The sequence below is a fragment of the Indicator indicator genome, chromosome 8 (assembly GCF_027791375.1).
Source record: "Indicator indicator isolate 239-I01 chromosome 8, UM_Iind_1.1, whole genome shotgun sequence".
Lineage (NCBI taxonomy): Eukaryota > Metazoa > Chordata > Aves > Piciformes > Indicatoridae > Indicator > Indicator indicator.
Window position 1 is genome coordinate 16,221,917 of NC_072017.1, and position 72,089 is coordinate 16,294,005.

A 72,089-nucleotide genomic window follows, 5' to 3' on the forward strand; every position below is an offset into this window, starting at 1 on the left:
ATGTAATGCCAAGTTTTATCTTCTTTTGGGGGAAAGCAGAGCTTTGGTCACTGGGAAAAAACTTTCAAAGAAAACTCATGAAGTGGAAAGTTGGTCAGGTGCATGCAAACAGACTTTCAAAGAAAACTCATGAAGTGGAAAGTTGGTCAGGTGCATGCAAACAGCTTTTCTAATCAGTCTATTTTCTTAAGAACTAAGTAGCTGAAAGTGATAAATAATAAACATTGAATTGGACTTTTGTCGTTTCAAAGCATATGGAGGTTTTTAAGGCCAGGCTGGATGTGGCTCTGAGCAACCTGATCTAGTGTGAGGTGTCCGTGCCCCTGGCAGGGGGGTTGGAACTAGATGACCCTTGAGGTCCCTTCCAACCCTAACAATTCTATGATTCTATATTTGACAGAAGTCTTGAATAAAGGACAGTGAGCAGGAGGGACTTTGCCTCTGCGCCTGAGACTTACTTTGAGAAAATTTGTCTTTCTATGATTTAGTCCAGGTTTTTATTTTCTCGTGAAAGAAAATTGCACATAAATGCTAACATTAAGGAAAAGAGGGTTGAAGAGTAGCGGAGGTGATTTCAAAGCTTTAATTAAGAGATTAAGGAGCATGTCCTCATGGGTGCTTCTAACTTGATCACAACAGCCAAGAAGGCATTTGAATAGATGGGAGATCCAAATATGCCTGGTAGTACAGGCCTTCATGGAGTATTGTGCTGACTCTAACTGGATGTGAAGACAGGTGGTAATCGCCTCATCACCTTACTCTGTAGCAGAAGTCAAGGTACGAATCTTAATCACAGTGATTTCTTTGTCACTAATACGCTGTTCACTTGCCCTTTCCTGCAGCACATTTACCCCTGCAAAGGACCTGTTCAATACTTGGAGCATGACAGTTACATACATTTAACAAATCTGGTTTTGTCACTCTTTTTTTCTATGTCTGGAGATACCAAGGTTCATTTGTAATAGAAGCTTCAACATCTTGAGGGTTGTTGTATATATATTAGAACTGTTTGATCATTTTCTTAATGGCTTGCTGATCAAATGATTGAACTCTTTTCCTAGCTCAAGTTTAGCAAAGTTAAAAGGGAAGACCAAGAAAAATTAGCATGCCTTGTCATAAACATTTTTCATTTTTCTTTGTCTACTTGAATAAATTTTTGCATAACAAAAGCACACTTTAATGTATCATTTATATGTAAGATTGTTTAGATGCTTCTGGACTCTGCCTTAGAATGATTGTTGCCATTCAAACTAGAATAGCCATCTTTCATGGCCTGCTGTTGAACTTTGTTGAGAAAGTCATTATTTGGAGGATTCATTTCTGTCATTTGATCTTTAGAGCATCTCATAGCACAGAGATCACAACAAGCTTTCATCAAAGGAACTCTTACTGGATACATTTGTAGTAGTTTAAGATAAATCTTCAACCTGTCCTGCTTACAAACCTTCTTCTGTGGTTGCTATATCTTCAGGTAACTCAGTCAAGTGCAAGTAGATTAACAAAGTCCTAGTGATTGTTACTTTGAAACTAGCATTGTGGGTTGTGGATATAAAAGGTTCAGTAGCTGAGTAGTAGTGTCTCAAACTGCTGCAGGTGAATCCACAAGGATTCGTTTTTTTGAAAGACGCTGAGGTAACCCTTCTAGTGTGCTTATACCGCTCAGTGCTAGCTAGTGTACACCCCTAGAGGTTATGAGTGCTCATGCTGAAAGATCATGAGTGCTTTCTTAACAGTGTGCTGAAAGTCACTGTTACAGTTCTAGCTTACTGCATAGCCAGCTCATCTGTGAGAACAAAATTACTTTTTTCCATGAGGCATACATACAAATACACATAATTTAATAATGTAGGTGGCTTTGTAATGCTGAATTAATAATAAATGAGTTTTTGTAAATTATTTTACAAATAATAATTTGATGATTGCTAATTTGATAAATTACTAATTTGATAAATTATTAATTTGACAGTGGATTAGAATATTAATAAATGTACCATTCAGATGTTGTGGACAGAATTCTCAATTATAAAAATTGCTTAATATTTTGTCTTAGAAATATTTCCTTGAAGGTCATTAATAGTAAGTGCTCTTCTCTTTATGCTTAGCAGAGAGATGATCTCTTTTAAGAAAGATTTTTACAAGTATAAACCCTTGCCAAAAGTAAACATAACCTCTGTGATGGTTTCTGCTGGGGTCACAAAAACCTCGAATTCTTACTGTTTTCTGATTTCAAGAATTCTTGTATTTTTAAGTTTTTTCTATCGAACTTTTACTACAAAAACCCAGAAAAACCCTACACAGAACATGAATATCCAAGTTAGTGATACAATTGAATACATCCTGTCTGTAGAGTTGTGGGCTGTTAGGTCCAATTGAATTTTAAGTTCATCAGCTTCCAGTTAGCCTGGTTTTCTGTTTCTAAAACTTCTTACCAAATTATCACTTCATCTAATATAGACAGAAAAAATAATCTTGGCTCAGTGGTCTGACTAAGAAAGTGAACTATGCCCTGTCTTTGCAAGGCACTGAATTGTTCTTTATTAAACCAATCTGTGTGAAGCCTGACATGTTTTGTATGCATTTACTGAAGAAAATTTCCCTGTCAGTTCACCATTTGTGGGTTACCACTGAAATACATCCTTTCATCTGTAACTACCTCAGTGAAGAATAATTAAGGTTTTCAGAGAATTCAAGGTTGGTCTTTCAGATGGAATCTACAATACCATGTATCTTTTCACGGGGTAAAACCAACAGTGGTGCTGATTGCTTTTTAACTTGGAAATTCTTCTACTACCAATTGTTATTTGGGTTTAGTTATCACATGACTGTTGTAACTCATTAACAACTGTGTCCATCCTTGTTGAAACGGAGTATGTGTAGGATTTCAGTGTTATTATCTGTAGTCATCATCTGTGAGGAATCACAGTGATGCAATTGAGTTTAATATACAACTGATATTTATACATTAAACACTGAACTACTGATGTTCTCACTTGGGCAGTTGTGTTCATTTCTCCACATAAATTCCATTACATGTATGGCAAAGGAGCATCACTGAAATGTCCATGGAACAGATGTGGAAGAATCTCAGGATTTTGTGACTATTTTTGTTATTGTTATTTAAGCTGCTGAGTCAGGCAGCAAACATTTTTAGATGTTTCTGTATTTAACAATATCAGCTGTGTTTTAATTTTCTTGTTTTTTTTTTTTTCCCTTGACAGTCGGAATCATTGTGGGTAAACATACCTGCTGGTTCAGTGCTCTCTTCATGTGATTTCCTCATCCATTTACAGTAATGGGTGGTGGTCTGTGAAATAAAAGCAATAGCAGCTTCAAAGTGTGGCAGTTTTTCAGGGAATTCCTGTTAGTGGTGACTTCTGGTTTTGTTTTTTTTTTAATAAGATAGAGAAAAATCTAAAGAGAAGTTTTGGATTATGTTTTTCCATTTCTAAAATAATTGTAAATGTCAGAGATTTTTTTAGCTTAGTAGTGGCAATTTTGGAGCCCTGCATGAAAACAAGGTCCATATGTTAGATGAACAGGAAGTTTCTTGTTCTCATCCTTCGCATACTTTCCAGGCAGATGCTGAAATACATTTCAGCTCTGATTCCGTTTGTGGCTAATTATTTTGATTGCTGATGTTGTGTAAAATATAAAAAGCAGTGAGCTCTGCCTCTTGAAAGTAGTTGTGAAGTTGAGTTTCATTTTTTATTTTTACTTTCTTGGCATTTGTCATTTAAAAATCCTAAGGATTAAGAAATTCAGTTTAGCAAGAATTCCATTGGCCTTGGTTTATTTTGTGCATTCTTATGTACTTATGAGTAGAACATGAAGTTGTTACTTTTCCAAGACAAGCATACATGGATTGTTACAGGACCTAACCCTCCCCACAGGACAAAGACTTTGTGAATGTCTGCTCAAGTTTCATCTTCTGACTCCATTTGCATTTGCACTATGTCAGTGTAACTGAACAGGGAAAAGGCACTGTGATACTCTGACATTTCAATTTTTTTGTTTTCACAGCTGCAAGGTCAAAATGTTTAATGTACTTCTCTGTTGAAGGTTTAGTAACTTGAATTCACAAATGTATATGGTCTTGGTTACAGATGAGTTTTTTGTCAAACTGACAGATTTTTGAAATTTTTGTCTGTACTGAATAATTTCTTGTAAAATGAAATTTCCTATTTACATATAGACATTTACATGTTACAGTAGTATTTCATATTATTATATTATGCAACTATAATATTAGATCAGCTTGTAATTGTAAAACTGAAATGGAAAATAACTTACATTTGTTTCACACAGAATTTTAGGACCTGGATGTTTTATTGAAACTCTGAAGAACGTTTACTTTCAGGTTAATTTCCATGGGCTAGTTCAACACATTCATTTTACTCGTAGCCTTCACTTAAAATGCTGTATAGGTTGCATAGGACCTTGACAGCTTAGATTGTCTTCAGCTCTGCTGGATATACAAGGAGTTTAGGCAAATTGTTCTGTCTTGTCACCCAAATTATCCTGCAGCCCTTCCCACCCATCACTCCTGCCCCAGGAAAAAGTAATTTCAGCTGAGACTTGAAGTAGACTTCAGGAAGACTTCTGCTAAGTGTTAGTATCACACACTGCTGAAGCCATTTCACAAAGATATCACAAAATCAACTCCAAATGAAACAGATATACTGCTTTTACTCACTCACAGCAATTATTAAAGTATTCTCTGGTCTGTCTAAAGCCCTTTTTCATGTATAGATACTTAGAAAATCAGAACAATACTAGTGGGATTCTTGTTCTCCTGCCTTTAATGGTACTTTATACTTTCCTCAAATGTGTAGTTTGCTATTAGAAATGCTTTCTCTATATTAATTTGCTTTCTTGTTCTTATCAGTAGATCTGTGTCATTAAAACAGCTTTCGTGATACACTTTGGCTATACCGTCCAGGTTCAACTGTTTACTTTTTCTGAAGTGTATTTGTGCATGATGTAGACTGCCTTGTATTTTATTACTTTGACAAGTAGTATTTGGTGGGGAGGATCTGAGATTTGGATGTTAAGAGGACAAAATTCACAGAATGGCCTGGGTTGGAAAGGGCCTCCATAGGTCATCTAGTCCAACTCCCCTCTGCAGTAAGCAGGGACATGCTCAACTAATCAGGTTGCCCAAAGCCCTGTCAAGCCTCACCTTGAGTATCTCCAGGGATGTAGCCTCTCAAGCAGTTGTTCTCTTGATACTTGAGAAACCTCCTATCAACTTTTTTGGGGAGGAGAGGATTTTTTTGTGTTTGTAAATACAAAAAATAATAGATAATACTTCGTTGTCCTGAATTAACTAATAGTGAGTTAATTATTTAAAGGCTGGCTAGAGGAGTTGCACTTTTGAGTTAACTGAAGTGAGAAGCAGTATCGCAGCAAGTTTCCAGTATTCCAGTCCTACAGGTTGTACTTAGCTCAGTTATGAATGCTTATTGTTCATAAGTAGATGCTTGATAGTATGTGTGGTTATTTATTAAATACAATGTGACAAGCTATTTGAAAATAAAAATGGCTGTGGTGCTAGCTTAATACTGCTTCAAGGCAAATTCTCATGGATCATCTGTGAGGACGAAGGTTGGCTTGGCAGGCTAATACATAGAGTATTATAAAGGAACTGAAACTTCCCATAAACTAGTATTTTTTTTTTATCTGCAGTACTTTCCCTGGGCATTGAGGAGCAACATAGAATATGTAGCAACATAGTAGTTTCTGACTTTGTTGCATAATTAATTCTTTAGCTATGTCAGATTTTTTTCTGAAGGATTACAGTAATAGATAAAGCATTATAGATTAAAAAGGTGAATGAGAAAAGTATAATAAACAAGTCTAATTCATATGCAGTCAGGGGTGTTCTGTGAATTTGGTTGTACTGAGCACTAATTTGTATCTTACAAAGTAGAAAATAATTTACATTGGTGTAATTGCAGTGTTAATGAACTGTAACTACTTAAATTCGGTCTGTCCCCATTCTTATGAACCCATCAATATGAGAAGTCCTGTGATCTCATTTCTCAGCAAAAGTTATGACAATCTTTGTTACTCTATTATTGTTTGTTACTGCTAGCCCCACAAAATGGATCTTTGGGAGGGAATATCACTTTTCCATACGTGCTTAAGGATGTTAATGGCTTTTACCTTATTTCTGCAGTGCTACTTCTCCCTGCCCACTGTACCTCTTTGCTGGAGGTCACTGTTCCTGTAGCAGGTGTATGTTTTCACCCAAACAGCTTTACACCAGATCCAGCAGTTTAACCTCTGGCTGCTCTTTGCACTGGGAATAGCAGATGCCTGTAACCCATTCTGCTCACTCTGCTCTGGAGTTCATAACTTCTGATCAAGAACAGCTCTTGACAATTTGATGGCAGCTGGGGGGAGTATGCACCAAAGCTCTCAGGTATGTATATGATACCATTCTCACTCCTTTGAATTGAGCTCCTAGGCTCAGAGCAGTGGTAGTAAGATCCACGAAAAGCAACTATACAAAACGGAGAAGAATTAACTAATAGTGAAGTGCTGAAGACAAGGTTGTCTTAAGCTTTGTCTGACTCTGAACTACAATTTCAGATGGAAAAAAATACTTTTTTGCCCCTAAAGGGCTGGTACTTCCTACATCCTCCAGTATGCATTCTCTCTTTGGTTATGCAATTGGTTTTGGCAATTGTGCAGCTCCACAAAATGGATCAACTTGTTGGGCTGGCTGAAAACTAATAATTTTTTCATATTATTTTTTTCACAGCATGAGTAAGCAAGCTGTTCTGTTTTACCATAAGGCCACCCAGCCGCTAATACCAACCTAAAAGAAACTGCAGGAATTACACAGTACAACACTAAGGAGCACAGGAAATTATCCAGATGGTGACTGCACATACTTAGATTGACAAAAGCAGACTCTTCAAAATTTTCTTACAGACTGAAGGAAGGTGCCTGTCTCTCTGCAGGTGTTACGATTCAACCCTGAAGCTAGATGCCAATCCTACTTCCCCCTCAGTTTTTCTCCTTAATTTAGTAAGAGACATGAGAAATCAGGATTTGAATCCAGGACTCGCTACTCCCAGGAGCATTCTCATCAACAGGCTATTTTCGTACGTTTCTGTCATGTAAATATTTAATTATTTACTGTAGGTTTCCCATCTTCAGGATGGGAAAACACAGTCTCCATACAACCTTTTTCTGATGGTCTTTCTTAAAAAAGAGACTTTTTTCTGAGAGAGGAGGCTTTACAACTTAGATGTCATACTTCAGAGCAATTGCTGTTACTACCATGCTTTATAAAAATGTGAGCACCATGAATTCAGTCTCCTTACTGGGTATTTAATTGAAAGTTGCCATGAGATGTGCTTTGTATTAACACCGCTGTGTTTTGGACAGCCCGGTCTTGGGAGTTTCTGTCACAGGGATGTCTGGTTTCTGAATTACAAGTGTCAGGATGCTCAGTGGAGCTCAGATAATGTCCCCAGTCGCATTCAAAAATAGAGCTATAACCCTGTAACATAATTTGAAAAAATCAAGACTCTTTCAGAGCTGAGAATATAAGTTTGATCTTGCATAAAGTAATGCTTGTATAATGATGATGTAGTGCCTTACTATGGCAAATGTGAGTGCTAATGCCACGTAAGTATTCCACTGTCATTTATAATTGTCATTTATGTACTTTTGGTCAGTCTTAGCTATTCATAGTATGTCAATCAGTGTCCTATTTAACCATTATCTTCTACTTCATAGTTGTGATTTTTCCAGACTTCGCGTTTGGGAAGAACTTTAAATGCACACTAGAAGTTTAGGCAATCTGGTCATATCATAGACCATTTCATCTAAGTGCTTCTAAAGAATTTTTCACAGTGAATAAAAAAAATCACTTAACAATACAGAATTACTGAAACCTTTTGTCTTGGTATGCAAACATCAGAGTGTGCCATCCTTAGAAAAGTTGCCCTTTCTTGGGAAGATCCAAAAGGGACGTAGTCCAATGTTATAAGCTTTTTGAGGGTACTTCAGTACTTAATTCTCAGGTGCTCCTTTCTAACTTCATAGACATATCAATTCTACTGAACGTGTTTCTGTTCACAGGGCCTGATCTGATGAGGATGCTGACACCAAATACTGCTCAGCAGATGACTAGACTAAACTTGTGTATCTGTGGCTTGTTACAATTGTTTGTTCTAATGACTATGCTATGATAATGTGAAATATTAAAATCTACGTTCAGATAGTAACCTGCCTGATTATTCAGCCTTCGTGTTCTAGGATAATCTTTTCCTCCTTATTCCCCTATAAAAAACAACAGTCCATTTATACAATGTGAAACAGTTTCAGTAAGAAATGTGAGATGGTGAGGAAGATAGCACTTGGAGATCCTCTTCTCTAGGAAGATGGAAATAAGATTCCATGAAGATACACATCATGACATGTGTCTGCTCCTGTGCCAGTACTGGTTAGGTAGTACACAGTACCAAGCATCTGGTAAGCATTCCTTGAATACCAGCAGAGTTCAGAAAATGGCCAAGTTCTTGAGCAGTTCACTAATGACATCAAGAGCATCTACCTGGTAAGTAAAGAATAAATGTAGATTTGTGACATTGAGAGTCTTCTACCAGTGAGGTTCCTTAAGTTCCCATTTATTAGTGTAGTAGCGTCAGTTCCAAGGATGTTTTAAGGGCTTATGACTGAAGCACCACAGAGTTGTAAGCTAGGCATTCTTCCCTCATACCTATGCAATGCAGTTGAGTTGTTTTTATTCTCAAACCAAATAGATGAGCTTGCCACTCTGGGCACAGCTTTTCCCTTTATCACATTTTCAGGACTACCATCCTCTGTGTGTGGAGAACCATGTTGACAAATTTCAGTTTTCAATGTTTTAACTGATATCATTGTAATACAAGTAATTAGCAAACTGTAAATCTTTGTTGCTTCCAAGAATGTTTACTTTAGCCTTACTGCCATGGATTGAATATTTGCTGCTGTTATTCAAAACCATCCTGCCTCATGCCAGCTTCAAAATGAAAGTGCTGGCTGGAGCAAAGTATTATGGGGCTTGAAGTTCAGACTGTAACATAAGAGGCTTCCTGGTCTTGCTTTTGGGTTCTGGGGTTTTGGGTGTTGGCTCTTCCACTGGGATGGCAGGTGGATGGAGAGGGATGGGGTGATAGCTCCCTGGCTTGGGTTTTTAGCTCACTGGCTTCTGCTTGCTGCTGCTTTCTGCTGTGCTTTTTCTGCACATAGGCTAAGGTGCATTATGTTACCACATTTATATTAAACTCTTTTCATCTAAACTTTTTATTTCAACCCAGAGGGGCTTTTTTTGTGTTACTTTCCCTCATGTCTTTTGTTGTGGGGCAAAGACTGTTAAACGACTATACCTAGCTAAAAGGGTTACCAGGATTTGTGTTCAGATGTGATGCTTCAGAGTAAACTACCTGCTGAAACAGTGTTGGAGGCTGAGAAGTGATGTACTGTGCACTGATTTAGGTGAGAGATTTTCATTGACATGTACATTAATCATGTGGCCAAGAACATGAGATACTTGTTTTATAACTGTCATAGCTACAATCATTAATTCTTATTGCAGGATTTTTGTTTGTTTTCTTCTGGGGAGTCTTCTGAAAGTTCTAGAAAAAGAAACTAATACTTTTTTTTTTTTTTTTTTGCTTTAGTTGCTCGTGCCAGAGTAGAGAATTAGGGGTGGTTGGTAAAACCCATTAGGAGATGATCATAGAATAAATTGTCATTACTACAGTATATTTATCACTTTGGCAAAAATTAGGTGTGAATGGCCACAAAAGACATTTGCAGGTCATTCCTGTTGACTTTATTGCCTACTTCCAACACAAAAGCTTTCTACTACTTGCAACATCTAGGAAACATTGTTTCAGTAGATATGAATAGTATTTCTAACTTTCATGCTCTCAATAAAGCACCATAAATACTTTATCTAATGTGGGGTGAAACATTGCCACCAAGGCTGAGGAAAAGGCAGAGATAGTTAATGCCTTTTTTGCCTCAGTCCTTACTAGTCAGACTAGTATTCAGCCTCCTGAGCTGGAAGGCAAAGATGGGGAGAAGAGTAAAGCCCCCCCATAATCCAAGAGGAAACAGCAACCTGCTACTCCATTTAGATGCTCACAAGTCTGTGGAGCCAGATGGGATCGGCCTGAGAATACTGAGGGAGCTAGGTGAAGAGCTTGCCGTTTATCAGCAGTCCTGGTTAACTTGGGAGCTGACTCACCACTGGTTATGAGCAGACTTGAAGCCTGCTGCCAGTTGGTGGCTGAGCCTGCGGTAGTGCTGCAACTTGTTTTCTACTTTAGCGTCATTCTTGTTCCTAGGAAACAATCCCAGCCTCAGTTACAAGTTTTCCATCAGCAATTTCCTCAATCAAGCAGCCTAAGAAATCTGTAAATATAGATCGAATATAATCACCTAAGCTATCATTAAAAGATTCATCTCAATCAGCAGAGCCTGCTAGCTGATTGTCACCTGAAACCTTGCAATTAACACAATGACTAGTATTTTTGACAAAATAACGCTATTAATCAAGCTACACTCAGCTATCCCGGAATGTCCTTTCACAGTATTTATTACCATCAAAGCTGTCAGGCCTGCATACTGTGTAATTTTGAAGAGACTTTACAAAAGATACATCTAATTTGATATATGCAAGGTAGGCTTTATCAGCCTTCTGGAGTTTTAAGTAACAAAGTTCAAGTGCTTGAATTTTTTCATGTGCTTCATGGATTGATATAGCAATGGATTAAAAATAAAGTTAATCCATATTGTGCAACTATATTGACTCTTTGCTTTTATTAAATACATGTTTACATTTATGAAAGTCTACCAACTTAAAATCCTAATTTAGACTTTTTATTCATTCTAAAAATCACATAGGCTTGGAAGTACACGGTGGTGTCAAACGTCAGTGTCGTTCATATGAAAAAGAAACAGTTTTTTAATTACAAATATAACAGTATGTCACAATATATTGCAAACTAGATGTTTATTTCAAAATACTATGCAGTGCCAAAGCAGTGTTTAATGTGTATAGGACTACGTAAAATTAGTCTTTCCAAATCTGCAGTTCTGTTGGAGCTATTTTAGTAATTAGCCTGTGAACAGGTAAAAAGACCAAACCAAGTGAGAGGGTGACTAATAAATTTGTGTGCTTAAGACATTCTGAAGAGCAGATAATAGAATATCAGCATCAAGGAATAACCTGCATAGCTGGCCCATTTTCTGCCCACTTGAAAAAGCCACACTGTTTCTCCTTCTCAAGTGGACAAACAAAAAAATTCTTTCCATTATTGGGACCAATCTTCAACACAGTCTTCATAACACATCGTTTGCTATGGTTACAAAATGGAAAATTCAGGTCAGCCCACTGCCAAAAGAAACGAGTTTTAGGCACAATTTTAGTATATGTGATAGTTATGAATTCCTTATTTTAACATTAATAATAGAGACAGATCTACAGAGGAAGAAACTATTCCTAGTAGTTAAGATAATTTTATCTCTTTTGTGATTACTGCTTTTAGATTTTTCTTTAATTGCGACTGCACACTTAAACTGACTAACTTTAATTCATGTTAACATAGATTTTTTCAAATGAAGGCATTATAATAATTTGGTCTTGAGTTTATCTGTTGACTACCTGGTAGCAGGTAAGAGAGTCAAATCCTCCTCAGTTACATACATTCATAGTTAGGAGCAAGAGCCATGAGTTGCCTAGGAAGGTCAGGTTAGCAGTGAGCCCAGACAGATTACAGAGTAACAGAATCAAAAAATTGTCAGGGCTGGAAGGGACCTCATCTAATTCCAACCCCCCTGCCATGGGCAGAGACACTTTCCACTAGATCAGGTTGCCCAGAGCCACATCCAGCCTGGCCTTAAATTCCAGGGATGGGGCTTCCATCACCGCTTTGGGCAACCTGTTCCATTGTCTCACCATGTCATCATGAAGGACTTCTTCCTAATCTCTAATCTAAATCTGCCCTTTTCTAGCTTGGATCCATTCCCCCTAGTCCTATCACTACCCTAAAAAGTCCCTCACCAGCTTTCTGGGACAAGTCCCTTCAAACTAATATTTCTGCTATGCATGTTTTACACCACACAGAAACAGATGAAGAGCATCAGCATACGCAGGTGCCTTCTCAGCAGTAAAAGTAACTAAAACTGCAGGTTTATAACTACTATTCTGCTCATCGTTTCAGTCCAGTATGCAAACTTTAAATGGATTATATCTGTCCACAGTTATAGATTACTGGGGCAAGGAAGCTGCAAGAAAAAGAAATTATTAGAAAGTTAGCCCTGAAGCCTTATACATACTTGGAAGTAGTCACATCGAGTTTCTCTGGGTAGAGGACAGGTATAAAACTGCCTGCCCTTGTTCTCTCCATCCTTTCTCACAACTCTGAGGCTGCAGAGGCGTTTGTGTTTGCTGCAGCAGGGATGGCCCCTGTTCAACATACGAAGATCACCTGTCACCTTAGCTTGAGGTGTGCTGCAATGACAGGTTACAAAATTACTCCTGTGTAATGTTAAAGGGATTACGAACACCACAGCAGCCAAAGAACTCTCTCTTACCATTACAACGGCTCACCCATTGTACACACAATGACAGTAAGAGAACTTATTTTGTAATGCACCCTGCTGTGCCTTTAAGGCTGAATGACTATTAGTAGTACATAGACAAGAGTGTGTGCTTTTCTTGCAAGTATTATACCATTTTCCCAGCAGTAGTCTACATCTTAAATTATTTCAAAGTAGTCAATCCACAAAACGAAATAAAATATTACCATTGCTATTAAACTGCCCGCCCTGAATTTCAGCATCTTCTAAGAGTATTCTACTCTCCCAGTGGCAAAAAGACCAACTAATAACTCCAGGTTGAATCTATTTGAATCTATGCTTCACAGAAAAGACTGAAAAGTCACTTTACTAAAAAGTCACAGTAATGTTCCATGTCACGTTCACAGCATCACAGTATCACACAGTATCACAGTATTCAGACACAAAGTGATCCTGATGAGGAGGTGGAACAGTGTTCTCTGACTAGGATAAAGTTTCTTCCTCATGAGTCAGAGATTGCCTGAATGCAATAAACAAGGGCTCTGCTTAAAAACAGTAACATGAAAGAGATTGATACTCCAATCTTTCCAATATATTTAAAAATATATCTTTCCAATATATTTAAAAAGCAGAAAAGCAGTGATGCAACCTCATTGAAAATAAAGAAAATATTCATTCTTGTTATCAGCTTAGGAATTTTATGCTCTCTTATATCTGGAATATTGTAGTCCTGCAGACATCAGCATTTTCTTTCAACACCTCTTTAAAAGAAAAAAATTTTTTTTTGCTGTTTTTTTGTCATGAAGCATTTGGTTTTGGGTTTTGTTGGGTTTAGGTTTCAGGGTTTTTTTAAAAAAACAAATGTTTAAGTTGATGACTTGCTATAACTACCTGTTATGACTGATACTGTCTCGTTTCTTCTTTGCACTGCTGAAATTCTTAATTATCCTGTCTATGTCCTCTGGTCTCTATAGGCCTCTACTGAGACAGTAAGAAGAAAGCCTAACCTTGGCTAGCCAGTGAAATCTTGTTTCAGAACTGGTGTATACTGTTCTGTATTTCAGAATAGACGCATGACCAAGAATTTTGTGGCATATCATTAATATGTCATATTTCTCCTACATAATTTACCTTTGACTGATATCTGCCTCACACTCCCATTACTGTTGTGTAGGCCTGCCCAACTTTTCCTAGACAGCTCTTAAAAGGTTCTCACATTTCTCTCAGGTAGGGAATGGATGTGTCTGAAAAGGACTGTGTAAATAAAAATTCAAGATGAGTAGTGTGTTGAAGTAGTTACATATAGGGTAGGGAGGAAGGTTAAAATGAAATAGTCATGGGAGGTTCATCAAGGTACCTTTGTAGAGCTTTGTATCCTGGAATAATGTTGAAAACTGCTGGGTGACAACTTTAGATTATTCAGTTACCTTCCTTTTGTCATCTTTCACAATGACTTCAAAGACCTCTCTAAGGACATTGTATCTACAGTGCTAAGACCAGCCAACTCCTTAGGTTGAGCTTGTGGACTTATTAGAGCTATACTGTCATATTCCATGGAAACAGCTGAACTATGAACAGCTGTTTAGTTAATAGTAGTACTGGCCAGATGCCATAATCAGGATTTTTCCAGTGACACCCTAGGCTATTCAGTGCTTTTGAAATGTGAGTGTAATTTTAGTTACCAGAGAATAAGTTACCTCTGGCAGAAATCCAAAGACAACAGTGTGTGAAACCAACAGCTCAGTATTCCATTAAATTTCAGGGATAAAGCTGGTTTATGAGATTATAAAAAGACTTGGTTACATTTTAGAATACATACCTGGTTGCTATATTATATTGGTGAACTGAGGGTACATGATCAACTTTCTGTTTCTTTTGTATGTGTTTGAAAGAGAGAGGTTGCTGACAGGAGGACGAAGCCATAGCAGTAATGTGTGTTGAACAATCCTTGTCTACACTTTCCCCCGACTGGTAGACATTGTTTTGCATTTGATTAAAACTGCTTTTTGGAGCACCACATGGAGAATGTCCATCAGATATTTGGGTATCATTTCTCAAAACAGCTTTGTTACCAAGGTCTGTTAAGACAAGGGTTGTAGTTCCAAATGCAGCTTTCCTATTGATCTTTATTTCTGTGCTTGGTTTTCCAAATTCATTACAAGGGTACTTCATTAAGTTTGAGTTAAAGGCTGCAGAATCTTCTGTCTTTGGAACTAAGGAAAGATAAGTTATTGGTTATAATGTTCAAGTCCCACAATCACCCACAATGATCCTGATCATCCATGATAATTACTCTTTTTGCCCCCTAGTGATTTCTCCATCAGACATATGCTGCAAGCTTCTAATGATTTTAAGGGGAGCTGAAAGAATGGCATTTTGACTCCTCCCTTTCCCCAGTAAAACCAAAGGTCACTGCAAAAGCTTGTCTACAGAATCCCACCTGCACACAAAGCTAGAAGATAAGACAGTTTCCATGCAAGATTTCCCCAGAAATCTGACATTAAATTAACTAAAGTTATATAAATATGATTCACAATGAGACACTTGTACAGTTCTAAAAACTGCAACAAAACTACAATCCTCCTCCCTTTCCCAGTAGAGATTCCAGACAACCACTCAATACCTTCAGGCTTCGAAGTCAAACAGGCATCACAAATTTCAGCAGAAGGTTTGTTTATTAGGGTACAGCGCATACACGTCCACTCCTCTTCAGATTTCTTTGCTACATGTTCATTAGAGCATGACCCCCTGCCATAAGCCCAGCCAATTAGGCTATTTCTACTTGGCAGTTTGCTGTGAAATAAAAGAATGAGGTTAGTCCTTTGTGATGTTTCTTCTACAAATTACACCACTATGTGCAGGGAGGCACAGGGCTAAAGAACAGGTAGTGCACAATGTTGTGCCTGCCTGTCATAGCTAGGACTACATGTTACAGTTTGAGGTTTTTTTTTACCTCAAGGGCAAATCTTTCCCAATGCTGCAGAAGTAATGCAAATAAAAACATTTACACAAAAATGGACAGATAATTAGAAATAACTGATATGCTCTCTAGCACAATGCCCCAGCCTCTCTCAAACTCCCTACCATTTACCCCCTCCCCTCTCTTTTCTTTTTTTTTAACTGGTGGTTTTGATCTCCTCATCAGCAGAAATTCAGGAATGTCCTGGCTCTGACTGAGGAGCAAAAGCTATACTCCAGACACTTCTATAGACTTAATTTTATTCATTTTCCTGTAAATTATAATATCTCCTATGTTAATGTGCTGGTTTAGAATCATAGCTACTATTTTATCATCAATACATGTTACCAAAGACTAATTTTATCGTAGTATCTGACTGAACATTGTTAGCATGTTAAATGTAACATGAATTTACCCAGTCAGTAAGATATGTACATAAATTTTTTAAGAACTACAGTTGGTAAGTCATCAAGCATTTTTCCTCGTAGCCTTTGTGGAATTATGCACTTTTTGGGCTTTTTTTTTTTTTTGTTTTCATTCTAAGAACTTAAGCACTTCAATTAATAATGCAAATGCTGTATGTGAAAACTGTTGAATAAGGTGCTTTTGGAATGTTTACCTTTTGATCCTTTGTGATATCAAGTGCATTTTATGGTTTCCTAAGATAAACAGGAAGCTGGTGGTAGCACAATTCACATGGAACTGGAAGTGTCTGTAGTAAAAGCTTTCCAAATCCACTAAGGAGGAAGGGAAAAAAAATGTCCAAGAGTTCTAAGCCCTATAGTATTCACTCTACTCTGAATTTATTGAAAGTATAACTGTACAGCCAGAACAAAATCACATAGATGCACAGCCATTTAAATATTCCAGAACTGAAGGGACTATCCTATGAAGAGGTGCTGATTCCTACCTTCCTTATGCAGTGCAGCTCAGTTATGAGCAAACATCTGAGCCTACTGTATTCATAACACCAAGAACAAAGTGAAATTTTTCATGAAGCAGGGAACAATTCTGCATACTCTGAATTGTTCTGTAATGCCTACCATTTGATTAGTGTAATGGCTATTTCATTAGCAGACAGGACCTTTGAAAGGAATAGTATGAAAGAAAAGGTTTTTAATCATTTCTAAATACTAATGAGCAAAACATTTTTCTTTCACAGTCAAGTGAATTTAAATATAAAATGCTTGAGGATCCATTCTTTTTGAGAAGTGACATCCTCTTACTGTAAAACAGCACTTTGAGGTGCTTAAGAAGTTTGATGCTCCCAAGTGTTACAAAGTCCCACCATACCTCATTTTGATAAGCTGGGGATCTGCCTTTTGGCATCGAGGGCAGAAGTAAGTCATCCTGTTGTTCTCTCCTAAACGGCACACAGTGATCTTCCCACTGCACTGAGCACAGGCTGAGCGCTTGTAGACTTTGTAGTGTTTGTAGAGCGGAGACCCAGTTTTGCAGCACTAAAACAGAACATGTTTGGAACTCAGATCAGAGATACTTATAAATTTTATGCCAGTCCTTCTACAATTCAACTGAAGCTAATATTAAAGAAAAAAAGGGAGGAAAAGATCACATAAACTGACAGATCAATGACTACATAACTTATGACACATTCATATGGGCTACCATCTGTTTTTTAAATTCTTTAATGAAAATAATTTATTTTGAATCGGATATAACAGTGTCTAGAATTCTCCACATAATGGAATACAAGAAAGACAACCTAAAAAAAAAACAAAACCACAATACACTGGCATGGTGCAGGCAAATACATGCTAGGGACTATCTGAGCTCAATTGGACCACTTAGCTCCAATTCAGCACCAGTAATCTTTGACCTGGCACCTGCTGGAGTGTTCTTAAAGAACTAATAAGCTGAAATCAATGCAGCACAGAAAACAAAAATAAACCAAACATAAACCACAAAACCAAAACCATCTTCCTTCCCCTCTAAAAAGAACCAAAACCACAGCACAGAGAGAGCTTAGACCTGATCTCAGTTAATCAACCGTCCCAAAATCTAAAGAACTAAGCAATACTGAAATATTCCAGATTCTGCAGGAGTCAGATAGCACCCAGTAAAGCTGCTCAGCTTCATCTCAGCACTGGCCATGCCAGACAAGTTGGCTCATGAAAAACCACATGGTGAGCTCCCCAGATCCTAGCAGGAAATCAAATTAAGTACAGTAAAAGCCCAAAGGGCACGCTCACCTAAAAAGCCTCCAGAGGGCTGACAAGCAGGCACATTTCACAAGACAATTCACACAGAGTCAGTATAGACACACACCAGCTAGAACTGGCGAAAAAACAAACAAGAAAAGCCCCACAGAGATGCAGCCAACTCTGCAGAGCCACAGGTTTCAGCAGTAAAATCACAGTTGCTTGGGCACAGTTCAAACAACATCACAGCTGGCCCAGCAATACTAGCCCATTTCTGGCAGGGTTCAATAGCTCTAGCTCAATAATGCATGAAGGCTCTTGGAGTACTACCAGAATACAGGTGTCTTTGAGCACAGCGTATTTGCTTTTGCTGTGCTCTTATTCATCAGCCTCACTGAATGAGAATACTTTTGCCAGTACAACCTAGTAATTCCATCAGAAAGACTTACTAATGTATATCTGCTGGAATATTCACAAGCAGTTTGTTTTCTCCTCAAGCTTTACAGTTAGTTTCTTAATAGTTTTCATTATGTTTTTACCTTAAAGAAACAAGGTGGGGGGAGGGCTTGCTCTCCTTTAAAAGCCCTTAAAAGGTGAATATTTGCTAAGTATAGATTACAAGAGTTTTGAAAATAGCTAAACTGAGCTACAGAAAGTTTAACTTGTTTATTGTCAGTCTAAAAGCCAGGGACATGTTTAAGTCTCCTAGTATTCTAGTTGTTGCAGAACTAAATGCTATCTCTTTACTGCTAGACCTGACTATGAAGTTTGGAGAATGAAAAGATTTCCCTAGCCAACTACTCTTCAGTGGGTTGGGGGAAAGCAGATAGTTAAACAAATTACGTCTGGCCTTTATGACTGAAAAACATAAAGGAAAGTTAGGTTTCCTTCTCCCAGCCTATCAAGAAGAGACTTTTTAGCAGCACTAGTTCTTGCGTTACAGGAATACCAAAAGAAACAGACAAGAATTTCATTGCTGCTGTTTGTTTCTCTGCATGTAGCTTTACGAAGAAAAACATACAAGAATTAGGTCAAATTCTCTTTTTTCTGTTTTGGAGAGTTAGAGAGCAACCAGGAATTACAGAGTTTACAGAGGAAGAAATGAAATCCTCCTGACATAGTGGCAGTAGGGAGAAGCTGGAATGTATTCCTTGTTATCAACCAAAAAAGTAACAACTTTTTTCTAAATGAAACAAGAAGTTTCAAATAAATATACTTGGTATTTCAAGTTTCATAAAGGAAGCCACATGAATTACCTTCATACTTCCCTGGGGCAATCTCTAGCTCCCAGTTTGAAGAGTGACCTTTATGTTATCATACATATGAGTGTGCTTAACTTACATCAGTTCTGACATGTTCAGAGTGATATTACAGTGCACACACAGCAAAACTCTTCTGGCCCTCAGGCAGCATCTGTCAAGCTGTCCCGCTGCAACTGGGCCAAGCTGCACACATTCTCACAGTCTAGATTCCCCCACATGTCTTTCATTCAACAATTCACAATCAACAAAGAACACACAAACCAACATTCCTGTTCATGGAGATACTCATCCTGTTGTCTCTTTTTACTGTTTGCACTAGATGATCAGATACAGCTAATATGCTGTATGTGGTTTCTCCACAACATGTGCCAATACCTTATAAAAAAGCAGGGTAAAATCACGTGTCATTTTCACCAAGTGACGTATATGCTCATCTGACAGCTGGCAAACCTGTAAATAAGACAAGAATGCTTTTTAGAATATTTTAGAATACTACAATGCTGAGGCACAACAACAGAAAGGCCTGTAGTGAAAGGGCATTTGGAACACCTTCAACTGATAAGGAATCACTTTGTTTCCTGTTCACATTATACATATCTCAATAAACCAGTATAATTTCACATTTTACACTACACAGCCTCACTGTGTGAATACCAATGTACTTTGCCTCATCAGTGCAAGACATGAGGTAAAAACTTCAGTTGTCGTCTTCTACATTGACCTAAGAGTTCCTGATCACAGGAATCACGTGTAGCTAACAACTCATTAATTCCCTTTTAATTTCCTCATGGACTGTGATAAAACTCATTCACCATCAGAGGCTCTTTCCTATGAAAGATCTTCAGGAAGAATACTCGAGCTGAAGGCACCACGATTAGAGAGATTTATTAACCCAAATACATTTTTGTTAAGAACTCAAAATGTTAAGTCACATTTTTCCACCCTCTGCCACCTGACACTGCAGATACAATTAACATCCAGACTGATCCTATGAAAAACTTTCAGAAATACTATGCTTAAAAACCCCAACTGTTCAGTTATGATCTTCTATTGCTTTCTGCTACATTCTATGTAATCTCTTTTGCAAACATCAGACTTCTTTTCAGCCACAGTATGGAGATGCATGGTTGAGGATCTTAACCAAAAAAACAGTATGGTAAACTACACTAGAAAAACAAATGATGCCAAATAGCAGGACAGGAATTGAAGCAGCTGCAAAAATAATCAGCTCTACCACACAGGCTATTTTGGGTAGTAATTGAACAAAGAAAAACTGAGCACTCTTCACTGTCTTTTATATATGTCCTATAAAAGCTGACAACTTAGTGGTAGTACAAAACAATGCCAGATAAAGTTGTAAAAGAGAAGACAATCCCACTTTCTTCACTCTGTGAGGCAGGAGTAGCAGCAACTACTGCTATGGCAAAGAGTTATATTATTAGCTATAATGATAAAACATTGGTGTCTTAGAATACTTCAAGAAATGACAGATTATAAAATAAAGAAGATGAAAAACTATTATATAAATATGTAGCTATGTTAATATTTTGGTGTCACCCACCTTAACAGCTGGACAAAGACCACTGTCAAAAAGTGCTTCATTTTTTATGATATTTCCCACTCCAGGTAATATTGCTTGATCCAGTAACACATCACACAGCATACGGGTTTTCTGCTGTTTAATCTCAGTTTCTGCTCTTGGGAAGCTAAACTTTGGAGAACAAACATCCAAGCTTTCCATCATTCTTACTTTCTGCTCACTCTCAGCTGCATTTCTGGAAGAGAAAAATAGATGAAGATTTATTTTTAATTATATGCTAACATAGCAGTATAATTTTAAAAACAACACATGAAAGTCTAACAACAGAATGTTATATGCAGGTAAAGGTAATCATGGAAATTACATTAACCATCCCTCCCAAAAACAGGTCAATGATACATGCATGGAACACACATCTTGTCCAAGATACAAGAAATCACCTTCATTTTGTTCATATTAGTTTGAAAAATAATTGCCAGGTCCTTGCTTTGGAACTACTCTCAACATGCAAAACCCACAGGTTTGGGCCATCAAACATAGCTAATTGTATGGACACGTGGTCCAGTAGGTACCACAATCAAAGATACATTTTTTTAAACCTTGATTTTATTAGTTTAAGCAGAATCATTTGAAAATGTAACAGCATGAGAAGTCTCAGGTTTACATAAGCTTTTATGTTTTGTAATGTTAAATATGCATATATTTGTTACTTGAATTTACATGCTCCTTTTCACCCAAGCCTCAAGTGTTTTAAAATAATGATTACTATGTAATTATTATTAGGAGTGAGTACAATGCTGATGGTCAAAATCATCCACTTAACATAAATTAGAACAATTATACCAATTTGCTTGGAAAAAAAAAAACAAAAACAAAACTAAATAAAGCCAGAACCTTGAGATTGTAACTATATGAAACCACTAACCATCACAGGTCCTTACTTTCTTAGGGAAGTGAGACTAGCATGGAAATTAAGAGGCAATGGGCTTCAGCATCCAAGACTAAGAACAGAATCAAATCCAACTTCCATTCCCAGTGTTTGCACTAAGTCTGTGGCATGGAACTACTTTAACTGTATGAAAACTCTGACACAAAAGTAACAAAATTAAATTTCCATACCAATAAATGTGATACCTTTAGAAAGTTTTGTTTTGTTTCTTTGTATCCATGCACTTAGCTTGTGTGTGAGTTTTCACTATGCTCTTAAGATGTTATATAAAGAAATAAACCATGCTGTGTTTAATTTGGTTAGTTTCTGCTTTACCTATACTCTGCTGTCACCTCGAAAAAACAGACAGTGTCCTGGGTAAGCTGTATCTCCAAAACTGGTAGTGCTCCATTTCTGTCTTTGTTTCCATCAGGATTAATGCGCATGGAACCATTCATACCAAAGTGAATCCTCAGAGAAAAAGAGTTCTTATGAGTATTTCAACAAAGTTTCCAACTAGGCTATTTTTTGATGTTGTGAAGTCATTTCACAGGCACATAAACTAACAGTAATTAACAGTAACATGGCAACAAACTACCTGCTTTGATGGGTAAGCTCATCTCCCAAAGAACCCTCCTCCAGTGAAAATCATTTCAAAACAGCAGTTTTCCTGTGGCCTTCATAATTCATTACACAAAAGCCAAATCTGATCATTAAGTAACATTTTTTTGATGTATCACACTGAGAATTTTTCTCACTTGACTTGTTGGTCTTCCAGCATAGGTCCTTATCTCCTCAGGGAGGCTGAAAGAAATGAGGCTACTTTACCAGACAATTTTCTGTTAAATCAGGTAGAATTCACCTGGTATGAAACTAAAGATTTCAATCCCCATATTGCCAAAATTGTTATCATATCAAAGCTACTTCCAGCAATGCCATGAACAAAGCAATTAACATCTCCCATATGTTGTTTTCTGATTTTCTTTGCCTATGACCAAGGCAAAACCTCTAAGTCAATTAAAAATTAATAAAAGAAATAAACTGAAAAATGCACAAATGGTAAAGGAGTAGAACAGACTCTTCCAAGAATTCCTTTTACAGATTACTAATGCTTTAAGAGGTCTTACATTTTATAATATATCCTACTGGGAGCAAGTATACTTGAGCAAAGGACACATTTGACTATGGTCTCATACGTTTTATTTATTATGAATTCACCTAGCACATTCAAGTCCTAAATAAAAACAAAACAAAACAAACACAACCAACCAACCAAAAAAAAAAAAATCCCACATAAGACACAGGGACTATCCTACTTCTATACATTGTATATTATAAAAGCTAGATTATTTTGTAGCTGCAAAAATATTTAAACTACACAAATGACCAAAGAAACACTACATCATTTATGTATTTTATTTCATCCCTTCTGTTACATTTCAGGAAGGATAGGCACTTTAAACATTTACAGATAGATTATGACAACATTTCATAAGGAGCTGGCATTAAGACTATGCTTAATGTGACCTTCTCATAGGATTTACTCATTGTTTTCACTTTTTAAAAACTCTGTCTTTCCAAAACTCTCTTCTTAAAAGTCACTTCAGGTGACACAGTTAATTTAGCCACTTTGATGTCCAATCTCTATTTCCAGTTCTCAAGCACCATGAACAGAACTGCAAAGGCTTAACTAGTCAAATTTCCTTTTAAACTAAACTCTTGCATCTTGCTGCCAATTAGTAATGCACTAAATGCTTCCAGAAAGTTATTTTTAAAGAAATAGCAACTGATGGCTTCATTTACTAAGCTCCCATTTAAAAGGAGCATTAAGAAGCACAACTCTTATCTAACTTAATGATTCATCAGTTCATGACTAGAAAAAATAATTCAGTCACGGCTATGCATTTCACTCCAGTGTTTCATTATCTTTGATGTCCTCAAATAGGGCAAAACAGATATCTTCTCATTTTAATTAAAATAGAAAAGCCACATTAAATCTAGGACCTGTTGTTCAATGATAGCTAGTAGTAAGGAGATTGATGACTTTTTGTTGTTTAAAAGTAAAAAGGTGAGGAGTTTGAAGTATTTAGTGCTGCACAATATTGTAAGGATCTGCTTTTATTCAATTTTTCCCCATAAAAATAAAAATAGCAGCACTCTCAAACTATTGTATGGAAGTATAAATCCCAGACGATTTGTATGATCAAGTTCTAAGGGCCAAGAGATAATACCCACTCAATAGAGTAGATGTCTTTCCTTTAAGGGATTTGGAGCCAACAATTATCTTTTTCCTAAGAATATTTTTGTCTGTTTTCAGTTATGCAGAAACATTATCATTTTCCAGAAACTTTTCCAAACCATTTATCACTTCACATTTAAATGAATAGCACACCACAGAAACTAAAATCTGGTCAACTCCTTTCACATAGTTGTATCATTTCTATGGCAAAACATGCAGTCCACACAAGTCTCTCCTGCACAACTCACAAGTATCAGGATTTTTTCATCTTTCTTTGATTACTAAATGACTTTGAATTCAAATTTATGGGGAAAAAACCCTACACCAAACCCCAGATTTTTCTAAAATTCTCAACTTTCTTCAGTGGCTTTAATGCCCTTGTTTAACTGGACATCAAAAAGCATGCCCACCATGGATTGCAGATACACTGAACTTCATTTGCTAATTGCTGTCCACAACATGGCAACACTTCAGAAACATCCTCCTCATTTGCAATTCAGGCAACCAGTAGCCTAACTGTATAAAACAATTTCATGGCCAGGTTATCTTCTCCCACCAGGCAGTCATTCCCTACTTGAGAAAATCCAGGAGCATAAAATCAGTTAATTACCCTTCATGCCCTAGTCTTTCACAAGACTTCTCTGACTAATATTATTCCAGCATGACTACCAGCTTTTTACTGGTAATCTTAGCACACGATAAAAGCTGGTTTTGTTATGTCAAGAAACTACGTAAAGAATCCACATATTGATAACACTCCTCATGACAAAAATGTCCTATATCTAAAAGTTAACTTCAATAAAGAAAAAATACATCCTCTGAAAGCATATTCCTTATTTACTCTTACAATATTAATCCTTAGACTGTTACAAGATGCATTTTCTGAAGCCGTCCTGTACTCCTCCTCAACATCTTTAAGATGTACATTTTTAAAACAAGAGCATGAATATCTTCATTATCAGATAAGTAACTTCAGCCTTCTGTGTAGAGGAGGCTTTTCCTGTACATAACTTCTACATTTCCAGTCCAATAACTGACATAAGAGATTTCTTAAATACAGTGTCTAAAGTTATAACAACTGATGAATTGATGAAACTTTTCAGATTTTCAAATGATAAATGAAAGTTATTTTCATTAAGTACAGTAAGTTATTGCATTGGCTAGAAAGCTTAAGAATTATTTAAGATCTTTCAGGGTAGAAAGGATTGCATTTTCCATACTAGAACTTGGCCACGTTTTCTTTCTGAAGAGAAATTTTGCAAGATACTTACTCACATCCCTTAGTAATAGCTTCTTCTGATAATGTAATAGATGTAACAGTCATTTTGAAAAGGCTAACATCTGTATTTCTTACCTTTTCTGACTTTTTTCTAATCTTCCTTTATAACTGACTTATCTTTCTCTTTTTAAAAAATGCTTTTTCTTCTGTGGTTCAATTAAATAAAGCACAATATAAAGAAGAGAAACTGATTAGGACCATAAGCCTATCCTTAACTAATATGGATACCTTTAAATACATACTTGTATGATTGTCATGTAAAGACTGGAATGTGCTTTTAAGATTAGTTGCACTTCTCTAACAATAGGAGAAATAAGCATATAGCACTATATCTGCTAACCAGCAGGCCCCTGCTACCAAAGATCAGTCTGCATATCATCCCAGGTAATTACTAGTATATCACAGCCTTTATTTATCCAGTATGGAACCACTGTAAACTCTTATAATTGCAGCCAAGGATTTTCAGTTCCATCTCTTTCCTGTAACAGCAGTGACAATGGCAAAATACTATGTCACAGAATTGAGGCATTTGTAGATATTATCAGTTCTAAACTAACAAAAATTACAATCTTACACCTTTGTTCAAGATCACTCAGTGACAAAGCCCACACTGAATGTAGAATTGATGTTGTTTTCTCTTTCAAAGGTTCAGAAATATTAGAATTCTGTTGCAAGCAAGGTAAAAGAAAAACATTCAGTGTAAGCCTTACCTAATAAATATAACAGCCTTACTTATGTATTCTGTGCTAATTACCATAAAGAACGAGATCTATTTTTAGTTGACTTTGGAGTACACAAGTATATTGAACTAGAAAAAGTAAACTAGATTCCAAATGCAACCTTGGTGGCTAGTACAAGGTGCCCAAGGGGTTAAAGCATATGACAAAATCCTAAATATGTCAACAAACACCTAACAAGCTCTGCAAAGCATGAACAATCAATGATTTAGCAGGTTTACCATTTGTTTAGATGTGATTTCACTACAAAGTTAAGAGTTAACCCTTGTTACAGCCAAAAAACTCATCTGCCAAATTTCAAACCATACTTCCAAACCAAGGAGATGTTAATATTGTTTACAAATAGAGAAAGGCAGCATAAATGTATACATACAGAATATCCTGTGTTTGTCAAGTTTTTCACGAGTTTATTATCAGAGCAATTGAATCATTAAAAATTAAGTACAGAACCTCAGTCTACATTTCTTAAGGAAAGCTCAAAGAAATTGCAAGTACAATTTGCGGTAGAAGATATTAAGTAACTGTAACTTCATGCACTTCTCTGGGTTTTGTCCCTAGAAAATGCAACTTTGTGTTTGAAACAAAGTTTTTTCATGAACTAACTGTCTTTTCCAGACAGCTTTACAAGGAATCTTAGACTAAGAATAAAGTGATAAATTAACTGAAAATGTGAGCACATCCAGTATTGTAGAAGTAGAGAGGCTCCTTAGAAGTTTCTTGTAACACCAATTTTAAAATCTCTGCAGCCTAGATTAACAAATTGACCCCTCCCTTCACATATGTACAGTCTGAACACTTTTTCTGGCCTCTTACCTCAAAGCTTTCTGATCAAAATACATAAAAAGTTCCTTTCCCAATGTCTCCACTCCTCTGTAAACACATCCAACGAGGAAATCATGACCAGAGGTTCTCCCCTCACTTGCAGCAGTCTGCTGAAAATGAATACACAGGGAGAGATTAAAACAGAATTTTTACTACTTTGATTGGCCTGCTTTGGTCAAGACAGCCTGGCCAGAAGGTTGAAAGAGGTGATTCTGTCACTCTGCTCTGGTGAGACCTCACCTAGAGTACACTGTCTGGCTCTAGATGCCCCAGGAAAAGAGAGATGTGGACCTGCTGGAGCAGCTCCAAATGAGGGCTGAAAGACAGGATTGTTCAGCCTGGAGAGAAGGCTCTGGGAAGACCTTATACCTGGGGAAGGACTATTTAGAAGGGCTTGCAGTGACAGGATGAGGGGCAATGGTTTTAAACTGGAACAGGGTAGATTTAGAACAGACATAAGGAAGAACATAAGGAATTGGAAAAATACTGGAACAGGCTGCCCAGGGTTGTGGTTGAGGCCCCAGCCCTGGACACATTCAAGATGAGGCCCTGGGCAGCCTGATCTAGTTGGTGATCCTGCTCATTGCAAGGGGGTCGGACAAGATGACCTTTGAGGGTACTTTCCAACTCAATGCAATCTGTAAATCTGTGATTATAGCTTCAGTACATATTCAGCAAGTTGCTGTATTAATTAATTTTCCAAACTGGACAATATTAAACCTTTTCTCCTTAAGCAGCTCTATCAAAATCAATGGAACTACTGTCCCATGAAACAGACAATTGCTATTGCTAATGATACCATAACTTTGCTCATTCTTTTCCAAATTAAAACAGTATCTCTTTTTTATAAGGGTATTTTATGCCTTTTCCTTCAAGTCATGTATTCACAAGAAGAGTTTCAGGCTTATGCACACTATGCAGGTATAATTTGAATATTAAATACTTGTCAGAGTGTCAGTTCTGCCATTTGCAGACCTACAGTCTTTTCCAAATGCCTCTCACTGGATTTTTATCCAAGCTAACAAAATGCTTCAGTGTTTCACATGGGGCATTGTGTATTACCAAAAAGTCTCCACTGACACCACAGACATATCCCTGCTAGCTCAAAGTCTTATCTCAGAAGATATTGAAAAGCAGGTGGAACACTACTAGACGACAATAAAAAGATAATTGTGAGATTGAAGCAAGAATCTTTTCTTGCTTAGCATAGGAAACTCCACTGAAATTGCAAGAACAGACATTTGCAGGTTATCTGGTTCAAACACCAGCTCAAAGGACTGACTTAAGTCGGGCAGTCCAGGGCCTCATCTGGTCAATTTCAGAGTAGCTCCAGAGAAGGAGACTTGCTGATACCTGGGTCATTGTTCCAGGGTTTGACTACTGTTGTGTTGGAAAGATTTTCCTAATATCTAATCAAAACTTCTCCTACTGTTGCCTGCATCTGCTACCTCTCATCTTCCCGTGTACCTCTGATGAGAATCTAGCTCTGCCTCCCGCATACCTCCCTTTTATGTAGTTGAAGAGAGCAATAAAACCCCCCTTCTATCAGCTTTTCCTTGTGCATCATGTGCTTCAGCCTGCTAATAATACCAGGGGACTCACTCTAGTATGTTGTCTTTTTCCTACTGAGGAGTCAAAAACTGGACACAGTTATCCAGTAGTAACCTTGAAATATCTGATGAGAGGGAAGAATCACTCTCCTCAGCCTGACACCTACATTGTCCCTAGCACAGCCCAGTATGAGGCTGATCCTATTTCTCAGAACAGCACACTTCTGATGTGATGTCTGCTGGTATAGGTCCCATTCTGTGGAGCCATTTTCCATCTGACAGCATGCAGGCCTATGTCATTGCATGACATTATTGTATTCCAAGTGCAGGAATCTGCAAGTCTTGAAAATGCTGAACTTCAATTTCTGCCATCCCATTTTTCTCAGCTTTGCAAGTTTCCCCTAAGTAGTACTCCAAGGTCCCCAGAACCTGCTGAAACTTACTGTTATCAGAGCCCCAGACACAAGGCACAGATATGTGCTTCAATCACAACATTCAATTGCCATGAAAGTATGGATGAAAGGAACTCTGACAAATGAGTATGGCTTCATCTAGTTAGTGAAATTTCAGAGCTACTCTGCGATCTCCCACTGTATTATTACCTTGAAACAATACACATTTAGGTAATAACCAAAAAACTATTTTGTTAAGTAGAAAATTTTTAAAAAGTTAAAATGCATAACATCAACATCATTTACTTTGCCTATTATCAGAATATGAAGGAAGAAAAAGTTTGCTCTCTCGTAAGCAGTCCACCCCTTCCAATAAATATATTTTAGTCAGTACGAAACAAGGTTTATTTTAAGACACTCAGGTTTGTTCAAAAGTAAGAAGTAACTGAGATTGAAAAATAACTTTTTTTTTTTTTCAAAATATTTTAATTTGAACTTATATCTGTCTCACCAGCCCCAGCAGAGTTTTATACTGGTGAATTTTTTTATGCTGCCAACAGAAAGGATAAAAGCTAGCCAAGAAATTATATAGTGTGCAAACTGAGAGCAGATGTCACATTCCTTATTTATTTAAATAGCTAGTCTAGTTTTTGTTGTTGTAGGTTTTTTGGGGTGCGTTTTGTTTGTTTGTTGGTTTGGGTGGTTTTTTCGGTTTCATTTTTGTTTTTTTCAGTTATGGAACTAAAACTTCCTTTTTGGCAGGCCAACATGTACCTTTTGCTCATCATGTTTTGTCCAGACTTGGTAATGACTTATAAGACTATGAAAACTCAATGACATTTTAAAATTTATCCTGAGAGAACAAGAGAGACTCTAGAAGCTTTCCTTCATTATTTCCCAAGAGCTTCGTCTGCTCTTCACACATCCGATCTGCTATGGTTTCTTTATTACGCTGGTCGCAAGAATATTTTAACATTTAAAAGAAACAAATAGTAGCCACGGGCACACTCCTCCCCACCGCCAGGGGGCGGCAGTCGGAGCGCAGGACCTCTGCGCATCCCGAGGGCGGGCTGGGAGGCCTCAGGAGGCCCACGTCTCTTCTTCCCCTGAGCTCAGGCTCGACAGGGCCGCGCCCCGGTTGCTCCCAGATTAATTTGCTCTCCCCCCAGCCTGGCGGCATTTACCGCCGCGCATACTCAGGATATCAGATACTGCGTCCCCCAGCCCGGCCCGGCCCCGCTTCTGAGCAGAGAAGGGCTGCCTCCTCGCCCCTGGCCCGGCCCAGCTCAGCCCAGCCCAGCTGAGCTGAGCTCCGGCCCTAGCCCGACTCCTCACCGCGCTGCTCGCTGCGGCTGGCAGGGCGCTGCCCCGCGCGCTCCGCACCGCCTGGCCCCGTCGCACCCGCGCCCGCAGCTTCTCCGCGTAGAGCGCACAGCCAGGACCCTCCACCATGGCTGCCGGTTTTGTTCAAATCAGCCGCTCGCTTAGGGGCGGTACTGCCGTGCCAGGGCAATCCCGCCTCCGCCCTGGTAAGCGCCAGGCCGCTGCTCTGGGGTTGGGATGATTGTTGATGGAGGCGGACGGCCTCCAGGGGAGTTCAGGCCGAGAGATAGGGAAAGAAACGGAAAGAAACCTTACGGGTATTCTTGGATCTTTTCCAGCCCCGGCCAGCTTTTGCTGTTCTGTGAGACCCTTCAGGGAGAACACAACATACCCTATTTATTATGTTCGTAAGTGTGAACTTCTAATGTCCTCAGATACCTAATTAGTTATCACGGACTTCAACATACTGTCTCAAACACCTTTGCAGGTACATTTTCTTTTAGAACTTAGTTAATGGGCAACTGGAAGTTAATTTCAGCCTTTGAAAAGTCAATATTAAATAGGTTTTTGCAGTCAGCCCAAGCCCAAGTTTACACAAGGGAAATAATCCTTTTCCTGCTGCATTTTCAAATAAGAATGGGTGGAAGAAACTCCTCTAGCTGTAAGAAAACTGAGGAAACTTGCATTTGAAGGTAGAGCATTAAACACTATTTCACGTGCCCACCTTGTGAAGCATGCTCACACTGGTCAAAATCTGTCAATACAATTTCTTATATAAACAGTCCATATGCTGGATTTTATCTGAGTTCAATTAAAAAGCATTTTATTCTTAAAAGAGCAATATGTTTTTGTTTTTGTTTTTTTTTTTCCTTGAAAGAAAGTAACCTAATTAGATATAAGCATATTTGCTGAAATCAAGCTCTGAATTCAGGTGTCCTACTAAAGTTAGGGTGTGCTACTCTTTGTTGCATTTTTTGCTGTGATCATTCTAAATAAATAAGGCAAATGCTGGTGAGATAATAAGGCTCACTAGCTAGCGAGCAGAACCCACCAGTGTTTTCTGTTACTTGACTATCAAATGTAATTTTTTATGATGAGGGGTTTTATAACTGGATATTTTTCAGTAGATGGTTTGTTCTGTGTGTTACAGCAGATAGGGTTTTCAATTCCATATCTAATTCTGCAGGTTTATCAGATGCTGCAGTACTAACCATTCTTTAAACTTCACCCCTTTTTCCACCCATGTAAACAATGACATTTAACTAGAGGTTCTACAGTAACTCATGTTTTGCATGCACTTTTATTCCACTAGAAGTGGAATTCCAGGTACATACAAAATACTGTGTGTGAACTATCTGTTGAAGTGGACTTTCTATTGAAGGGTTAGGTGGTGATTGGTCAACAACTGAGTGTTTCTTCATTTTGAGAAAAGTGTTTATGAATACAATTGTAACAAATGAAAGAGAGGTAATAACACTGTGAGAGGTACCAGTCTGACCACCCAATGATGAACTCTAAATGAAGATGTTTTTTAGGTAAAAGTACCTAAATTACAGAAGCTGAATGACAAACAGTTGTTGGGCAAAATTATTGCTGATGCAGTTTTTTAATGACACGGTATTACAGTCAAGACAGAAATATACAATTGGTTGTGGTTTACAGTATTCCGAGTAGAATAATCTTAGCTGCTTTTATAACAGTAATTCCTTGAGTCAAGAAATCTCAGTTGCTGCCATTCAGTTTCAACACTGCAGTTCCCAGGCTACCAGGAAACATATTTTGTAAGATGCAACTTTTAAAAGAAGGCTGATGGATTGCTCACAAAATAAAAGCTTTCATTAAATTTATTTCAGAGTTCTTTATTAGAATATAACATTTTGTGGCAGGTAATTCAATCAATAGTTGTTCGCACCTTATTTTGCCTTTGAAAAATCGTATGTCCACAAGAAATAATCTCTCCCACAGGTAATTAAATGTGCAAATTTCAAGAGCAAGCAAACAAATAAATCTGACTCAAGTATAAGATTACATTTCACTATTTTTTTCTTCCTGTAGCATTTTACTGTACTATGATAATTGATACAGCAAGTCACAGGCAGTGAAAGATAAAATCTGTTTTTAAAACAGAACTTAAGTAAATCTACATATACTCCTAAAATTTGTCCACTGTTACTGTGCTGTGTACACAGCTGCCTCAGTTGCTTTTCCCAGTGGTGTTCTGAGGCACCATTTCTTGATTTATGCATTTGCAATATTTATATTCAGATAATAATATGCAATAGAACAATGTGCCCAGAACTGGACACTCGTATTTTTGCTGACATGGCTGGTATTTTATTGCAGTTGTGATCTTATTAAATCAAAAAAAAACAAAACAAAACAACGCAAAAAACACCACAAAAATACCGCAAACAAGCAAACAAACAAAAGATTTATTTAAAAAATGTCAGGTTTCTCAGAATTATGAAAAGTATGCAATCCTGGTTTTAATTCCATCATCCAGAACATATACAGAAGCCTTGATTCCCTGCCTTGTACCAGCTCATGTCACAGGACATTTGTCATAAAATCAATGTGGTTAATTTGCAAATAGAGCTACCGACATCCAGTTGCTCAAACTCTTTTGTTTATGCACATTTTCTCCCTTGGATTAATGTGTTAGAAACATTAGAACATTGGTGCGCAGTTTAAATGCATAAGTTAAATTTGCAATTAAAAAAGCTTTGAAAAAGATGTTGGCAAGGAATATTATCATATGACAAATATAGACTAATTGAAATGGACTGTCATTTTAGACCAAAAGGTAAAGTTGCATTTTTCTGAAAGCAATTCAGAATGCAAGCACACTCTGTTCTTCTAATCTAACAGTTCGAGGAACAGTGTCATCATTGAGATTCTCGCAAAGGCATAGCTTTTCTGCCTCTGACTGTTTGAAGTATATAGTGCACTACAAAGACATTCCCTTTATGGTGACAAAATCTTGGATAAGAATTAATAAGCAATGGATGACTGATGTTTCATGGTTGCCTAGAGAGGGAATCATGTGAACAGTTAAGCGCACTCAAAATTGCTCATCATGTAATCCTAATGAAATCCTTCCTAAACCTTGTAAAAACATCCCTAAATCCATCTAAATTAAGTCTGTTACTGCAATTAATGCAAATAGTTGCACTGTTCAGGGAATGTGTTCTGGTTATGAATTCCTGGTCTGCCAGTGATTTTTGCTGGTCATACATCGTTCATATGGACGCATAGTTAAATTATTTTTTGTCAGTTATCTCTAAATAATGCCTTGAGTGCCAGGGACCTCTTATTGGTAGAAAACATACCATTGCAACTTTTTTTTCCCACAGCTGCAGTTATTGTAAAGCTAGAGTCCAATATAAAATGATGAACTAAGTTGCAAATAACACTTTGAGTATGGAATTTCCTTGCATTTATTTTGTTGTTGCAGACATAATAAAATACAACTTACATGCTATTCTCACTGAACATTGAGTATATGTTGAAAATACTTCTAATTAATGGATTGGAAGTAAAAGAGATAGTTGAAACTTAGTAGTACCATCCTAATTTATACCACACAGCTATGCATGTTCCTAGAGTTCAATTTCATATACTAAACAAGAAAGTAAATTTCTTTTTTGTAAGTTTAATATATTGTACTTTATGTTGCCAAAGCAACACAAGTTAGGCAGAGGATATAAAATCCCCAAAACAAAACCCATAAACTTCATTATGTGTGCAATTAGATTTTAAAAAAAATTACTAATGTTTTGATATTGTCACAATATTACCAGGATTTCCCCAAGTGGTGATTAACAGTATAACACATTCACCTGTCAATGACTGTTTGGTTTTTCTTTTAGTAAAAATAGTTTCCTGTCTGTATCAATTCTTGATTTCCCTACAGAGAGAATAAAATAATAATTCTTGAAAATCTTGGCTAGTTTGACATGTTAATTTTCAGCAGAGTACTTCAGCCATTTTGAGTCATGAATTAGATTTGGATTGCTTTCAAACACTGAAAATCGTGCTCTTTCCTAAGAGACATTTGCACTGTATTAATCTCTTGGCCTTTGCTGGGGAACTACCAACAACAACAAAAAAATGAATCCATCTTAAATCTGAATTTTTCTTCTATTCATAGTAAATGGTTCATTCAAAGGGAATTAGACTCAAAAGGAAAGAGGCAAACTATTCGCATTCCCAAAAATTCAGTAATAATTGAAGTCTATGACTATACTATATTTGTAAGGTAATGGAAACTGAACTCCCTATCTAATCAAGAGCAAAAACCAGCCACCTTACCAGACAGTGATTTAGAGGAGATTCCTCATTAGATCTTTCTCTTCGTTAGCCACACAAGGAACAACATCAACTCCTGCCATAGGATACCCTGCTGCATAACTTCACGCAATCACATACTTACCTTATGCAGGCTAAGGGGAGAGTTATGTCTAAGAATAGAATTCACTTGTACAGTGAGCTGAGTACTGCCTCTCCACAGTCTGAATTCCTACCAGTGAACCACCTCCTTTGCTTAGATAAACAAGCAAAGCCATTAAAAAAAAAAAAAGAAAATAAACTGGGGTGGCATCTTTAAACGAATCCATTGATACCTGAATAATCAGTGCTGTGTCATTCCCTTGGAAAGTGGAAAGCAGATGATCCTAGAGATTCTTACCCCTGAGAAGTTATGCAGGAGACTAGAACAGACAGTATTCTGAACTGAGGCTAAGTCAGTCTCTTGTCAGTGCTTTTATTTTGCATAATATACTTTGGTTTTTAACTAAAAACAAGGACTGGAACCAAGGTCATTTAGATTACCCTGGAGTTATGAAATCTATAGAGTTATGTGATATATAGTTATCAAGTATTCAGCATCCATCTACACCCATTAATTTTTCTTTTCTTTTTTTCAGTAGCAGGAAAATGCTTTACTACTAAAGAGATTCCTCTTCCTTTCTCTATCAGAGTACCTAATAACCCAGTGATAATGGCAGTTCCTTTGGAGGCAGGAGCTTAACAGTCCATATGCTGCTTCAAATCAACTCAAATGCTTTGAACCTAGCTGTATTATCCTTGTGTGACTATTTTAATCAAGCAGGAGAGAGACTTGTGGACACCACTACAATATTCTTCTCACTGTGTTTCTGTTCAAAAATTTGCCTACTAAACTACAAGAAACTGCATCTTCTGGAGCTGGCTCTGAAAGCAAGATATGTAGAGATAGTCAATTCCATTTCTATATGAGGTATAAAGTGGTTATCTTCAAGTTTTGATGCTTGTGCACATCCTAAGGGCAGAAACATGGCTGCAGAAGAAACTTAGCTTCCTGATAGCACACCTATGTTCAATGCTAGGTAGCACAGACACTGCATGTGAAAAGCCCTAGTTTTCTATTATGTCTCTGAAATTAAAGTAATATGGACTAAGTATATATTTCTTTTGTGTGGTAGAAAGAAAACTGGAGAAAAAAGCAAGATATGAAAATAGATTCCTTCAGAAATGTTCAGTGTAGTACACAAGTTACAGCATTTCAAAGTTTTATAACTATTTAAGCAATATCAAGTTTCTTTGCTGGATATTTCTTTCCAAAATATTATGCCCAAAGGAGAAAACATCTTTTGCAGTTCTTAAATTACAGAGTAATATTAGAGAAGACTTTGCTAAGACCCATCCTTAATTCAGAAATAAAATGTTGGAAAAATAACTATTAAAAAAAAAAAAAAAGCTTATTTTATAAATTTGTACTGAAGCTCATAGGCTCCTTAAAGGCTCTTAATTCCTTCTCACTTAAATCCTCTGCTTGGATCCCTAGCATATGTGCTTCTACCCATTCCCAATAGCATAAGCTAATTTACAGTCATAGTTAAACTTCATTTGGAGAAACAAGTTTGACAGCAATGTGCAACTGCCTAAGGGTGAGAAAAACAGATCTTACTAAAGCTGGATATTCACAGAATAAGTACAGATAACCTACCCAGCAACTTAGGAGCAGTGCTTGTAACTATACTGCATCTTGAGACACAGTTCAGTCCTAGTAGTTTTTCTTGGTTTCTTGATGAATATTTGCTCTTCCCAAATTAAGTAAAAGTTATGACATTTCATCTGGAGGAGAAAATAATCTATTTAAACCTTGCAGGAGTTTATTCAAAGGGTAGAGCCTTGAAGATGTTTAAGAAAAAGTGTCCAGCAGTGCCTCTAGGCTATCTACACTCTAAAACAGATGAAAAAGGAGAAAATTGGTACCTGGAGAGAGGTGGAAGCATTCTTTGTAGCCTTTTTGCCAATACTGCGTTTATACATTCAGAGCTCTGAGTTGTATTCACTTGCCCTTGGATGTTTTACATTTAAGATTAATATCTCAAGGAAAAATAAGGGAATTTAGGAAAATACAATGTTACGATGAAGAACTTGCCATCTTTCCTTCATGTTTAGATGTATTTTAATGCTGCCCTGAAAAACTTTAGGATAATGTTTGTTGAAGCATAGATAATATTTTAAAATCCAGGAAGCTGTAATAACAGACCAAAATAAGTGATATTTGCTGGGAAAAATGCAATCAGGGCCATGCAAAAATTGTCCTAGCAGATGCAACTAGTTTTTACTTCTCTGTTACACAAATAGTAGAATTCTTAGTACCTTGCTGTAAGCCATTATTAGCTGCATATGTATATGCAGCACTCCATTTTAATTAGCCTGAAGATTCAAGACTTAGAAGGAATAGCAAGGGTCTCTAATTATCTCCACAAACTAGTGATCTGCCCAGAAAATGAGGAATGAACAAGTACTAAGGAGTCAGAGGCCAGCATTCAATCACAGAGAAAAGCAAGAAGAGTGAAAGATAAAGAGATGCAGTTTTCACTGACTTGTCTGGGCCTTGAAAATTACTAAAAATAATCCTTCTTTAGTGAAATACACCAATTCTAGACATAGATTTTTTTTTCTTATTAGCAGTGTTGGACTTAGGTATTTCAGGATATTTTTTCTAATGTCTGCCATATTTTTGATATTTTTACTTTAAATGTATTTGTTTAGGCATCAGTAGCATTTCTCAAAGACTCTTCAAAGAATAATGTTTTCCAAACATAGGTTATCTTTTTTTCATTCCAAGTTCCAGGAAAATAAAGACTATTCTTTCTTTCCTGTGGAAAAAAATATGACATTGGGATTTAAATCATTGCTGTTCACAAGCTGGCCTTGACAAAAAAGGCTGAGGATTCTCTCTTTAGCAACTTTTGAATCAAAGCTGCATTATTGATATGATGCTAAAAAGGCTTTGCAGTTCTTTATATAATTAAAAGCAACTGTTATTATGGAAATTTTTTGGAACAGCAGCTGTATTGGAAGAAAGGTTACACTCTTCTCTATCAGTAATCCCTTTAAATCTCTGACATGATTCATAGGTCCTCAAACAATGCCAGTAAATTAAACAAAACTGGATTCCTTCCATACATGAATTTATTACTTGCACCCCTATCAGCAAGTCATGTAAGAATGCAATAACAGAACTCAAACTGCCTAGTGAAAGTATGGGAATGTCCCTTTTTATGAACTTTATTTCTATTTTTGTTTTCTAAAATACTCATTTTGTCCAAAAGTGGTGTCACAACTCATGATGAAGCTATACAAGCACTGGCCCAAATATCTTACAATCACTACTTTACTCATAAACCTAAGTCAAGGGTGACAGGTTGTAAGGACAGGATAGACCTTGCTGAGTTGGGTAAAGGCTGAGATAGTTTTGAAGTAGCATAAAAAGCTTTAGCTGTGTATGAATTTCTGCCTTTCCTTGTGGAGAGTGGAAAAAGAATTTTCCTCTTGGCTGGAAGGAAGCAGTGTAGCGTTACTGCAGCTGAGATTTTCATTTCATTCCTGGCTTTCAAGCCAGGGGAAAGTGGAGAAGGACCAGCTAAGATTATTCTTTTTTTCAGGGAGTAAGAAATACAAAGGAGCAGAAGGAAGCAGAAAAAGAAAACAAATGTAGGTCTTCAAAGACTAGAATTGGTTAATAACTTGCTGAGTTTCAGAGTGTACAAGATGTAGTGTGTTTTGTAGACATGAGGGAACTCAGAAACAAGCCCATGGTTGTATAGAAGCAAGAGTATGCTTCTTTTTCAGCTACTGAGGTGGAATAACCCCATGCAACAAACACTGGCCAGGGCACTGACTTGCAGAGAAACAGCACTGCAGGGCAAATCTGCAGACGTCATGTTGGTCAAATGGAAAATGAGCCAGCATTGCCCTTTGTGGTATTGAAGGCTAACTGCCATTAGGTCAAGGGAAGCAATTATTTGTGTTTAGTTAGCACACATGAAGCTACATCCAGACTTCTGTGTGTTGTTTTGGATTACTTAGCACAGGAAGACATTGACAAACCAGAGAGAGTTCAGATGAGCTCCGCTCCATGTTTAGGGGGCTGGAGCACATAGAATCATAGAATCATAGAATGGTCCAGGTTGGGAAGAACCTCCAAAGGTCATCTCGTCCAGTCCCCTCTGCAGTAAGCAAGGGCATCCTCAAGCAGATCAGGCTGCCCAGAGCCCTGTTGAACCTCACTTTGAATATCTCCAAGGTTGGGGCCCCAACCAGCTCCCTGGGCAACCTGTTCCAGATGTTGGACATCAAGAACATGAGTGAGCAGTATTCTCTTAGCAAAAGAGAAGAGCAAGACACTTCTGATTGTTGTTTTCACTTGCTTGAAGAAACAGAAAGTTGTTAAGCATGCAGAGGCTTTTCCCATGAGTACAAAACAAAAGGACAAGAGGTTGTGCAACCATTCAGGAAAGGAAATTTTTACATTATAAGAAAACATTTCATGAAGAGTGGTTGAACACAGGATTAGGTTGTCCAGGGTGCATGTCAAATCTCTGCCTTGGAGAAAACTCCTGGGGAAAACCCTGGGGAACTTGGTCTCACTTTGAATATTTCCTTGCTTTGAGTGGATGTTGGACTAGGTGAACAGCAGACGTCTCTTCCAGTCTGTATTTTTTTGCAAGTCTAAGGTCCACACTGTCAGCCAGACTTTTCTCACTGTGGTTTTTAATTCTGTGTGAAATTCTTCATGTTACTTAAATGAATTTCAAAGTGTATTTTGCACATGCTGCAGGCCTTATTTATTTTTTTCACCTTCTAATAATGAAATACTATAAGAGGTGTTGGCACAGGACTGTCAATAAAATGTTGCTGATTAAACTGCTGTAGCAGTAAGATGTGGACTTCTGTGCAAGAAAGTTTCTTGTGATTTGTGAAGTGGGGAGAGTGTTGATTTGGCAGTAAGGTTATTTGGCAGGATATAACCTGATAGAAGCTGTTGAGGAAGATGTTTGCCAGGAGTACTGGAAATTTCGAAAAGGACAAAACCTTGCTTTTGGATGCAGTTTTTCAATTTAAGAGTTGGCAGACTGCATTGCTAGAAATGATTTGTTCCCATTGCCTTTGGATATATTGAACTTTCTTTACCGTATTTCAACCTTCCGTTCCCTCATTGCGGTCTTCATAAATGGTGAGGATTTTGTACTAATAGAGTGTGGCCCATAACAGGCTAAGGAGGCTTGTTGAGTAAGTAGCTGTGAACTATGCCTGTTCTACTACACATCAGATCAAAAGAAAAGTTCTGTAAAACAGTAAATAAAAATGTCAGGGCAATAAAAGCTTTTAGACACTGGAGTAAGGGGGAAAGGTTAATGTTGATTCCTAATAAGCAAAACATGATGGAGATAAAAAAAACAAAACGGAAAGAACTGCATTAAATAAACCAAAGATGGCCTCTTGGCTAGACTTCAGAAGCACACTGGATGAGGATTTGTAGAATTTATATCTACAAATAACATGCATAATATCTGAGCCATTAAAGTACACATGTTTTAGTTTGTGTAGCTGCCCAAAGTCATAAGCAACTACAGGAGTCTTGGGTTTGAGCAGGCTGCTGTCTTGAAAAGAAGGGCACAAGGACTCTTGTAGTGGTGGCAAGCTTCCACTATGGCTTACTAGAGATTATATAAAAGTTTGACACAAATAGAATAAAAAGTACTGAGATTCACAGTGACCACTAAGTTTATATTTGGCTTTTTGGATGGGGAAGGATATTTGACCATCTGTAGGCCAATTTACCAGAAAGGAAAACTACACCAACAAGCTATGACAGAAGATGAGAGGCAAACCACTGAAAAAAAAAAATTAGTTGTACCATGCAGGTACATGCTACTGTTTAAAGTAGCTTAAATACAGTTTATCTACTGCTAAATAGATTTTCCCTTCAAAGTAGGAGAGGAAGCTGGCTTCTTGTAACTCAATTGCAACTTAATTTGCTCTGTTTTGGGATCACTTTAAGAAAAAATAGGTTGTTTTCTCGAGGAATTGAAGAGTTTGAGTTGGTTGGTTGGCAGGTTTTTGTTTGGTTTGGTTTTTTTTTAACTGAGAGTTTATATCTCTCTCAGTTAATTCAGTAAGGCTTCTTTTCAAAAGGTAGGGATTTGCCTCTATGAATTGTATTTTGTCTAAAGCGTTTACAGTGATCTGATTATTGTAATGTCTTTCTGGTGTCAGGAACCAAAAGGTTTAGAGCTCTTCTCTAGAACTTCACATTAACACTCTTCATTTTCTGACTTGCAGCAAGAAGAAAATAAAGTTGGTAGGTTTTCAGTAATTGGTGTAATATGTTCCCTGTGGTTAACATAGCCAAGCAGGTGGGCAACCTCCTTTTACATCAACTATGTCATCCAAACAATCTCCAAACAAAGAGTATGATAAATTATGTTGTGAGGAGAGGTGTCTGCCAAGACACCATGGGATTACTGTTAGAACTGGTCTTATTTAACATCTTCATTAATGATCTGGAAAAGGGAGTAAGCAGACCATTAATTAAATTGGCAGATGTTACACACAAATAATTCTAAGATCCTAGCTAGACTGGAAGCAAAGACAGACTGAAAACAGACAAATATTAAGAAAATAAGAGTAATTTGGGAAAACAGTTTCACTTTGCCTGCAGCTACGTCTGGGTCATTTTACAGATTGTGATTGCATGTACATTTGTGTCATATGCACTTTAATACAGTTTGTTTTACAATTAAACACTCGTCAGCTTGAGAGAAGTTAACAGCTGTATAAAGTTTCCTTGTTTTAATCAGGGATGAGGGGTTAAGGTAGTAGAAACAGAATGTTTCTTACTTGATCAAAAAAGTGTGCTACAGCATAGCTTTAGATGGTGTTAAAGTGATCCTGTCTACCCTGTGTGTTTACCTGTCAGTATCAGTATACTTTTTATCAATAGAGTCATATTTTTCCATTCCTAAAACATAGAACAGGGGTAAGAGTAGCACTTGATAGAGCCCTGTGCAGACACCCCAACTTGATGCTTTTAACTTCTTTAGCTCTTTCAGGTGGTTTAATTTACTTTATATTTTTACAAGTTGCTTTTGATCAGAATCACATGTGGCCTAATAATGTCACCAAATTTCTTTGATTATAAGATTTACTAGATTTTTAATTCTCCTTTAATTCCTTACTGAGTTAATGTTGTATCAGCAGTTTCATGATTTTGATAGGGTTCCATATCAATCACCACTATAGTCTAGTTTTAATTTTAAAATTTATTTTTAGAAGAAAAATTGAACTTATTGTTATACATTTTTTTTTTTCTTCTGAGGTGTGCAACAAAATAGCTCTAAAATCAGGCACAGACAATCAAACAAGACAGAATATAAATCTGCTTGATTTTTCAGAAGTTGTTAATGTGTTTCATGTGTATAGTCTTTGTACACATACCCTACTCGGGTCACAGAGACAGAACAGTCTAGCCTACAGTAATGTGGGCTGCATGCATTTCACTTGGAAAAGTCAGTTGTTTCTGTAAATCATGAATAAATCTCTACAGCATGGGTTAAGTTGGAAATAAGCTGCGTAGCTGTAGAACACAGTATTGCAGTTCTTGTGGTGCTTAGAAATCTACTTAGTTTTACTTTCAAGCACAGGAAGCAGGCTCCTGATACAGCAGCGCTCTCAGGAGGAAGCTGGCAATATAGCAGAGTCTGAGTAAGTCAATAACTAGAAAAGTGTTACTGCAAGTGCATCTGTCAAACTGGGGGATGCAGGAGAAAATGAGGTGGTGACAGGTTGGGCAGAAAGAGAAATAGCATAATATGAAGCGAGTTAATGATGCCAGCAATTTTTAGCAGTTGAGAAGGTAAGGGCTGCAAAGGCAAGGTGGCAGTCTGTGATTTATGTGCAAGAAGCAGGCAAGGTGATATTTTTTTGAAGTGTATGCTTAAAACTCCTAGACCAAGTTCAGATGTTCAATTTCGCTGTTAGGATATAATTATAAAAACTGTTGCTGGATTTACCCAATTATTCAGTGATTTGCTATCTTTAGAGTTAGCAGACCAAATGAGATCACTTGCTATTAAGAAGTACTTATTTAGAATCAAAGGTTTGGATTTTGTTATGCCAGTTGTACACTCAAAAAGGTCTACTAATTCAAAATGAATTATTGCTACTGAATTACTCCATTAAAAGTAAAAATGTTTAACTGAATTAAAAATACTTACATATTTTTAAAAATAAGTCATTCATCCTTGCCCAAGATGCCCATTATTTTTCATCCCACTCATAAGAAAATTTAACATATGCTGGATAGCAAAAATAAACCCTGCCATTCCAGGTACCTGTTATTAACAGGATAAGTACTAAAGGAAATTAAAAGCAACAGAAAACGTAAATTGAACTGTGGTATTTTCTTTATGAAAGAAAATTGAAGAAGCATAAACTTTTACAAAAAGGTACAACAGAACTCTGAAATAATTTGAAAAAATAAGGGGTTTCTCACATTTCCTTGGGAAGAATTTCTTTTTGGTGTCTGATGCTGTTTGTTTCAAGTTTTTTTTAATGAATATGCTTCATTGATGTTATGTGTGTAACGTGTATTTTGTGAGCTGAGCAAATAGTGTTGGGATGAAGCCTACATTACAGATATAAAATATTATTAGCGTGACCTAGATTTGAAGACTTCTGAAAAATTAAAATTAAACAAATAGGTCTGTTAAAACAATGTTAATTTGACCATCCGTATTTCCAGGCTTATCTAGTATCTCAAACTATATTATCTTGCTAATCACACTTTTTAGGCAACCTGCTAAAGCTCTCAGTTTATGTGGTGACATCTTACTCTAGAATTGGTATCTTTTCTTGGAAGGTACCTAAACAATGTTTAATGATAAAACTTGAAGCTAAGGAAGAAGTTATCAAGGGAATAGTCTTCAGTGTGTTGTGTGTCAGGGTACTGTCAAAGAAAGCTTGATGAAGTAAGTTTGCAGTAAGTAATAATAAATGGGCTTGGAGTACCGCAGTTGAAATTATCAGTAAGTAAGCAAGTGATCACGTCAGGTTGTGGTACACTAGTCACTGGTCACTGTGAGGATATCAACTTTTTTAAATGGGAAAGAAAATTGGAGGTACATTCATATGACTGATGTGCTGACAGAACCCTAATTATGTCATGAGCACAAGAATGCTGCAGTACAACTTCACCATAAGGGACACAGGGCCATAAATATATATTTACCAGCTGCTGTGTAGAAGGAAAACCTCATTCAAGAACTTGTTTTTTATGGGATCACTGAGGAAGTGTTGATCACTGAATCAAGTCATGAATTCTCAAGATTGTGGTAACTAGAGAGGACTAAATAACTACTTGATGTAAGAAACATCTGTTAAAGAAATTTCTCCTGAGTCTCATCAGGAGATGGCAAGTTTCATTGCTTCATCAATGTTTTCATTATTGCTGTGTCTATAAAATGGAATCTTTTCTGCATTCTCAGTACAAATAATAAAGTACAAGTAATAAAAATACCTGTAATTTTTATTACTTTTAAAATTAATTGCAATTAACTACCTTAATAAATAAAATAATTTAGTGTTTTTCTTCTGCATAGTCTCATATTGGAAATGTCAGTGTACTAATATAAATCACTGGACATGAAAAGAACCTCTGTCTAAACTCTGAGTTACGCATCTAGCTCTGTTTTAAAATCAACACCTAGTTATTTTTGAAATTAAGAAGTGGCTATGTCCTTTACTGTGTTAGTCTGAAAGGAAATGTACCATTACATGTACTATGATTTCTGTATTCTGTTCACAAAACCTGATAATCTAACCTATACTAATCTTAGAAGAGAAAGCTAGAGGTAAAATAGGCTAGCCTGTCATAGGAATAAGTAAGCCAAGCCAAATAAGGTAGTCTATTTAGCTGTTCTTTTACATGAACGGACAATGGCCATCATCAAATACTCCAGCAGAGTAGAAATAGATTGCATAGTGAGGGCATACATTAAAAATAAAAAAGAAAAAAAATTTTTCACTTAGGCTGAGGCTTTTCACATTGCTTGATATCTCTTTAAAAAATTATCAGTGCTAGAAAACTCTGGCTTTAGAACATAGAAGATGTATTGATGCATCATTATGTGTTATCTTGTAGTGGAGAGTTCAACACATGAATTATGTGTTTCATAATAATATTCTCTTTTAACTTGAAGCCTATTGTCTTTCTGTTTTCCTGAATGGCTCCTTGCCTCTTATATTACAAAACAGGAGAAATAAATGTTCGTATTTACCTTGTCAAATTCAACTCATATTCATTCTTTTCAGAAATTAAGAGCAATAGCAAAGAATTTAACTGAGAACTACAAGATTTCAGAGAAATTAATTAAAAATATATGCATGTCTTTGCATTCTTATCTTCTCTACAGTTTTGTCATACTTTAGGAGAATTACTAGATCTCCAGTAACTCCCTGATATTTCCCCTTCCTTTTGTCTATGCTCTCTACTGGTCACCATCCTCCATTCCTTAGTAGTTATTTTTTATGCATTAAGCCTTAGCAAACAAGTGTATACTTTGGCTGTGTATGGAGTATCTTCATCTTTATTTGAGTGCAATGTTGTCTCTCACACTCTGTTTCTTTAGAATTAATTTAATCTGACTTTTTCATCTCTTAAATACCATATTGTACATACCCAGCATCTTAGCAGAAGAAACTTCAGTAGTTACACATTGCTTGTCTTACTTTCTTAATAACTGTACTAAAATCAGCATTGCTAAAATAGTGAATAATATCTTCATATCTAACATGTAAGGTTTTGTTGCTCCTACAACTAAATTGCAATTGCATGGTCACTGATGCAACAGACCCAGCAAATGGTAATAGTTGTCTGTGTGTAGTTGTTCCTGCATTCTTAGCTAAGCACTCAAGCTTTTTCTGTGGTGCCAGATATACAAGTGGAAAAGGATAGTGCTAACATGGGAACCCTAACTGTACCATTAAAGACTTATCAGCTACTGTGAAAAATCTGAAGAATTTGTTCCAAATCTGAGTTTAAATAACTGCTAGAGGAAGGGAGTGATGAGGCTGCAGGAACTAGCAACATTATAAAAATTATAACAGCTTTTTTAATAAAGAGAAAAGAGGTAGACAGATGGTGTCTGGTGTCATCTTTGTATCCAGAGTACTTTTATAGTCATCTGACTTAGGAATTTCTCCTATTTATTGCTATTAAAGAAAGGATGAACTAGCTTAGCTTCAAGGCAAAACCTAAGCCCTTTACACCTATCTCCAAGGACTTGGGTACATGAGAAGTTATCACATCTGTATCTCAGCTGAGATGTAACTAACAGCTGAAAAGTGGCTATCTCCAACTGTGCTCTAGCAGAGTATTCACAGATTATTCACAGATAGCTTTTCTGAAGCCATTCTGAGAAAGAAGTGTTATTTAAAACGTTTAGCAGTAACTAATCTGTTACAAGCGCACTTCAGTTTGTTGTCCACAGAGTGCTCAATGCAGTATAGCTAGACTCATTATATTAGCTCATAAAAAAGGAAAAAGGGGTCAAATATATTGTCTCTAATAAATAGATCCTAAGTTTCAGTCCTTTGCCTTTATTAGGCAGACACTAGGAATTGACTTGGTTGATCCTTTCTCTAGTTGATACTAACCTCCAGTTGCTGATGCCATTATTAAGTTAATTGTTTGGATCATCAATCTGTGTCAACAAAGCTTTCAGAGTGCTTGATGAGATTTCAAGCATCAAGCTGTGGGGCATTAAAAAATGATGAATTTACATCCAGGTAAAGCGATGCCCTTCAGCTATAATAATGAATCACTACTTTGTTTACAAATGGGTATTCATCATGAGACATGGCATGCTTAGACATTTTTAAAGGGGAAAGGCATTAGCACAGTAAATGGTCTTTGCAACCAAAGCTGAATACACAGCAAAGTGCAAAGGAAGATCATGTCAGATTATTTTTTCAGAAAGGAATTATGAATGCAAATTCACACTGGTGTTGCCTGACCCATATTTAAATATTAACAAAAGATACGATTCAGTGTTAAGATGTCCTTTTTCAGTAGAGACAGACCGACACAATATACTTCTAAAAGTTTCATTATTGAATAGAATTTGTCGGTGTATGCTTTTGAATCCTGGAACAAATATTCATCTTTTACTCAAAAGGCTACTTCCTCTAACAGGCAGCAGGTGCCAGTGATCTACCTCCCACTTTTCTGGCAGCCAAGTGAGATTCAACTGTCTTGGCTGTCCCTCCTCACAGCACTTCTGCCATTGGTTGGAAAGATTGATACAATTTTGTTATGCCTGTCAGCCCAAATAACTATGTGATCACATCACAGGTAATTTTAGTGTAATTAGTTAGTCTCACAAAGGCAGTGAACATAATACTGCACAGGCTCAAACAGACAGAAAATGTGCACAGAATTGCCAGAGGTCTGATATTTTGATTGCCAGCAAATTACACATAGTGGGCACTTCATAATTATCAGAAGTATGCCCACCTGTCTTGTAATCACAGGTGGATCATGCCTTCCAACTGTAAATTAGGAATCTAATTTATTAGTGTTACAACTGCAGAGTAGTCAGTATTGTTTAGAGATGTATGACACATTTTTCATTGTCCAGAAAACCCACTACATTGGTATTTTACAGTGGGTTATTCAGATGTGCAGTTATTGAACTAACATTCAGTACTGGGGAACTGTCAACACAAAATGTTACACAAAGCTAGAGTATAAACCAGAGACATATTAATACCCCAGTAATAAACTGCTTCTGTGAAGATCTGGATAACATGTTTATTAATTATAAAGCATTGGAGCCTTTCACAATCTGTTTTTTGGGAAATGCAAGCATGGCAAAAGGCTGTTATCAGATGATTCAGACTGGTTACCATCATTCTTATGATTAAATGCTAAGACTCCTGAAGCAGCCTTCTTAGGATGCCCAGTGTCTGAAAGTCCTTAGAGTAGTCTTGAAGGATGTCTTTGGTGATTAGGTTACAGTTGTCTCAACAGAATAATTTGACTTGAAAAAAATGTCATGGTCAAAGTTCGATGCAGAGATGAGAAGTACTTCTGCTAGACAGCTACTGATTCTGAAGTTAAGGAAAAGTTGTTTCTTCCTCAGGGTATGAGGAAGGAATTGTGAAACCAGTGTTCTACCAACATTCATCATTCTCTCTTTGTGCAAAATGCTTGTCAGCCTAGCCACTGAGGAGGAAGGGAAGAATCCTCAAAGTAAACAGTAAGACTTTCATACTGTTAATAGTTACGTGTAACACTAATGACATCAATCCCATGGCTTGTTAAATTTAAAACAGAACAGACAAAAGCTTCAAGGTGAAAGGTTGCTTTCCGTCTTGAATTGGAAATGTGCTGGCAAAAATTTTGATTCAGGAATGGGTAAAGTATGGCCTTCCCTTATTTAGAAAGTGCAATGAAATTTGGAATAATTTTATACAGCTTCAAGGCAGTAGATAATATCTACAGTGACTATATGTTAACAGTGCTCACTACCATCATGCATTATTGATTCTTTTTCATGAAGAAAGGTATATTTTCCCCTTTTGTTGTGGAGTTGTCTGCCAACATTCTGTGGAAAACTACAAATAGCTCTAGGAATTGTTTACATAAGGCAAAAGTATCCTTGCTGTGATAGGCTGGAAATGTAACAGTTCCCATTTCTACAATGCATTAGTAAGGAATCACCTTTGTGTTCAGAATTTTAATTTACAAACACAGATGATTGTAGTTCCCTTGGCTGAAGCAATACTGACATTTTCTTGGAGATTATTTCTTCTGCAGCAGAAGCAATCACAAATGAAACAAGTTCTGAACAACTGCCATTTACTATCCAGTATATTACAGTAATGCTAAGCAGCATCAATATAATTTGATATGGTGATCTGGGTGAGATGGTGAACCATCTGTGATGGTTCAGTTGTTCCTGCTGTGGGAACAGAAGCTTTCAACAGAGAGGCAGGGAAGACAGTTGAGAATGGTAAATTCTACTGTCATCTGATGGTAGCAGTAACAGTGAGCCTCCTCAAATGTTCCTTGATAGTCTAGTTCAACTTCCTTTCAAGCTTTCTGTTTCAAAAACTAGGCATGCTTCTTCTGAAATTCTAGCTTTGTACCTTTAATGGGCCTTTACTACTAACTCATTATAACAATCTAACATTTCTAGTCTGTAATTATTCTCTGCAATTTTATTGAAAAAAAAGTATTTCACTGTAGTGCTGAGAACTCTTTATTTTTTTTTAAACAATTTTGTAGATTTGTTATATGCATGATTCACAAAATTAAGTCTTGTAAAATGCATCTCTTAAGACAGTACAACAAAGTAATGCATTCGGAGTTAGAGTACATAGAGGGAGCTCTTGCTTCATTTTTCCAGTGCAGTAATGTATTAAGTATTGCTGGGCAATGACCATTTTGAGTCATGATGAAGATTATTTGCTATAGGCAAAAGCCATAGTACTCAACAATATTGTGGCATTTCCTGACTTCCTTATTTATCTGATACAGAATAATTAATTTTTCCTTAAAGCGCAGATGTTTTCGGCTGCTTTTTTTTCATATACAGAGGTTAAAAGAATAAACTCTGTGTGACATTGAAGTGTCATGATCAAGAAATATCTCATTCTAGGGTGCATAAAATAAGAACAGTAACCTTACAAAATTATCTGTGGAAGAATTAATACTTTCCATGAACCTTGTGTAGTTTGGTTCCTCCCTTTATCTTGGATTTGTAGCTATGTATTTTGTTCCCATCATTGTTAGCCTGTTATTTAATCTGCAAAAGCAGGTCAAAACCTTTCATCTGTTCACTGTGCTTGTTGTGTTTCAATTTTCCTTTTCCTGGAGTTGCTTGCTTTTCAGAGAATGTTTGAAGTCTAGCTGCTAAACAAACACTAGAAAGAATGAGGTTTCCTTCCCTGTTACTTATATGCAAACTTTAAAATTCATTTTTATCACAGATATGTGAAAGAACATGCTTCACAGGCCATTAGGGTAGCAGACAGTGTTCTGTACAAGGAAAAGAGAAACTTGAACTAGAATCTTAGGATTCTGTTCCAGCTTTTGAATGTTCTCTCTAGAATTTGCCAGTTTGCCTAAAGAATAAAATACCAAATGCTGGATTGAGATATTTCTGAGTATCCCAAGATGCTGCTTTTATTTTGTTTCAAATTCCAGAATGTTTTAGTAAATGAGTCTAAAAGGTTTTGAAGATAAATTCATGCTGGGAGTAGCAACTAAGAATGTTGTTGGGTCTAGAAAAGGGATAGAAAGGGTGATTATTTGAGCTACTTTTGTACAACTAATAATAAATTAACCAATTCACATGAAAACACTGTGCTTGTATTTAGTGAACCTGATTGTAATACTTTGCATAATTTTGTTTTATGTGATGCATTTAAATTTCATTGATGTGCTTTTTTTATATTGATGCAACTTTTACAATCAGTACAAACCCCCCAAAACTATAGATACAAATTTAAAAAATAGGCACATATTCATAAAAGATATTATAAAAATAATTTCTTACATACCCAGTGCCTTAACATTAATTCAAAACTGAACAATGACTGGAGTCTGTCCAACTGCGGACAAGTGCTAAATACTGCCAGTACACTGCCAGTATAAAACCAGTCTCTCTTGCTGGTATTCATTGTCCCTAAGGGAGTAATGACCTGTACGTTGCCATCCATAATAGCTACTTTCCCAGGAACACAGGGGAAGAGAATGTTTGTACAACCATCTTTGGTAAGTTGAATTGCTTTTTCTTCATACTTTATTGTGGTTCAGTGGTAATCAATGGACCCAGAGAGAGGACTATTGCTAATTGAGGTTTCAGAGTTAGAGGCAGAAGAATTAGTCAGAACAAGTGTTGACTCTCTGCTCATCTGTTATGCTACCTTATTTTCTTATTTGCTTTTATATTGTCCTTTCTGCCCAGCAGTGAGTTTCTCATTGTTCATTTGGTCTTATTATAAGTTACGTGTCTTTATCAGCTTATTTGGAGTATCATTGCACAGGTCAGTTTGAATTTAGTCCTTTTGAGCACTAAAATATGAGCCCTTGCCACAACTGTCCAAGAGCCAAGATTGTATATGGGAGACAAAGAAGTAAAAGAGTCCAGGAAGTCTTAAATTAGGATTTTCCCCATCTTAAATAAGGCCTACAAGAGAAAAATACCCCCACAGTTCTTAGCAGAGGAGGATGTTTCTGATAGCAATCATATGATTCAGACAAATTCTTAAATGAGGGTAAGGATAAGCAACATAACTCATTAAATAAGTAGTCTTCCCCTTTGACACAAGTTCCACATTCTCTCCAGAGTTTATGGCCATGGGAAAGGAAGTACAAATGTTCCTAGACTTTTATGGGCCAGACAGACAGAATCTGAGCTATTCCAGAGGAGCCTTATCTTCCCCTTCATGTCACAGTTCTGTCCTCTAGTTCGGGAAGACAAAGAGCTATTCACAGCATGTCTAGAAAGATTCAAGAGTTGAAGAATATCCCATGCACTATGAGAACACTGTGAATAAGCAAGGCCTCCTACATGATGAGCTAACAGGAAAAGATTTTTTGTCTCTAAGCAATATGTGCGAATACATTCATTTGCAGAGATTAATTGTAAGACTTTGCTATAACAGAGCCTCTTCTGTTTCTTTGCTTTCCCTTTTGTTATTTGTTCTTTTAAGCCAGAGCACTCATCTGTATCTTAGTAGGTGGAAAGAAAGCAGCAGAAAGCTACATGAAAAGTAGGGTGTCAAGGAGAGGACACTTGTAAAGAGGATGTTAAGTCGAACTCACAGAGACAGGCAAAATGGTTCCATAGCAGGGTCTGTAGCTGAAGGAATACTTCACCTTTAATGGGGAAAGCTGTCAGCAGCACAAGTGTGCAGTAGGTGGTGATGAAGATTGTAACAATGGAAATTTTACACCATTCTGTTCATCCAGTACTATATACTTTTCCTGAGGATTTGCTCAAATTCCTGACTAGTTATACTTGTTTCTGATGCATTAACAATGATTTGAATATGCTAAATAGGTGCTAATCAGATGTTGCTCTCTTGTTGGTTCATATGCAACTGAATAATATTTACCTAATATTTATTATTTACCTAATATTTAAGTAACTATCATCAACTTTGTTGTATCTTTGTGGAGTGTTTTATTTTTCTCCAGAAGTAATTAAAATTTACTAAATGAGGTAAGGAACAGGAAGGGAAAGAGTGATGATTCTCTTGCTAGTGGTAGTTGCTTCCAGTGAGAACCTACCATAAAACACATTTGATGACAGCTGGACTGAATCTTCCAGTTGGACATCCTCTGACAGGAAAGAAATTCTGTGATCTGTTTGAAAGCACAGTAAGTAGGGCTGATGGAGATCACATAGCAGTATGTACAGCTCTAAACAGTATATACAGCTATGCCCTATGAGGAATACCTTGGTGGCTATTCAGAGAAAGGCAAAAGTCCAAAGCACAGGTCAGGGAGGAGGCAGAGGTTTCAGAGAATCATGAATTGGACAACTGAAGTTGCAGGCTCTAATTTCCTCACTCTTGATATGAGGGTTGTGACTGCATTCTGTGTTTCTCTCCACAGACATAAAGCAGTCACAGCTGAAGCTTTGGAAATCAGCTACTCTTGTCAGTGCATACTAGGTGTGACCTGAAAATGCCTGCTATATCTGAACTCTGGATTTGCATAGTCCTTGTTTTCTGAATGATATCAGGCTTACATGGAAGTTAGGAGGTAATTTGTGCCAAGCATATCAGTTCTGGATTTGAACAAGAGCCTACTATAGAAAACGCTACATGCAGCTCAAGCAGGGCAGTACTCAGACAGACACTTCCGGTGTTTGACAGCAACACGTTTTTATTGTGACTTCTCATTTAGATGTATTTCTATTTGCTGTTTTCTCTTTCTCAAGAATAGAATTAATAACTAACACATATATTCCACAGTTTGTGTTAGAACCATTCCTGGTGATTAGAATTGTGATTAAGGAGCTGTCCTGTTAAGCACTTTTCAAAATATAATGAGGGACAGAGCTTTGAAGACTATAATATCGGAAAGACAGAAGAAAAAGAGAAGAGTTGAAATACCTTCTCTTGTTTCAGTAGTGGAACAAAGAAAAGAACATTTGTCTCGTTAGTCTGATGGCACTAGAGTCTATGTCACTGTGCTTCCTAATATGGTATATTCACAGAATCACAGAATGAATGAGGCTGGAAAAGACCTCTGAGATCACCAAGTCCAGCCTATGACCTAACACCATGACATCAGCTAAACCATGCCACCAAGTGCCACATCCAATCTTTTCTTAAAGGCCTCCAGTGATGGCAGTTCCACCACCTCCCTGGGCAGTCCATTCCAGTGCCTTATCACCCTTTCTGTGAGGAAGTGTTTCCTAATATCTAACCTAAACCTCCCCTGGCACAGCTTTATACCATGCCCTCTTGTCCTATCACTAATTGCCTGGGAGAAGAGCCCAACCCTCACCTGACTACATCGTCCTTTTAGGTAGTTGTAGAGAGTGATAAGGTCCCCTCTAAGTTTCCTCTTCTCCAGGCTCCCTCAGCCTCTCCTTATAAGACTTTCCCTCCAGCCCCCTCACCAGTCTCCTCACTTCACTACTGCTATGTGATGGTAACATGAATCATCATTTAATCATATAACTTCTGTGTATATTGTTTGCTTACTTTACTTTTTTTTTTTTTTTGCAAGGTAACTTGGTTTCAAATATACTTCATTCTTCAAACATCTTCTAGCCCTTCTTGTCATTACCTCCTTTTCATCTACAAAGTTTTCTGTTTCTGGCCTCATTCTGTAAAGTCGGTTAACTCTAGTTAACTCCTTCCAGTATTGGACCATTTGTAACTGTGACATAAATCATCCGTCTTAAAAACTGTAATAACCAAATTAGATTTCACTGAGAAGTCAATCAAGTTGCAATTGTAGAAGTATTCAGCAGTGTAGATATCCAATTTTTGCTGATTAATTATTATAAATGTTGATGTGCAGTCTGCACTAATGTAATTGTGTGGTCATCTTTGTGAGGTCACCTTATCCATCTCTTGTAATATCATTATTTGCTCTGTTTAGTAGTAACGAAATTGCATTCTTATATATTTAGCTTAAATGTTGATAAGCATGGGTAGTAGATAGTGGAAGAAACTGCCAGTTCATTATTGTAAGAAGTGGAGAGTAGAGAATTAGTAAGAGAAAATGTTTATAGAGATACCCAAAAGGAACATTGGGACACATCAGCTATATTGGCAGAGTTAATTGTTAAGCATGACCCAACTCCCTTCAGTCTAATTACATCAATCCCCAAATTCCATGAAAAAGCAACAACCGAGAAATAAACAGCTGGAAGAAGGGCTTCAAATGCAGCTGTCTTGCTCTTTTTAACAGAGGATTAAAAAGATTCAAGAGATCATTATGATAAACAGAAACCTTTTCCTCATGTAAACTGTGGGGACAATCTGCTTGCTCTCTGCTTTCTCATGAGTATTCAGAGATAACGAAAACAAGTAAAACTTTTCTCTGAAAACGTTATGTAAGGTAAAACCTGGATTGTTACTGAGCATAACAGTTCTGTTTCTGAATGCCATATCATTCATAGCTCAGCAAATTCAATATTGCTCTAGTGACTGTAATTGAAAGCAGAACCTACAATTTTGTTATATCAGAATAATTATGTTCTTTAAACTGTTTTGTTTGAAATTACTTTTTTTGTTTGTTTCTCTTTCATATGCTTCCTTTAAATTTTGTAAATTTGTTTACAAATACTGACTTTTTTGTCAAATTCTTATTTGAAAATCATATTTAAACTGACTTGCTACACAAGCTTTAAGACTAATATTTTTTAAAACACTTTTTGTGGACAGATCTGAATCACAAGTGTATATATGCATTTGCTTTCTGACTTCTATTTTTAGGGTAAAATTATTCAATATGACTAGTTCCTGTTCATTGACATTTCTGTTCTCTCTTCTCTATAGAAAACTATATGACTATGTAAAAATAATACAATAATAATTTAAAATATTTTTAGCAAAACAAAGAATTCTGTTGCCAGGAAAAAAATATTTCATTAATCTTCTATCTGTCAGCCTTCCTTTGTTTTCAGACTTCTCTTTTTAGACTATAAGCACTATGTGTATTGTACAGATATCCGGTACTGAATTGGAACTGCTAATGCAGTTTACAAAGACCTGGATTTTACTCTGCAAGGGCATTCATCGAGTCAAGCTACTAGTCAAAAAGTAACATGGTCTTTAAAACACCCTCAAACTCAAACATCTAGAGACATGAGTTTAATATCAGAAGATTGCCACCTGAGATGATGAGTAGAGTTTGCAGAGAAAGCTGGTTTAGGTTATCATCTATTGTCATCATGTGATAATATTTGGCAAAGAATTATAACATCAGCTGGTATGCAGAACTGCCGCAATGAACAGGGGAGAATTCTGAAGATGGACACCAAGCCATTAACCACTACCCTTTGGATATGACCATCCAACCATTTCCTTATCCACCAAACAGTCCACTCATCAAATCCTTCTCTCTCCAGAGAGAAAGATGTTGTGGGGTCTGTGTCAGAGGCTTTTCAGATGACATCCATGGCTCTTCCCCTTGTCCACTGATGTGGTCACTCCATTGTAGAAAGCAACTAGGTTGGTCAGCCAACACTTGCCCTTGGTGAACCCTAGTTGGCTGTCTCAAATCATCTCCCTGTCCTCCATGTCCTCCTCTCCATGTCCCATCCTCCTAGCATAGCTTCTGGTAGGATCTGTCCCATGATCTTCTCAGGCACAGAGGTGAGACTGGCAGGTTCCTCCTTTTTGCCCTTTTTAGAGATGAGTGCTATGTTTCTCTTCTCCCAGTCACCAAAGATTTCACCTGACTGATATTTCTCAAACATCATGGAGAACGGCTTGGCCATCAGCATCCAGTTCCTTCAGGACTCTGGGAGGCATCTCCTCAGGTCCCATAAACTTAGGTGCAGGTTCCTCAGTTGGTCCCAAACCTGATGTCTTACAGTGGGAGGGACTTTGCTGTCCAGGTCCCCACATTAATCTTTTGTGTTTCTAATAATCCCTTACTAGAAACATGCAGTTTTATAACTGCTCATGGCCAAATAGTACAAAAAGTCTTTATAAAATAAGAATTTTGTCTTATTCAAGAAAAGTAATTCTATGTGCTTGAGATTTCAGAATTTAATATTCTTCTAGTCCTAAATAAAAATCCTAGACTCCTTCTCTGGGATCCAAGTAAAAAAAAAATAATCAGTCATTTTAGAGTTCGTAGAGTCATATCTAAGAAATAGGGGACACCAAAATCAAAATTGTCTCACTTCTGTTCAAATTATGTGCTTCTCAAATTATTTAGAACCCTGAAAGACTTCACTTTTGTCCTCCCATGTAGTCCATAAATAGGATTCTCTGAATCCATGGATTTAGGAAACAGGTATTTTCTGTGCTGAAGGCTAAATGAAAGCAATTTGTATAGCTTTGATTAGAAAGCAGAGGCTTCTGAAAAAGCATGATTCTGTTAGAAGCTTGTCAAGTGCTTCCATTAGCTGTTTTTAATTTGATGACTTAGAAAAATACAAAGATGTTTGAAGCATTTTCATTTGTTGAGTTCAAAGAGTAGAATTTAAATTTGTACGCAGAAGACTGTATTTGTTTCACTTAGAACTGAGTCATACTCATTCAATCATATTTTAACATCTGATATTTGTTGTCTAAATTGTATTTCCTGAATCTACGCTGTGCAAGGGAGTAGTGAGAAGCTACACATGAGCACACCAGGAAATGAATTATGACTCAGAATCACAGTTTCTCTTGTGCTTTTCCCTTCCTGTGGTGTGAAACTGTGGGACTACCCCACTTGTTTTTAAGGAGCAGATTTCTTGCTGTTATTTAAATGGCCGAGTACTTCTGTTAGCAAGTGTCAAAACCTCACTCAAGCATGAGAGAGAGGAAGAAGAATGAATATTCAGTGATGAAATATCATATTACTAATAAGCATATTCATGCAAAGTAATATTCCGCTTCTGGAGGCAATAAGATTATCTGCAAAGTATGATTCCTTACTAATAGTAACAGAACCTGCCTTTGGTCTGATATTTCATGCTCCATTACAGTGATCCCTTATTGAAGGTATTCTTTATTTTGCAAAGACTGCAGCTCAAACATGAAAAACTTGAAGTTTTTCTTGAAGTTATTTCTTCATGCCTAGGAGCTAAATGTATTGCATATAGTATCTTATTATCTAACCTGTCATGTCAGTTTTGTTCTTTGGTTTACTTTCTTAGTAAATAAATTAAATATGAGAACTAACACTTTTGTACATCTCTATAAGTGTTCTTCTTATCACCATAAACACAGTCAATAAAAGGTCATTGCAATGTATGCATTTCTCCAATGTTACAAGGAAAACAGCATTCCAGAAATAAAGTAGTAGAAGAGTACATTCTGTAGAAGGCAATCTTCACATTTTGACAGTTATTTGCTGCCAATCCAAGCTAGGCAACAGGTTTACAAAAATCTCAGATTACTTTCTGTATTCAAAGACCATATTTCAAAATGAAGTAAAATTAGGGTTTTTTGCTTGCTTTGTTACATGTTGGAAAGCATTTAAACCAATGTGAGTTCCTTCAGAAACTATTTGCCTTGGTACATGTCAGACTGTACTGGATGTGAAAATTGTGCTTGATCCAGAAAAAATAAGTATCTTAAACAGCTGATTTTCAACTGCTGGACTTTATTGGAAGCTTACTCTAAAGGTGACCTCTAAAGATTTAGCACAATATACATCGGAACAGGTAGAAAACTTTCCATTCTACTAGAAAGTGTGCCACAGCTACAGATGAAGTCTGTGTGAGTTATATGATTTTTACAGGCATGGTTGGGCCTTTCTAGTCATAAGACAGTACAAAATAGAAGGTCAATAGTAAGAGTTGCTTTTCTAGATGTGTATGATTCTTCTTATAGGAAATAATCTGTATGCTATAGAATTCTAGGCATAGATATAGAGAGATCTGTTATACCTTTTTTCAGATCCTGGCCTACGTACACTACTGATTGCTCATTGATTTCCATGGGAGGAAAATGCTGTTTTTTTCTTTTTACAAAAATATGTAAGTAAGCTCTGCTTTATATGACCACTGTTACTCCAACATCAGAGTTAGTGAGGTCAAGATCATTTTTATGAAGCATGCATGCATTCAAATATACAGTCTGCCTATTCACTTCCAGATAATTTTAGGAAAGTTACAAGGAATTACTAATTCAGGGCTGATTACCCATTGCATGTGTAAGAGCTGATAAACTGAGCATCAAATGTAATAATACCACATTTCAGGATTTTTAATCACCTAGTAACAAAGAAACATATTGACATAAAGTGATATCTCAACCTCTTCCTTTTTTTTTTCAGTGATAAAGCACAATTACCTCTGACTTTGTAATAAAATGCAAAACCAGTCTGAAGTAGATGAAGTAGAGGAAAAACTCAGGGTCTAATTAACTGCTGATTTTTAGTAAAGCTTAATTAGTTCTAGTCAGTAGAATCATCTACTGACTGTGTGAGGGCTGAGAAAGGAACTTTGTTACATCCATCAGAGTTAGCATGAAGAAAGAGAGATTATTATCTCTTTGCACTCAGTTTGTTCTTGGCTTTCACTCTTTTTTCCCAAACCTTTGTTTGAAGCTCAGATGGGAGAAGAGAACTGAATTAACTGAACAAAGGGAGGGCAATATTAAATACAGAGAAGTATGTGATTGCCAGGGTTCCTGTGAGCTTGATTGTTGTAGGTAATGAGAACATAACCAGACATCTGAGCAGCTACTCCCGCAGAGGGGATACTAGTTTTGATTTTTCTTCACATTCTTCTGGGTAGGAGAGGATCTCAGCAGATACAACAGATTCTGTTTCAGCTCTTCAGAGAGCCCATAAATGCACAAGGTTTCCTGCATGAAGGCTTATGTATCACTGTTTCTCTTTGACAGTATGCATATTCATGATGGAAATATTTTTATATAAAAACTCCCTTTTCCCGAGAAGCTTTCTTCTAAAGATATTTTTTATATTGAGAAAAATAGATTTTACAATATTAAAACAAAACAAAACATTTAAACTAACAGTCCACTTTAATTTGACCAGTAATGTTTTGCTGCACTCATAGAATCATCGAATTGTTAGGGTTGGAAGGGATCTCAAGGGTCATTTAGTTCCAACCCCCTTGCCATGGGCAGGGACACCTCACACTAGATCAGGCTGGCCAGAGCCTCATCCAGCCTGGCCTTAAACACCTCCAGGGATGGGGCCTCAACCACCTCCCTGGACAACCTGTTCCAGTGTCTCATCACTCTCATGGTGTAAAACTTCTTCCTGACATCCAATCTGAATCTACCCACTTCTAGTTTTGCTCCATTCCCCCTAGTCCTATCGCTACCTGACATCCTAAAAAGTCCCTCACCAGCTTTCTTTCATGGGGTCATGTTAATGTACATGGTAGTTTGCACACTTGTCTCTGTGGTTGAGAAATTAAATCAATAATGTGAGAATACTCCCTAGTTTTCATGTCAGAGACTCGTTTGTATGCAGATGTACAAAATGGATATGTAGTTTGAGGCAGGATATTCCAGAGGATGCCTCTGATTTCTAAGAGTGATTCATATTGGTCATAGAAGGTAAAGCAGACATTAAACTGCAAGGGGAGAGAAGGGTGAAAGAATGGCGAGAAGGAGCTAGTAGTATTGTAAAAATATTTCTATTTCCATTTTAAAAGGTATGATAAAAAGTGTTTTGCTATTGCATACATTTTCTCAGCAATGAAGTATGGTGCTATGAAACATCAGAAGAAAAATATTTTTCATAGGACTGTTACTTTCTTATCCTGATAGACTGTTTTAGCCAGAAACAGCTTTGTATATTCATTTACTTACCATAGCAAATTTTGTACTAAGTTCTCGCACTTTTGGCATTCCAGTCATGAAAGCATATGTACTCAAACTGTTTGGAGACTGAATGGCCCAGAGATTGTTAATAGTGCACAGGCACCTTCATTTAGACAATAAGGTAATAAATCTTCAGATTCTCTTCCCATTTCCTAGCAGAGGCTTTGAGTAATGTCCCAGGAAAAATTACTTCTGTTGCTTCTATTAACATATGTTTGTAGTTCAATTTGAAAGATACCTTTCTGTAAAAAATAGGGAAGCTTTTTTTTAAAAAACGGAGAGAGTAAACTTTCTTATGTAGATGTAACTGCAAATGAATATGCGGAAATGTAAACTCTTATTTATCATATTGTTTTTAAAAAAATACTTGAGGAATTTTCCTGTTGATTTATTCCATTTAGTTAAAAAGCATGAAGCTCTACAAATATTGGATATTATTAACACAGTACATTGGAAATAGCTCAGTTTCCTTTCTTCATAAATGCTGGGATATTCTCACTATTGATACTGTGCATATTCATTTACTATATTCTGATAGAAATAGTGGTGATAGCTCCATGAAATTGCTTTCTACCCAAGAGATTGTTTATGTAAATCTTCTCTGCAAGTGAAAACAAAAAAAATGAATTAGTGTAACTGACCAAAATTCATCCAAAACACAAGACACTGATCGGAAAAACCTAGTCAGAAATTCACAGTAGAAATACTTTCCAGATAAAATATCTTCACCCATCTTGCCAGACAGTAAAACTTGATAGGACATTACATTCCTAGATATTCCATATCAGATTCATACCTAGGTTTCTAATATACTGCCTAGTAATTTTATTTCTTGAGATATAAATAGGCTGAGTATAGAGTGTTATTCAAACTAATAAAGTAATAATAGGAGAAGTATTAGCTAGCAGAAGAGTATCCTGCCTTTTTCAGATTTAGATATACCTAGGAAAATATGGTTAAAAAGTATTATCTCATATTTGACAGGTAAGAACTTAGTATTTTTCAACTTAATTTCTCTATTATATAAAATAAAATTAATGATCCTATTAAACGGAATGTTTTTCTGTGTGTGCAATCTAGAATAGAGTGTCCTGCAGAATTCAAAACTGGTATGTAAGAAATGGCTTTTATTAGGTGAGATAAACAACTTAAGATAATGAACATTTGTACATTCAGAAGTTATATATACTTTTGTTTACTCTGACACAGAGATAAAATGATTTAATATTATGACCTGCACACTAACATTTTCAATACAAATGATGTCAGAGTACAGCAGTGATTCCATGCTAGCTCTACAAGACATGAACTCTTTATGTTTCTGTGAACACAAAGAGTTCTGAAACTGCATCCAGTTACATTTGCAAATTCATTTTGATGGAGGAAGGTGAACATTGCAAGAATTTTTCAGTCTAATTCGTATAAATTCATTTGTCCAATTCCTATTTTCTTATAATACAATACTAAGCAGCAGCAACTAGAACCTGTAATATCTGATAACAGTAGACTTACATGTAACTGATAGGATATACTGCAAACATAGCTACCTATTTTCCTGTTTTAAATAGTAATAAAAGGGAATAGGAAATAAAGCTGTTTCCTTGTAACCTTCTTCACATCCTTTCATGCATTCCTTTGTAGGAGGCTACTTGCTTGGTCAGTCCAACAAACCCAAGTTTTTGTGATTCTAGTTAAATTCAGAGATGAGCTTTTCACTGGTGACATAGTATTTTTGCACACTGAAAAAAATTAGGTAAAAGATTTTAATAGTATATTTTCCCTTTGAAGAAAGAAGTTAGTAAATCTAAAATAAAGACTGAGGAGAGATCAAAGAAATCATCAAGACTAAACTCTCTCTTTGAGAATTAGGCTTGTATTTGCTTTATTTGTCTCTTACCTTACCCATCCCTGGGGGAAAAAAAAAAAGAAAAGAAAAAAAAAAACAAACCCAAACATCAAAAAGACAAAACAACCCCAGCAAAACTAATAAAAAAACTCCCACAAAACCAACAAAACAAATCAAACCAAACCTTGTACCTATTTGCAGACATGTAGCAAATAGCTTGCTTCAAACCTAATTCTCCTTGCCTGAATTATTTGCCCTTCCTTAGCAAACTTTGGTTTCTGCATTGAATGGAACTTCTGGAATTGAGTTAAAAATACACAGAACCGATACAGGCACTAGAGGGAGACATGAGCACGTGAACTTAACCAGTGTATTAACATCACCATGTTTTAAGTCTTGAGAGAAATGACCATACACACAAGGTGAAATATTGGTTCTGAAGGAAGTCTTTAGATACAGACTCTGTAAAAGTTTAATGTATGGTTGGTGATGATTTTGAGGGTTGTAAAGAGTATTTTAAGGTCCTCTCCAAATTTAAATCAAGTTGTTTACTACTGAATTATGTCTTCTATAACACACCAGCAGCTAGAAATTTTCTTTCAAATACCCTGCAATACACTATTGTAAATTCTAACACTTAAAAAAGGAAAGGTAAAGAGACTGTGTTATTGTGAGGTTCTTGATAAGCTCAATTGTTTAAATCTGCCTGTTTACCTGTTTCTATATTCAAACTTATTTCTGGTCTAGCCACTATTTGAAAAGAGGTATAAACCCATGCTAGACAAATATTTGACGTTCAGTTTGAGATTTTATCATTAAAGAAAACCCACCATGTGGTTGTTTTTGTGATTTTTTTCTATTTTTTCTATTTTTATTGTTTTTAAAAGCTTGTTTGATAAAGTATAATGAATATGTTGTAGTATTATTGTAATTATAACTATATTTAGTTAAGAGATCACTTTACATCCAACCATCTAACAAACATGTTTTAAGACACATGGAATATGCGCCGTTTATAACACAATCTTTGTCTGACAAAGCAGCCGGTTAAAATCCAGACACTTTGTGACCTGCAGTCGGATATTGAAAAATACAATTTGTTTGTGAGAGCCACCTGTATAAAATCAGGATGTTTGCCCCAAGTTTGCCAATGATATTCTTCTTAGTCAATGTTTGGGAGTAAGATGCTGCTTTTTCTGCTTTATCTAATTCCATTGGCAACAATGATTTGTACATACCGTTCATGCACAACCTTTTAAAAACATAATATGTTTATTTGAAGTATTTAATACTTTTTATGGTAATTATGTGTTTTCAGGGTAACAAAAATATATTTTGCTGATATACTCCTCATGTTAGGTTATATATACAACGATGTTGCTAGGCAGCATTGATTAATGAAATGACATGACCTCGGAACTATGCACTTCAATGAGAAATTTGACTCTTACTGTTTTAGCTCTGTGTCCAACATGAGATAGTTTCTTAATGCTCTCTCAGCAAATATTGTCATAATACTTCTGCCTTCATTTCCAAGAAAGCCATTTCTGTGTTCTCTCTGGATAATGCTAGTTTACCAATTCTTGAGATAACATTCCTCAAGCTCAAAAATTATTACTGGAAATGTATTTATGTACCACATATCAGCTGTCATTCAGAAAAACAAAGAAAACAAAGCAAAGAAAAAAACCCAAAACACAAGGCTGGAGAGGTGTAATAGGGAGATGTGTTCTTCCTACCTGTAATGTGTGATTTTGCCTGTATGTGTGGTACATCTTAATTAGGAAGTTGTCCAATTAATCTCTGCATAGGTGAGACATCACAGATCATTTGGTTTGTTGGGAGGTTTTTTGTCTATCGATGTAGTATAAGAAAATCTTTTTCAACAAATTGGCAAAGTAAATTAATAGATTCCCACTCCTATTCTGCCTTGCTTCAGTATGCACTGCATTCCATAGGTAGAAAACATCACTAAAATATTGACAGTCTCTGTTTCTGTAGTGGCAAAGTGGGGCTAATGTCTTTTAACTATGAGCAGTCAGCAATGAGTGTCTTTACAGCATTTTGCAATTGTCAATGGCCTGACTACCATCAGGTAGTTTTTGTTAGAAAACACGGCTGAAGGGAAGTAGTTATTTCTAGTCAGGCTAGGTAACTGTTTACTATCTGTCATTCCCATCTCATTATTCATTTCTTATGATCTTCTCATATGTTCTTAATCCATATTGTGCATTACATGAGGAACTGAAATGTCTAGTTTGGGGTTGAAAATTTAACCTCCATTCATTTCCTTTAATCTTTTCACTTTGTGTCTTCCCTACCATAAATTCGATTACCTACATTTTCTTTTTCAAATTATTCAACTATCATAGAAAACATCTCAGGTAACATGAGAACACATCCCAGGAGTAACAAAACCCCATTTATCAGGTATGTAACAATCATTACAGTAGAAATGTACTGTGCTCAGTGGAAGTAACTTCTGTATCTTTGAAAGATAATATCCTCCATCTTTGAAAGTGTGTATTTGCTGTTATCTGTTCTACAGATAAAGCTTTCACAAGAGCAGGGCTGAGTTGCTGAAATTTTTCATTCATTTCTTTCTGATGAGAGATGAAAAATGGAAAGCTTCTCTGACAAATATATTCATTGTACTTCTGATCAAAATAAATGAAAATAATTTAACTGTGCTCTCTGAATTAGAAGCAACCTCCATAGGATCAGTAACTCTCCCATGACAGTTTCTGCACTAAGTATAGTATACTAGGATCCTAATATTTTCACTAGGAGTTTCATTCAAACAGATAGGTTGTAAAGACCCTATGACAAATAGCTGTAGCTAAGAAAGAATTATGTGTTACATGTGTTAACAGTATGTGTTAACACAGTGTGCATCTTACTAATCTGCTCTATCAGCTCTGGGACATATTAATAGCATTGCAGATATTTTTCCTGGATGCCTCTGAGCTCTCACTGGATGTTCAGGTAATTTGAGTTTACTCTATGGTTAACTAACTGGACCTGCTATATTGCTTTACTATAAATTAATGATTGAAAAGATGCTTCATAGTTGTTTTCTATTACAAGTTTACTTTCTTCCTGAAATATAAGCTATTTATCATTGAAAAAGTCATTTAACTGGGGCTGGGAACTTTATGCATTGATAGACTGTTGATTTCCACACAGTTCATTCTACTTAGTTAACACTGTTGGCTTATAAATTCCACTAATGTCAAGAAAGCTTGATGCTTTACTTGCTTTACTCCATAGCTCTCTGTAGGGTCAATTTAAAGTCATAAATACTGACCCAATTAGGTAAAGTCTTGGAGGGATTACATGCATAACCTAGACACTTATTAGCCAGAAGAAAATCGCTTTGAAGTTTCAGTTACGTAAAGCTGAAGACAAGCTAAACAGAGGCCCTTGTGTATCTATGTCATGTTGGATAGATTAATCTAAAACACTTTATAGTTTTATAGGGCTATTTTGGGACAGCTGTTTTAAATGCAACTACTAATCAGCCTGGTATTGCCTAAAATGTTCTTTGGATAGTTTTTTTTTTTTTTTTTTGACTGGTAAAAAATCAGGCTATGTGTCACATTCAGGGAATTGCATTGATTAATCTAGGTATAACAAAAAAGTGTTTCAAACACATAAAAGGAATGTAGTAGTTGTGAACTTATTCAAATCAGAACCTTCACAAAAATTAATGCTTTTCTATACAGTACTTTCTTAATTATATGGCCAGGTTATATACACAGTGCAAGTTTTTAGAAGATAAAGGAGGATTTTTTTTCTCATAGCATTTCAATATCCATGAAGAAAATTTTCAGGTCTTTAAAACTGGCATTTAAATATTTTCTGGCTAAGAATTACCCTAAACTGAAATGGGATTTTTGGAAGAATAAACTGTCCAAGGCCAAGTATTCAGGTTTTGGATTTGTCATTGGTAAGTTAATATTTCACACTCTTGGCATACAATTTCCATCTTTGAGAATATTAAAACAAATCTGAGACTTCCAAAACTATGATTTTTTTTATATGCTCTTTATTGATAATTAATTTTAACTTTGTAAAATCATGGTTTAGCAATGTAATAATAACAAATTAGATTGTAAAAGAGGAGTTTTCTCATTTTGCTTGTTGCTGGTTGTAGAGAGATTTGTAATAAAATTATCAAACTTCTTTAAAGCTCTGTAGTTAAAAATAAAAAGACAAATGTCCTGTTTCAAAATACTTTCAGTTAAAATTGAAGTGAACAAAAATCAGCATAAGGAAAAATACTTAAGAATGAAAGTTGTTTTTGGAGAGTGTGTTAAACATATCACAAAGCTACGCAGTGCAGTGCTTCCCATTTTATTCTTAGCCAAAAGGACCAGAGACAGAGTACAAAATTCTTTTAAGACTTAATTTCAATAATAGGAAAACTGAATTTTCCTGTGAAAACATGACTGGAATTGCTTCTGAATAGATAAACCTTTTATCCCTGCTGTTTTTTCAGGAGTTCTTTTGAAAATCTGTAACATATTGTGTTTAAATGTAAAGGAGCATATATTTACCTCTTGCAGTCCAGTGCCAAATCTAACAGGTCACACATTTATTTAAGAGTACAAAGTAAATTAAATGTTGAACAGAAAACTGGTAGACAAACCAAACTCAATTGCTGCATCACAGTGCACTTCTGTGATTGCACCAGGATTACTAAGCAGACAAAATCTGTGTTTAGAAACATGAAGGATGAACTATTAAATCGATTTCATATATATTTTTAGTTCTAAAGGAGCACTATTGAAAAGCAAAACTGATAAAAACAATTTCATTCGAAGCTATCACTTAGCTATCATAGAATGATTTGGGACCTCCGAAGGTCATCTATAGTCCAGTCCCCTTTGCAGTAAGTAGGGGCATCCTCAACTAGATCAGGCTGCCCAGGGCCCTGTCAAACCTCACCTTGATTATCCCCAAATCACCCTGCACAACCTCCACTGCCCTCACAGGAAAGAACCTGTTCCTAATGCCCAATCTAAATCTGCTCTTCTCTAGTTTGAAGCCATTGCCCTTCATCCTGTCACTGCAGGCTTTTGCGAACAGCCTCTCTCCATCCTTCTTGTGGGCCCCCTTCAGGTACTGGAAGGCTGCTATTAGGTCTCCCCAGAGCATCCTCTTCTCCAGGCTGAACAACCCCAGCCACCTCAGCCTGTCTTCATAGCAGAAGTATCAAGGTCAGCTGCTTCATTATCTCTGAAAATTTAGTTTTCTTTGATTTTGGTGATGGGTGATTTGTGACAGTGTTTCTGTGCTCAAAAGTTATGTAAAGGGAAATTATTATAGTATTCAAAAATAATATTTACTCTCATCTGACATCACTTGCTTTCTGCAATGCTAGTTTAGCTTATCTCTGGCTAGAAGAGACTCATCTATTTAAAACATAAATGTGTCATTATTTCAAACAGACAGACAATTGAGCATTATTTTATATAGAATTTGTACTGGGAACTCATATTGAGAGCGTCAAGCCATTAGCAATAGTCTAGCTCTGAATATGGTGGCTTTTTCCTTGAAGCAGAAAGTAGGGGACACCTCACACTAGATCAGGCTGGCCAGAGCCTCATCCAGCCTGGCCTTAAGCACCTCCAGGGATGGAGCCTTAACCACCTCCCTGAACAATACATTCCAGGGTCTCACCACTCTCATGGTGAAGAACTTCTTCCTCACGTCCAGCCTGAATCTCCCCACTTCCAGCTTTATTCCATTCCCCCTAGTCCTATCACTACCTGACAGCCTAAAAAGTCCCTCCCCAGCTTTCTTGTAGCCCCCTTCAGATACTGGAAAGCCACAATAAGGTCACCTCGGAGCCTTCTCTTCTCCAGACTGAACAGCCCCAACTCTTTCAGTCTCTCCTCACAGGAGAGGTGCTCCAGCCCTCTGATCATCCTGGTGGCCCTCCTCTGGACACATTCCAGCATGTCCATATCCCTCTTGTAATAGGGGCTCCAGAACTGGACACAGTACTCCAAGTGGGGTCTCACCAGAGCTGAGTAGAGGGGGAGAATCACCTCCCTTGACCTGCTGGCCACACTTCTCTTGATGCAGCTCAGGATCTGGTTGTCTTTCTGGGCTGCAAGTGCACACTGACAGCTCGTGTTGAGCTTCTTATCCACCAGCACCCCAAGTCCCTCTCCTCAGGGCTGCTTTCCAGCCAGTCACTGCCCAGACTGTATTTGTGCTTGGGATTACCTCAAACCAGATGCAGGACCCTGCACTTGGTCTTGTTGAACCTCATGAGGTTGGCTTGTGCCCACCTCTCCAGCCTGTCCAAGTCCCTCTGGATGGCATCCCTTCCTTCCAGCGTGTCTGCTGCACCACACAGCTTGGTGTCGTCAGCAAACTTGCTGAGGGTGCACTCAATGCCACTGTCTCAAAGGAGGACTCTTGCCCACAAAACAAAGTGTGAAACTAGAATGTGAGGCAGAATGATCAAATTTGAAATAGGATCTGGTGGTTGTAAAAAGTTTTTTTTTTTCCACTGACAGTAGTCAGTGGCTTTTTACACCACAATATACTGTTATTGTAGATGTCCTAGAAATGTTTTCATGCCATATAGTTTGTACAATACATAGAGTGTCACCTCTTGTGTATTAAATTGAAATGTCAGCTGATCATACTGACAGATCTTCCTTTTTTATGATTTTGCATTGCTTCAAAATGTGAGAAATATCATCTGGACACTCCCTTAATTCATGTTTTGATTTTGATCCCTCAGGAACTGCAATGTCTGGAATTCATAGACTAATGTAGTCCCTTAAATACAAAGTCTTCCTCCAACCTTTTTGTCAATTGGAGCTCCTCCACTAGATCTTTACCTCTAACTCTTCCACTAAAACCATGTAAAAATGAGGATTGCAAAGACATGTAAATATTTTTATCTAACAGCTCAGCAGAAAAATTTCATCGTAAAAATTTTACTGGATTCTCTGTAACAGTTGGGGAAAAGAAGGGATTGATTTTCATTCGTTCTTTTTGAAGGGGATTATTCTTTTAATAATGCAAGAAGTATGTTCTATTTTCAGTCACTTTTTTTTTTTTTAATCAAAAGCTACTCCATTGTTTTAGTCAGCTGAATTTAATCCACTAAAGTGCATTTTTAATTTCTTCTGAATCATACAATCCTATTTTGTGTGGTTTCATGTCTGTCAGACATTTTATAAAACAAGTATGGAAGGAATAGATTAAATGTATCCTTTTAGAGTTATGTTTTGTTTCATTTTGTCTGGAAAGCTATATGTACTATGGAAAATGTTTGCAAGAAGAGGTAACTCTTAGCATTTTTGAGGGATGTAAATCACACAGATCACTAAAATTTAAAATATTAAAGGAATCTGCAATGCCATGAAAGTTTTAGTTAATACTGTGATTGCAGTTTGTACTTGTTTGTGTGTATCCCCAAACTTTTTAAGTGGTACTAGAATAGGAAGGGTTTGTTGGTTTGTTTTTAATTTGTGCAGAAGTGAAAAGTGCTAGTGCATTATTTAATTATTTAATGCTAGTGCATTAAATCTGTGCTTTAGTAACTTTGGCAGCAGGCATGGACTGTTCTGTTTTTATAATTTTTTGGTCCAGATTTCTTGTATGCTGTACTTTGTAACATCTTTAAATTTCACAATACTCATATTTTCTTCTATATATTTTTATGCAAAGATGCTGAGAAACTTTGACAGCCTTCCTTAAGTGATACCATCTTTTCAATATACAGCATCATGAAGTCATTAGGATCCTGACCAACTGTGCTAAGAGTCTTACTGACTTTAATGGATCATGAGCTTTGCATTGTCAAGTAGGAACAAACACTCCAATTCCTAAATTCCCTTAATTCGAGCTAAACTGAGGAAGTGTGGTCAATGGGACAGAGTCTGGTTGGAGACCTGTATCTAGTGAAGCCCCTCAGGGGTCAGTACTGGGACCAGTACTATTCAATATATTCATCAATGACCTGGATGGCTACATAGAGTGCACTGTCAGCAAGTTTGCTGATGACACAAAACTGGGTGGAGTGGCTGACACACTGGAAGGTTGTGCTGCTATTCAGAGAGACTTAGACAAACTGGAGGGTTGGGCAGGGAAAAGTTTAGTGAAATTCAACAAGGGCAAGTGTAGCATCTTGCACCTGGGGAAGAACAATCCCATGTAGCAGTATAGATTAGGGACTGACCTGCTGGAGAGCAGTGAAGGGGTAAAGGACCTGGGGGTCCTAGTGGATGGAAGGTTGACCGTGAGCCAGCAATGTGCTCTTGTGGCCAAGAAGGCCAACACCATACTGGGGTGTATTAGTAGGGGTGTGGTTAGTAGGTCGAGAGAGGTTCTCCTTCTTCTATACGCTACCCTGTCTGGAATATTGTGTCCAGTTCTGGGCCCATCAGTTTAAGAAGGACAAAGAAATGCTTGAAAGAGTCCAGCACAGAGCCAGAAAAATGATTGAGGGAGTGGAACAACTTCCTTACAAGGAGAGACTGAGGGAGCTGGGGTTCTTTAGTTTAGAGAAGAGGAGATGAAGGAGTAACCCCATTAATGTTTCTAAATATGTAAAGGGTGAATGCCAAGAGGATGGAATCCGGCTCTTAGTGATGCCCAGTAACAGGACAAGGGGCAATGGGTGGAAGTTGAGGCATTGGAAGTTACATGTAAATATGAGGAAAAATGTTTTCACTGTGAGGGTGATGGAACACTGGAACAGGCTGCCCGGAGGGGTTGTGGAGTCTCCCTTTCTGGAGATATTCAAAACCTGCCGGGATGCATTCCTGTGTGAGCTGGTATAGGTGATCGTGCTCTGGCAGGGGGGTTGGACTAGATGATCTTTCAAGGTCCCTTCCAGCCCTTAACATTCTGTGATTTTGTGATTCTGTGAGGTTAAAATTGGTGGATCATAACACTAATGACAAGAACATTTTATCTGGTGATCTCTTTTGACTTAGACAAGACTGATATAAAAATCAGAGATGTAGAAAGCTGTCAGCAGAAATAAGCTGCCTTCAATAATAAGAATTTGGGGATTATCAAATTAAACTCATCCATAATACAGCTTTTCATATTTTTAATTATTTTTTTTAACTAATCAGATTGGTAGTCTGGTATCTGAAAAATGTTACAAAACTTGTTTTGTAGTTCTATTCCCCAAATCCCCAAATTTGGTGTTAGAGTACTGTTCAGATTTTCCAAAATTAAATGAAGGCAGATACTTGCTTTGAATGTTTATGACCTTAGCCAATAAGCACATTTCATCACTATGGTTGCAAAAAACAAATACCAATTATTGCAGTGTATCTCCTGGACATATAAGAATTGTTTCACTTGGAAGGATTTGCTCTCTGATAGTAGCTTAAAACATGAATTCTTGAGGGAGAAAGGGTGCAAGTAAGGTGAGTTGATTAGACGAAATCTCAGATTCAATTTCTTATTCTTAACATAGGTTTGTATTTTATCAGCTTTGATGTATTCCTTTAAGAAAAAAATGCTCTAAGACCATACTTTGAGTACATGAACTGTGCTTGTACAATGGCATATGAACTGTTTCATGGCATCTTTGCCAGCTGGCATAATTGTTATGTTCTGTATACCTACTCCCTGGAGGGAAAGAAAGCATATATGGTAGAGTGAAAAATTCTGATAGAGTCTATGTAGGGGACAATATCATGTGATAATTTCTTGGGATGGAGGAGGGTAGGAGTTAGTCTCCTGGTTTGAAAAAACACTGCAGTAGAAGGATTAGTGTTGCAAAGCCAAGAATTAAATCTAATGTGCTTGTAAATAAAGCATTTCTATATTTCTATCATGTTTATTGATATTTCATGGGGCTTGTGCTTTCAAATGCTACTTTTGTTGGAGTGCATACATATAATTTTTAATGTCTGCTTACTGTTAATACTTCTATTTTGAATACTTCAGATTAAAAACTTGTTAGTTAGTAGTAATCAAAATACATTTGTTGTTTGTTCTAAATGATCTGTTGTTTGTGTTTTTCAAACTCAATGAATTAACAGGTAATTAAAAAAAAATACAAAAAACCAAAACAAGACAAAACCAAAACCAACCAAACAAAACATGAGATCTAAACTTGTAGATTGTAACTATCTATCAAAGCAAAGCTGGTATTTTGAAACACATTTCCTAAAAGCATCTGACATGTTCAGCATAATAGAAGCTTGTAACAGGAACTATACTTTTTGGTTACTGGATTCTGTATTAAAACTTCCAGTAGTTCAAAGGCATTTTCTTCATCTTCAGTTGCTTGCGAATTATTTTATAATAGAAATAATGTTCTGTAGCAATTTTTTTCTTACTAAATATGAAATCTTGAACTATTCAATAAGAAGAATGTGCTCAGAACCATGCTATCAGTAAAATTAGCATTTAATCACTTAACAGAGGGGCACAGCTAAAGGTGCAATTTAAACTGCTGTTGAACTCCTGCCTACATTAAGCAAAGTACAGATATTGCTTTCATTATCATATTGAAGAAGGGGTATTAAGAATAAAGTATACAAAAGACACCTCAGACATGGTGTATAAAATTAAATCTATTCACAATTTCATGCCTCCATCACAATTAGTTATCTTGAAAAATCCTGTAAAGCCTTTCTAGCAATGAATATTTACTTAAACCATATAAAGCACAGTCATGCATCTAGTTTTGAATGTCTGGAGTTAAATTAGTCCTAGTAAGAAAGAACACTACATGAGTTTAGGGTTATTTTTCTTTCCTTTCATTATTCCATGTCAATAGCTTTCAAACTGTATAGCAATTTGTTAGGCTTGGACTTTCTACTTCAAGTTATCTTAATTCTGTATCTAGTACAACAGGAATTACACTGCATACCTAAGGGAAGACCCTGACTTATGGAACACAAATTTAAAAGTGATATGTCAAACATAAAAGAGGGATCAGGCATATGTCACACATCACCTTCTGGAATGTGGTTTATAAATCAGGTACAGTTCATAATGTAAGGAAGATCAATACCCTATTTGACATTTTCTTAATACCAGTTTTGATCATCTACACATTTGTTTGAAATCTTAGTCATAAAGTGAACCATACTGAATTGATCAAGAGCATTTCAGACTCCATCTCATA

General features: G+C 36.7%; 1 protein-coding gene across 1 annotated transcript; it reads right to left on the reverse strand.

Annotated features, from left to right (window-relative positions):
- Positions 1-11,224: 11,224 nt before the first annotated feature.
- Positions 11,225-29,907, reverse strand: NEIL3 (nei like DNA glycosylase 3). The gene is made up of 10 exons (XM_054383162.1): positions 29,791-29,907; positions 26,505-26,620; positions 21,773-21,907; positions 20,530-20,743; positions 19,344-19,418; positions 16,841-17,007; positions 15,212-15,381; positions 14,408-14,801; positions 12,346-12,520; positions 11,225-11,401 (listed from the first exon to the last, which is right to left on the reverse strand). Exons 1-10 carry the CDS (start codon positions 29,905-29,907, stop codon positions 11,225-11,227), a joined length of 1,740 nt encoding a protein of 579 aa, XP_054239137.1.
- Between the last annotated feature and the right edge of the window lie 42,182 nt (positions 29,908-72,089).

Bases quoted from the DNA above. Each gene is read 5' to 3' on its own strand.
- NEIL3 (XM_054383162.1), bottom strand. From the start codon at position 29,907: ATGGTGGAGGGTCCTGGCTGTGCGCTCTACGCGGAGAAGCTGCGGGCG. The intron at 17,008-19,343 runs GTATTGGCACAT...GTTCTGTTTTAG, and splicing joins TTACCCTGCTTTTTTATAAG to TGCTGCAAAACTGGGTCTCC. The intron at 15,382-16,840 runs GTATGGTGGGAC...TTTATTTCACAG, and splicing joins CCCCAGCTTATCAAAATGAG to CAAACTGCCAAGTAGAAATA.